This window comes from Anastrepha ludens, chromosome 3 (genome assembly GCF_028408465.1).
Source record: "Anastrepha ludens isolate Willacy chromosome 3, idAnaLude1.1, whole genome shotgun sequence".
In the NCBI taxonomy this organism is placed as follows: Eukaryota; Metazoa; Arthropoda; class Insecta; order Diptera; family Tephritidae; genus Anastrepha; species Anastrepha ludens.
In genome coordinates, this window is record NC_071499.1 from 15244959 (window position 1) to 15317047 (window position 72089).

Consider the following 72089-nt stretch of genomic DNA (forward strand, 5'->3'; position numbering starts at 1 on the left):
GAAAGCCATACCTCAATTAGTATACGAGCAAAGTATGGAGGATTGGATCAAGCGCTGGCAGAGTTGTATTGCACTGGGGGCAAAATAAATTTTCACTAATAAATTAATATTTTCTATTTTATGTAACAACTCCGTGTACTTTTTACTCAGAACAAAAATTAGTCAAAAGGAAAATAATATTACTTGAAAATGGAACCCTCTGGTGCTGTTATAGGTATAGATGAAATATCTATAAAAACTGCATTTATGGTTCGAGTTCGCTCGTAGGTATCAACATATGTACAAACATTCATATGAAGAGGTATAAAACTATACGTTTGTGTATGAATGTTAAGGCCAGCCATAAGAGCCATAAGATCTGAGAGAAATTATGTAGTTATGACCTTTTATAAGGATTGAGAAAAACATAGAAAATGGAAAATTCTGAAAAACCATCAAAAACTTACATTTTTGTGTCAGCCGTATAGGGTTCTTTGCTAATAGCTCTCATGTGTGGGATCTACGCTGAGCCATGAAGAACTACAGAGGCGCATAGTGCATAGAAAATGATTTGATGCTTGAGAAAATCTGCTACTGGAATGAGAACTGTTTTGGGGCGATGTAAGTTGGTTCCCGAAATCTGGCGATTTGATGCCACTTGATTTCTATTTCGATTTTTCTTTTTGAGTTATTCGTGTGACAATAAAAATACTAATTGAAGTGAAATTTCTTAGGCGTCGATGGACGAGCGAGAATGGAAATTTCAAGGTCATGCAACGCTTTGGGCACTTTCGTTCCGCGAGAGAGAAAAAAGATAGAACGTAGAGGAAAAGAAGAGAGAGAGCTATACCTTATATATATCTTAGATACACTTTACGCTATTTTACCCGAGTTTTTCCTTGTGGTGAGAAAATATACTGTCTACTTTTTGGCGCTTGTTTGTTCTCGCAAACTTGTAGGAAATATATTTTTGGTGCCTACTGTTTGTGGCGTTTTTTGGTCCCAATTTTTTTGACGTTTTTTTATGCCTACTTTTTGGCATTCATTTGCGTTTCCTGGCTAGTGCTTGTGCGTACTATAAAGTGCTATGCATTCCGGCGTCGGATTTATTGGTATTGCTTTGCGGTGCCATTTGCGGTCCTGGAATCGCAACGTTTGTCGGGTAATAAACGCTCGGAGTAGTACGCGTTGTTGCCACGGTTTGTGTCCGGCGTTTACCTTGTAAATTGTGTCTATTTGTATTCTCTGCAAATGTTGTGAATTTATTTAGATATATATTCTTTCCCTCTCTCTCCCATTCTTTCCCGGGTCTCTCCCTACTTCTTTGTCTGCCTTAATATTCCTAAAATGTTGATTTTCCGAAAAATACGAAATACTGCAGCAGATTCTACATGGAAGATTCGAAGAAAGAAGAGGAATCGCAATCGAGGTTTTGAAATATTTGAAACTGGACTGGGCTTGCAACAATGGGCGACCCAGTTCATACCGCTAGAAATTGTGAACAATTTTTAGAAATAATTCGTTATATTATATAATAGTTTTAAAGCCCAACAATATCGTAAAATACAAATAAAATATTGAATATTTGCATATAATCAACAACATCAAATGTGAATTATCAATAAGAATAAGAAGAAATCTTTGTAACATTACTGTATTACCTTAATGTATTGCTGGAATCTTTCGCCATGCTCATCACATTCAACTCTTTCAGATTCTACGAATACAGCGAATATTTCCCACTGGGCACAACCGCTTCAAAAAAGTATTTATACTAATATGAAAATACGTGCACATGCATACATACACATAAATACGTAAGCACTCACACCATTTGTTTACATAGTTATTTATTTATTTGCGTATTTAATTTTTTGCATTTCCTATTATTGTCGCTAATTTAAGCATTAAGTGTGTGAATGGCCTTATGCACATGTATATGTGCGTGTGTATGTGCAGGCATGTGTGTGTGTGGTAGTAATTAGTAGCCGCTCCTCATTATTGCTTAATTCTTTTTTTGCATTACAAATTTAAGTTATTGTTGTTGTAGTTGTGCAAACAATGGCTCTGCATGCGCACAAATCGCGTGAAAAGCTTAATTTTGCAACAGATTTTTGCCTCAATTTTTATGCATTTGAGTCTTTATTATGCATAACTCATGTTAATTATCGTATTCTTGAGCGATAATTTAGCCAACGGTGTTGAAGCGTAAAATAAACTGCAATTATTTTGAATTCTTGTTATGTTTATGTAGGAATGTCACTGTGCCTGCATATGTAATATGAGACATGGAGTTATGTACATCTGTAAGGGTGTGTGTGTATGTACAACAAAAATAATATTTAATATCTAGTACGAAATTGTAATAACGGTGAGTATGCCACACTAAATTAGTATATTAAAGGTGGCGGAAATTTAATCACCCTATCGGAAGATTTATAATTTTTTGCAAGTGGTGGCGTATGTCCATCATATTTGACACTTGTGCACAAGAGAGCTGCAGTATACAAACAGAGAAGCAATGGAGCGCCTAAAGATCAAAATATGGATTTCGATCACTCAAAATATTTTTTTTTTTTATTTAGTAATTCAAAAACAAAATTGAATGATTAATTTTGTGCCACCTTGTATATACAACTATATATATACCACATATCAGCAACGATATACACTGGTGGGAAAAATAGTAGATACAAGTAAATTTTTAGAATTTTCTTTGTATCTCTTTTTCAAAAATATTTATACTGTGGGCAAAAAGTAAGGTGAATTTGGTTGTAAAATGAAAAATCTTTATTTAGTCTTGTAAATCAATTTCATCCCCTTCAAAATAATCCCCTCTCGATGAACGACTTTGACGTGCTCTTTTCGGTCTGGCCTCGCCTTAAGCACGATATTTGCTTGATTGGTCGGTTGTTTCAGGGTCGTAAGCATAAATCTAAGTCTCATCTCCCGTAATGATGCATTTGAGCTTGTCTGATAGTCTGAAAGCATTGTTTCACACACATCAATGCGGCGACTTTTTTCCAAGAAATTGAGAGTTTTCGGTACCAAACGAGATTTGACTTTTCGTAGGCCCAAATGGTCTTTCAAAATGGTTTTCACAGATCCTTCTGATATTCCGATAATATCAGTAAGGTCTTTAACAGTCAACCGACGATATTTGAGCACTAACTCCTTCCCTTTATTAACGGGTTGGTCATCTGTTGACGTCGATGGTCGTCCGGAGCTCTCCAAGTCATCAACACGTTCTCGACCCTCTTTGAAGTCTTTATACCACTTATAAACATTTTTCTGCGACATGGTCGAATCACCAAATGCCTTCTGCAACATGCTAAACGTTTCCGCAGCCAAAATTTCATTCCGCAAACAAAATTTGCCAGCTACGCCTTCAGACAGGCTTTGGTTCAGCATTTTCTGTGAATGTTCGTAGGTTATACCGCCTTTTCCCGGTCGACAGAGCCTTGTTTGTTTTGGCAGGGTACACCACGAGCTGGTGAGGTTGACAGTTGAAAAGTAGTGGCTTTGTTTTACGCATATCTTTCCCATTAGAGCTCCAGGTTGACGGATGCCCGGTTGTCGAAAGCTTCTGCTACCTCGGCTGCACTATCACGAGAGACGGTGGAACAGATGAGGGTGTCAACTGTAGGTTAAACAAAGCAAGGGCGACGTTCGGGTGAACGCATACAGTATCGGCTAGTTCGCAAATCTCCAGACGCACTAAACTGCGAATATTCAGCTTATTTGTGAAGTCAGTGTTGTTGTACGGAGGTGGAACGGGGCTAACACCATCACGTAGAAGCTACAAACTTTCGTTAACCCCTTGATGTGCCATTCAGCTCGACGAAGTGTTACACATCAACGCGTGGTAAACAGATCAGAATAATCCAAACTACTTTGTAACAGCAGTTATGAGACTCGTGACTAACTCTGGTGGCGTACAGTAAACATTCAATCACGTCCCAGGCACCATCAGCAACGACGCGCTGTGGAGATCAACCAATAAGGAGCACATTCTACGGAAAGCCTAAAGCAGAAAATGGCGATGGATAGGTCACACTCTCGGAAAACCACCAGATAGCACCACAAGAATGGCACTGGACTGAAATCCGCAAGGCAGCAAAGGTCTCGGCAGCCAAAGAAGACTTGAAGAAGATCTATGTTGCGCGAGCTAGCAGATGCCGACGACTCATGGGATGGCGCAAAAAAAAACATACCAGAACGGTGTACGGTGGAAGAGTCTTATCGAGGCCCTATGCTCTCGAGCAGAGTGAGGAAATTAGGTAGGTAAAATGGTCGAAGTGCCAGTCTGGTACTCCTCAAGTAGCAAGAAAGCGCTGTTTTGATACCATTATGAGACCTCCAACAAGCAGATACCTCAGCCAGCCAGAGCTGTTGATATAATATAATGGAGAAGATTGATGAAATTTCTGTTGACGCACTGCCCCAGGCTGTCAAAGATAGGAGCACCCAGTGATCTTAATCGTATAGCTGCCAAACCCGGACATATACAGAGAAAGTGGTCAACCGTCTCCTCCTCTCAACCGTCAACTTCTGCAATGGGGGTTAAATGGTAACCCTAGCTTTGCCGCGTGTGTGCCGACCGTCCAGTGACCCGTAAATACAGCTACGAATTTGGAAATTGAATGGCGAGAAGTCCAAAAGACTTTCTAAGTCTTCCGTCTATTGTACTGGGGCCAAAGGGTTTTCGAAATAGAACATGAAGAAAAGGAGCTCTCTCTATCTTTTGTGCGCTTTCCTGAGAAATAATTTGTGCAGTTCCCCTTTAACAACTGTCGATGCCGGGTAGGAGGTCTCTGAGGCCAATTCAGTCCCTTTCCTGGCAAGCTCATCAGCAATGTCATTCCACTCTATGTCCTGAACCCCACATCAGAGAAATGTTACCTGCACGCCCAAGAGATTTGATCTCCTCTTTACTGGAGTTTACGAGTTTCGATCTGCACCATGGTTTCGTCAGAGCCTTGATCGCGGCTTGACTATCGGAGAAAATGTTAATATATCCCTCGCTCCCGCGTTCCCTAAGCATTTTGCATGCCTGCAGGATCGCAAGGACTTCTGCCTGAAAAACACTAGCAGTGTTCAGCAGTTTAAAGGAGATATATAAATTGGCTGATTTAGAGAAGACCCCTGCTCTGACTCCCGATTCCATCCTGGAACCGTCAGTGAAGACAGAGGTGCAAGCTTTTATGCTGGCTTGTTTCTGTGTTAAAATTATTTACATGCATTTTTTCTATACATTTAAATAAAGAAGATAGTTTTTTTTTATGAGGAGCTTTTTCATGGCAGAAATGCACTCGGAGGTTTCCCATTGCCTGCCGAGGAGCGATTGCTATTAGAAAAATGTTTTTCTTAATTTTGGGGTTTTCACCGAGATTCGAACTAACGATTCCTCTTGATTCCGAACGACGGTTATGACGGCTGTTACTACTCTAAAAATGAACCAGATATTTGAAGTTATAATTTTTTTTTGTTTTCAAAAAGCTTCCCGTCTCACATCCCTCAAAATCTGCGAGAACATAACTGCCGCGCTAATGCGTCAATACAGCGGAGTCTTAACCGCTCCTTCACCAACAATTTTATTTGGTCCAATTAGACGCACTTCTTAGCTAGCAAAACAAAAACCACTAATACTTAAAAATAATGCGCAAACTGACCTTCCCCACTTGGCAGCGCCATTGTAACTAACACCAAAAATAGTTGCACTTCGCTGCAAAGCCACTTTTTATCACATCGAAACCCACTCAATCGCCTGGGCTGCAAAGCGCCACAATTGAGTAAAAGCTTCGCGCTGTACTGGACCTCAAACCCACTTCCGGCGGCGACGTTCAAGTGGATTTTGCGCAGTTCACAAGCACTCACTGTGCTGCACAATCACTGGCAGGCGGTATTTCTTAAAAAGTAATAAAACCCTATACGAACACACAAACACGCAGCATTTGCACGGGTGGCGTGTGTGACTGCGGGCGCATAGGTAACCGCACCATCCCCGCTGTGACCGTGCAAGTGACATGAGTTACACAAATTTTGGGGGTGGCGCCAAATGGCATATTTACAAATTCTTGTTGTACTTATTGTAATTTACTTCTTGTTGTTTTTTTTTTATCTAGTATTTGTTATTGGTGTAATTTATGTTGTTGTTGTTGTTCTTTTGTTATAGCACTTATGTGGCATTTGGCATTATGGGGGGTGCGTTAGCCATTTTTCTTCGGTCACCTTCGGGAATCGCCTACTTCTCATCACATCTTCACATTTATACAATATTTCTGCACGGGCGCTACCTCTACTTCGTCTTCCTCTTCCTCTGCTTCTTCTTCGTTTGCCCACATTTATTACATTATGTATTCGTCGCATTTTGAGCTACTACAACGGGATTGGAATAAATTAAGCGCGTGCAGAGTGGCTGCTAGCCGGCTAACGAATATGAGCAACGAACGCTGCGTGGTAAATGGCCATTCACGTTGTTGCTTAACAATCATACATACACACACACGCACGTATACACATACATACATGGAAATTTAAATACACTGTTACTTTTTTTTTTTGTTTTATTTATTCTATAGCACAGGTTATTATTTAATTTCAATTGGGGTGGTTGTTTTTGCTCCCCTCTATGTATTAGTGAGTGCCTTCGTATCATCGCCTATTATGTTAGTTCATTCTCGCTCTCACGCTTTCGTCCTTTTGACTGTCCTCTTGGGGTCATAGCTGAGTGCAACGAACCTCAGATTGCCCATGAAAAATGGCACTTTTCAGCGTTAAAGCCAAGTCAGCTGATGAAGCCAATATTTACAATGTTGCCTGCCAAGTGGAAATATCCATTGATATCTCCTGCGTGGAGAATGTGAATGGGTGTGGTTGATCGCCTGGCGAGACTGCAATAGAAAGAAAATGGCTGTCAGATACGGGCGGGCGAATAGCTAGACGAGCTGTGCGCACAGTTGCACATCGTGACCTTCAACGACTTTTTGATAGGAAGCAGAGGAATTTCAATATAAAATTTCGCTTATATCTTTTAAGCCGAGATTGACAGCGCATCTTGCCTGCTTGTGTTTAGTCTTTCAGTATTGCCTTTGGAAACTTATTTCATTTACTTATAATAGTTAAGACATAAAAACTATGGTTGTATGCTTTCTTAAGACCAAAACCTCAAATTATAAGTTATTGATTTGATGAAGTAGGATAACTAAATTTTTCTTTGTGCGCGTTAATTTATTTAGTCAATGCTATGCAAAGCCAGTCGCGGCAGCCATATGAATGAAATTAACAATGGGAATATTTTCTCCTTCAAATAAACCAATAATGTACCAAAAAAGTTAGTCGATCTTTTGAGCGCTATTCTTCGTTTGCTTGGAAATTAGTGCGCCAATATTTATGTGTCTATAAAGAGACTCTGAAACTCTTTACTTTCGTATTTTAAATTTTTATGCAACTTCTCTTCTAAAGAGTGGTTAAATTTTAAGGGCCGATGTTGAAACCACACCTGAACGTTAAGCTCTTTTCTGCATTTCATTAGACATTTTTTAATTTCAGACTAATTCAATTTGAAGCATGGAAAGATACATAATCAAGCAATGCATTAAAGTTATTCAGGCTTATTATGAAAACGGGCGTTCAAATCGAAATGCATATCGCGCACTTCATCTTCAGTGATGAGGCACATTTTCACCTCAGTGGATTCGTCAATAAGCAGAATTTCCGCATTTGGGCGAATGATAGCCAAAAGTGATTGCCGAAAAACCAATGCACCCACAAAGAGTGACTGTTTGGTGCGGTTTATGAGCCGGCGACATCATTGGGCCGTATTTTTTCCAAAATGAGGCCGGTCAGGCAGTTACTGTGAATAGTGTTCGCTGTCGTGAGATGATAACGAACTTTTTATGGCCCGAATTGGAAGATAACGGTGCCACTTGTCACACAGCTAACGAAATAATGGCTCTTTTGCGCGAAAAATTTGATGTCTGAATAATCTCACGTCGCGGCGATGTCAATTGGCCGCCAAGATCATGTGATTTGACACCGTTGGACTTCTTTCTTTGAGGTTATTTGAAAGAAAAGGTGTACGTCGATAAGCCAGTAACAATTGAAGAGCTAAAGGATGAGATAATTGGGCACATTAACGGCATAGAACGTCAATTAGGCCTCAGCGTCATCGAAAATTTAGACCATCGGATGGAGGTGTGCCGCCGAGGCCGCGGTGGCCATTTGGCCAATATTTTGTTTTATACGTAATTGAGTTCTACCAATATTATCATGATAAAGAGAAATGACAATCTCTTCTTAAAAAAATTGTATTTTATTGAAAATCAATACCGGCCCTTGAAACTTAACCACCCTTTATAAGGCATGAAAAGAAGATCTATCCAATCTACGTCCAATGCCAGCTGCTTGCTGTCTTAAGCCTAGAACACACACCCGGGTACAAAGTACCCACTTCAACTTTGAAGTGTTGTAACTTTTGAACCGCTATACCTCTATACCGCTAACGTCGGATCTAGGAAGATTATTTAGTTTTGAGTTCAAATTCAAAATTTGAACCAGATCGGACCATTGGTTCAGGAGCTACAGCCTTCCAAACACATTATATTCGTAAACACACACCCGGGATACGTTTGTACCCCAATAGTAAAAATCCTCATAATAATCAAAAAAAAACATTTTTTATATTATTTTTTTATTTGAAAAATTAAAAATATTCATTTCACACATTATATTATTGACTTTTATTATAAAAATTATAAAAATGCATCTTATATCTAAGGAAAATCATGGCAAATAGAGCAATTGGTTGATGTGACCGAATGTTCAAGACACATTGGCTTCTTACATTTGGCGCACAGCTTTCTGGTTTTTCTACGGCGTTTTTCCTCTTGTGCGTAACATAAATAGCAAGATCCGGACACAGGTTTTGGCGTGCGCGCTGCGGCAGATGTTGATGCTGCTGTTGACACCATTGATTCCAGCGGTCGGTTGAAATATGCTTCAATAGCAATTTTAGTCGAAAAATTTCGCGTCACTTGACGATTTATGGCTCTGGCTTCAATAATGGGCATACACAATGCTTCAGCCAAGCTGCGCAGGATCTGCTTACGCTTGTTGTTTGTTCTCCAAGGCAACATAGGGTTATTCAAATCGTAGACAATGTAGGCTGCAAGAGCTGTAATGTCCAACATGTTGAAGAACATCGCTAGTGGCCATCGTTTTGTTTGTCTTTGTGTTGGATATTCCGGAAACATTTGGTCCATTCGATCAACACCACCTTTGGTACGATTATAATATTCAATTATTTCAGGTTTCCCACTGTCAGCTATTTCAGCATCATTATGCATGGTCGAAAGCAAAATTACTACTTTATTTTTTTTTGGGAACATAAGAGCACATTGTCACATTATTTTTGAAGCCAAATGTCATTGAACCAATTGTCCTGTTTTTGTTCTGCTTCATTTCTTGAGGAATATATGATTTGTTTTTGCGCAAAGTTCCAACGATCGTGAGTTTCCACGTGAGAAGCAGTTCTGCAACTGGCAAGGTCGTAAAAAAATTGTCCATTGTAATGTTTCGGCCACTTCCTTGATATTTGGCAGACAAATCCTTCACCACTCGTTCACCTTGGTTCGTTTCCCTACCAGTTTCTGCTTGGCCAGTACATATTTAGCAGGTTTTGACGGTATGTACTGCGTAAACCGTGTGCGTCCACGGTAAGGAAATAATTGTTCATCAATCGTCAAGCATGAGCTGGGCTTGTAATGTGCAGTAAGATTATTGTTCATCATCGTCCACAACTCACTGATCGGTGCTGCTTTATCAGTTAGTAAACGTGTTGCACGAGTGTTTTTATCGTCAAATCTTAGGAACCGCAATATCGAACAGAAACGGTTGACTCCCATTGTGGCGCGATATAAAGGATAGTTTTTGACGCTCCATAAATCTCGAACTCCATTGCTATGGTTCGCACCAGTCATAATAAGTATGCCAAAAAATGCATACAGCTCTGTTATTGACACAGGCGTCCATGACTTAGGAGTTGTGTTTGGAAGCGCATTGTTGTAAGCATTATAAGTTTCTTTTGCTAACTTATTTGTGTGGCGCATAATTATATCAGCCATTTCAACGTTCATGAAACATTTGAATGTTTGCTCTATTGACAACATTTCAGTGCATCTAGCTGGTCCAGAACGTTCTCTTATAATATTTTGTCTGAGTACCTGACGACTTACATTTGGTTCTTGCATCCACTCAGTACCATCACGTGCAACAAATTTTTCGCCACTAGCAGGTAATTCATTATTTTCTTCTACTTCTTCTTCTTCATCGTCTTCTTCATCATCCTCAAGTCCGCATAATCAGGTAATACTTCTGCGGCACTTTGCGAAACTTCAGCATCGTCATCAGCAATTTCAATGTCATTGAATTGAATTTCTTCTTCATCTTCTGAGTCAAAGTCATAGGGAGCATCATCGTCACAAATTTCATCAAATAAAGATTGTATATATGATTCTCGCTGTTCCTCAGTTAGCCTGCATAATAAAAAAAATTATTATATGTTTACATTGTTGCTTATTTTACATTTTGTACCTTCTATTTTCACTTCTTACACTTTTGAGCACCAAAACAATAATGAAAATATCAACAGGCAGCATTTATAACAACACCTCGTGTGAAAATGAGCTTCATGGTGATATCGGAACGTTTTTGTGTAGTGAATTAAAGTCAACAGAGTCCCGACTGAATAATCAGCCCTATCACTGAATCCCATTAAATCCATCGCAATACGATTTTCTTAGATTATTTTCAAAGAATTTCTTATGACTTTTTTTTAGTTGTCAGAAAAATTGAGAAGAAATAACCAGTTTTATTTTACCAATTTATAGAGATATAGTAAATTAGTAAAATGTGAGTCTTAAGTTTAATCTATTTATTTATTATTATTTTTTAATGCTTGTAAATATTTGATTTTTCATTGCCGTAAGTTGCGAATAAAACTGCTCCTTGGTGTTGTTGTTAGCATCTTCTATGGGTGAATAACATTGTATAACAGAGATTTGCCTGTTTATGCTGCTATTGAAGCAGGCAAGAATAATGCGATCGGATTTTGGTTTCCAATAATAAAATAAAAAATTGTAAATAACCAAACCATAAAAAAATACCTCATTTATAAAGGGCTGACCAATAACAGGTGTTATCTATTACTATCGAGAGATGATTAATGATTTTTTATGGCCGGAATTGGATGGTATTGATCTGGGCAACGTTTACTTTCAACAAGACGGCGCTACGTGCTACACAAGCAACGAAACCATTGATATTTTACGGGAAAAGTTTCCGGACCGTGTTATCTCTCGAAGAGGTGATCACAATTGGCCACCGAGATCTTGTGATTTAACACCTTCTGACTTTTTTCTTTAAGGCAACGTGAAAGAGAAGGTCTACGCCAACAGCCAACAGTCCAGGGTCGATTCAAGACCTCAAAGATGGAATTCGTGAGGCTATCGAGGACTTAGGACAGCCACTTTGCAATTCGGTTAAGGAAAATTTCATGAAAAGGATATTGTCCTGCAAGCGTGATCGTGGTGGTCATTTGCCTGATATTATTTTCTACTATTAACGGCATACCTTCCTCTTTATAATGAAATAAACATCCGATCATTTATATTAAAAAAATAGCATTTTTCTTTAGATTGCATTATATTTGACTGGAAAATCACAATCAACAGTTTGTTTATCACACCATTACTCGTTACAATGATACTGATAGCATCGCGAGGCGTCATAGCAGTGGTCATCAAAAGACTGCAACGTCACGTGAAGTGGTTGAAAGAGTGAAGAAGCGACGTGCCAATCAAATGGCGAAAGAACTAAACAAAAGAAAATATCTGACCGCAGCATTCGTCGCATATCGAAGCCAAGCTTTAGAAGATCCAAAAGGCGCATGATCTTACACCAAAGCAGCAACAAGTCAGACTTGTGAGAGTGAAGGAGTTGCTTCGCTTGGCCGAAAGCCGTCAATTCCCGAATATTGTGTTTTCTGACAAGAAAATCTTTCAAATTGAGCAATTCGTAAACTCCCGAAATTATATCGATTGGCCACCAGGAGGCAGCACCCGCCACAGGTAATGGTTTGGGCCGCTGTCATCGCAGATGGGCGCTCTCCAATCGTTTTCATCGAGCCTGGCATCAAAGTAAATGCGAACTATTATCGGCAAAATATTCTGAAGGTCGCTTTGAAACCGTGGACAGACAAACATTTCAGTGGCAAACTATGGACATTTCACCAGGCCTCGGCACCGTCTCACAAAGCTCGAGTGAACCAAGAATGGCTAAAAAACAACGTTCCGAACTTCATAACGTCCACACAATGGCTTTCAAATTCACCAGACGCGAATCTGATGGATTATTCGCTTTGGGTAATTTTGGAGGAAGGTCCGAACTAAAAGATTCATCAGTCTCGAAGCGCTGAAAAAAAAACATTGTCCGCGAGTGGGCCAAAATACCTGCAAGTCACATTTGGGCAGCTTGCGATTCGTTTCTGGACCGTCTCAAGGCCATAGTCAAGGCAAAAGGTGGTCATATCGAGCAAAAGTAAATTGATTCTTAAGCAAAGGAAACATAGGAATTTACATAAGGCAAACATAAACATGTCTGCGCTATAGCGATATTTCCCAGTAATTACGAATAGAAAAAAGAAATTCACGAAAGTTGAAACTTGTATTGACTTCCGAAGTCCCTATAAGATTGTTTGAAAGTTTTGAAAAATAAACTTAGCATAGCAGTCGTATGGCTTCATAACCATAACATTAGTCTGCCAATTTTCAGTCGACGCCTTGAATAAGGGGTTCCGGTGGTCTAGAGCTCGAAAATTTAGGGTATTTTCAAGAATGTTTTTTTTTACAATAAAAAAAAATGAAAAACGATATTTAAATTTTTTAGGTTTTATTTTACATAATATACAAAAAAGAAAAAAAAATTGTTTCAATTTTTTATAATTTTAAAAATGGCGCTGAAGTTGACCCTCCCGAAAAATTGGACCTGGACGGTGTTGTCCATTCTGGCTCTTCTATTTATCTGAAACACAAGAACCAAAAAAAAGTATAATAGTAATCAGTATGAATGTGGCTATGTCCCGCTACTATATAGAATAAAAAAATAAAAATTGACAAAATGGCGCGATTCTAACTTTGACACTCTAAATATCGGGGTTTTTCTGTTTTCTAATCAAAAAAATACTTGTCCTCCACCTACGTACCCGCTACGTTCAAGGAACAGGCAGTGGCAAAATCTGCTAAAGTGCATGCAAAGACGTGAATGCTGCGGGGTACGCAACAAACAGACTGATTGCTGCAATATAACATCAGTCTGTAATTTTAGAAAAAAATTTTGTAATTCTTCCAAACTATTTCTTTTTTGAATAATTATTTATTGCCTAGTAGGTAGGTTAGATGGTAGGAATACCACAGGTACACTTCAAGTAACACTTACGTGCCACTTTGACACCATAATGTGGGCCACTACCTGCGAAAAATTAAGGGAAGAGAACACCATCTACAGCCATTCAGTGCTGTTGATGAAGTGGAGGAGAGAAAAGGGATCTAGGCTGGAGAATTTCCTCAAGCCATCCCCAAAGGGCTCGCTAAGGAATCTCAAGCTCTTAGCTGCCAGAGCCGGACATTTGCAGAGAAAGTGTTCCTCAGTCTCTTTCTCTGCAGGATCATTTGCCTTGCGCTTTTTTGAGAAAGAAATTGTGCAGTTTCCCTTTAAAAACAGTCAAGGGGACACCGATGTCTGCAATATGGCGACGACAGGGCCTTGATCGCAGCTTGACTATAGGAAAAATATTAATGTTCCTTCAAGATGCTACCATGTCCTACAGGAAGTTGCCTCTGGAGGCCAATCTCCTTCAACCTAATAGCGCTCTGGGCAGCAATGGATTTAACTTGAAAATCCACAGGAAGTAAGTGCAGAATAACGTTGAGCGCAGCAGAGGGACGTGTTCTACCAGCACCAGTGATGCCCACACATGCAGTTCTCTGCACTCTCTCTAATTTAGTGGTGTTGTAGTCCTTCTGAATAGCTACCCACCGAATTAGGCAAAACAATGTCAAAATTGGCAGAACCACTAAGTTGTACATCCAAAATACGACACGTGGCTTGAGACGCCATTTTTCGACGAACATAGATTTGCAGACGTAGAAAGCTATACTGGCCTACTTAACTCCATTTTCTATTCTATTCTATGCGCAGCTTACAGTCGAGCTTCTGTCAAGTATTACACCCATATACTTGACTTCCGATGAGAGTGTAAGATAGAGAACTGTGGTGATATTTTTTTTATTTTATAATGATGAAATATATGATTTTATTATCCGAAGCGAAATTGTGAAAGTAACTTGGGCTGCAACGTCATAGGTAAATGGATAAACAAATTGTGCCCGCTCACTTAACAAGTCTTTTGACGCTGTTCATATCTGTCGTTGTTCAGTTGGTTGCATTATTTTTTGTTCTTATATCGCCAACCAGAATCCAATTGGTTTGTACGGTTACGGTTATGACTGTGAGATTATAGCAAATCACCTCTAATCGATTACAGTGTCACATCCTCTGGCCAACAGCAATGTTGTTGTTATTGTTGTTGTAGCAGTAACTTTGCCGATGACGGCATTCGGGAGTCGGGAGCTTAAGAAGGTGGTAAGAGTCTCCCGATGAATGTCGTTAATTGTCTGTTTGTACACTGTGTGATCCAGTAATTGTCGGCCTATTTTGTCCTGGATCCCGTCCACGTAGTTAAGGAGGTGCCTCCTGACATGCCTGCGGTTGTTTGGGGACATCAAAATACATTCTGTCGCAGTCTTAATGGCAGTGTTTTGACAAGACTATAGCTTCGTCCACTGCGAATCACTGGCTCCAAGCGACCAGACAGGCGTAGTTTAAACCGGCCGGCCTATTGCCTTAAATGTCGATAGCAACATTTCTTTGTCTTTGCCCCAAATGCTGCCAGGAAGCGATTTGAGGACCTTGTTGCGGTTTTGGACTTTAGTGGCAATTACGGCTGTGTACGCAGAGAAGGAGAGCAAATAGTCGAAGGTTACACCCAAAATGTTGTGATTGTTTATAGTCGGAATTGGTGTGTCATCAACTTTTACCTTGAGAGGCAGTTTGACCTCCTTTGTCCAGGTGGTAAAGAGGGTCGCCATGGGCTTCGTGGGGGAAAGTTGTAGGTTCCTCGCAGTAAACGCCTTGCTTTATTTTCCTATGTTTTGAGATTTAGTCTCGAAATAACTACGACGAATGACGACCACTCATGTAGCTCGCAGTCCACCTCTTCAGTCCTGGCGGGAATGTCGCCGGTAAAATATCATCAAGTAGCGTGGCATGGCTGACTGTGTCGAAAGCCTTTTTTAGGTCCAACGCTACTAGCACAGTCCTCTCGCAAGGGTTTCGGTTGAGCCCGCGGTGTATCTGAGTGTTAATGATGGTGAGTGCCGTGGTGGTACTGTGTACTCTTCGGAAGGCATGCTGGTGTGAGGCTGGAGTCAGATGTTTCGTGTAGAATGGAAGTAGAAGGGCTTCAAGAGTCTTCACTACTAGGGAAATGAGAGTTATCGGACGATAAGAATCCCCTTGATTGGCGGGTTTCCCAAGTTTCAGTAGTGAGACCACTCTCCCTGATTTCCACTTGTCGGGAATAATGAGAGTGGCCATAGACAATGAATGAACTATCTTCCGTTTATTGCCTACTATTTATTTTACAGAGTACACCGTTGCATTTATTATTGTCTTCAACTGAACCAATGTCGACTATAGTTCAGCCCTGTCCATTTATATAAGTACATAGAAAGAACTGTTCATTCCTCTAACAAAACTCGAGTGAGCCATCTCAAAACTCAAACACCTAATACAGGGTGGCTGATGAATTTTGCTACATTAAGAAACTCAAAAAACTTTTTTTTTAGTGTATGGAATTCATTTATTTTTATTTTTTCAAGTTGAAGATCATTAAATTTTATTAAATGTAGCTTAACTAGTTTTAAAAATAATTGAATTTAAATGCCCCCCATGCTCGTTGACACAAGTGCGGCATCTTAGTAAAAAGTTGTTCATTGCTGCTTTGAGAGTTGCGACAGGAATAGCCGCAATTGTTGCCCGAATGGATTGTTTTAGTTCATCCAAATTTGTTGGCTTTGTTTTATAAACTTCTTGTTTACATAAACCCCACAAGAAAAAGTCAGGTGCAGTAAGGTCAGGCGACCTGGGGGGCCAACGAAATTCGGAGTTTCTTGAAATCAATTTATTGGGAAATTTTCATCGCAACTCTGTCATAACAGTCTGGGCTATGTGAGACGTTGCCCCATCTTGTTGAAACCACACAGAGTTGAAAGGAATTCTCTTTCGGCGTAGTTCTGGATAGAAAAATTCTTTCAGCATTTTCAAATAACGGTCTCCAGTAACCGTAACGGTGTGACCATTTTCTTCAAAAAAATAAGGCCCGACAATACAGCGTGAAGAAACCGCACACCACACTGTCACGCGAAGAGGATGCAATTCCGTCTCGTGGAGTATCTGTGGGTTAGAAGTACTCCATATTCGACAATTTTGTTTGTTCACATTGCCGTTTAAATCGAAATGGGCCTCATCAGACATGAAAACTCAGTTTAACATGTTTTGGTCTTCTTCCACCATTTGCAGGATCTTCTGGCAAAATTCCAAGCGAATCGGCAAGTCTGCTGCATTCAGTTTGTTAACCATTTGAATTTTGTAGGGAAATAAGTCTAAATCTTTGTGCATTATTGTTTGCAAAGACTGTCGGCTGACACCAAGTTGAGCAGATAAGCTTCTTGTTGAAACCCTTGAATTACTTTGTATAGCTGCAGCTACAGCAGCGATCGTTTCCTCCGTCCGAACTGGTGGGTTTCGATGATAAGGCCTTCTTGCGACTGTTCCTTGATCAGCAAAATTATTCACCAGTCTCATTATGGTCCATCTGCTCGAGGGATCGCCGCCAAACATTCGCCTGTACTCTCTCTGTACCAAAACTACGGACTCCAGTGCGTGATAGCCAGTCGTGACGCCAGTACAGAAAATAAACAAATAAAAAAAGGAGGAAGAATAAGCGATAGGGAGTGGAAAGCCCCGAATAAGATTCCCACACTAACCAGCGTAAACGTACGTTACGTGTCAGCTCGCACGATCAAATTTATGAAAGCGCGATGTAAATGAAAGCTCACCAACGTATACGCATGAAGGTTGTGCGTGGTGTAAATTTGTGTTGTCTGGGAATTTTTGATTTTTGCCGTGTAGCCGCGTGCTCTCTCACCACACAGAGTTGCCAAGCAGTATATTTTAAAAACATTAACAAAATAAAATTATAAAAATGTAAATTTTTATTCAAATAAGGTCTCTTCTATTCGTCATTTCCCCGCTCGCTATCTCTATGGTCGATTAACTTCACGAAAAATGTGCATGCGTAACCAACAACAAAGTTATCGAGTAAGATACGCCGCTAGCGAGTATGGCTATAGCTCATTACGCCGCACTGCCTTATCAGCGCATGTAATTTAAGGCAGCTCTCTTCCCGCGTTACCAACATATCGCACCCTAAATACAAAACGGTCACAACTCAAAATTTTCCAAATTGAGTTCTTTGCATAAATTAATTCTAGCTGCTGCAAATATTTCCTTCTCATAACTATCTTCTTTAACTGGAAAAATACAGTTATGTCTATTTTTATGTCAAGTGTGTTGCTTTTGCACGATCAACTAAAGAGAATTATTTTTAGTTGCGTTAATGGGCTCAAGAACAGCTGATTACTTTTATTACACATAAAGAGTTTTATTTTGAGTTCTGCCTCTATAACTGTAAAAAGTGAAAAATTTCGTGGTATATTATTTTGCATTGTGCCTCTTTAGTTGTGAAAAGTGAGTTCAATTAGGTTAGGAAACTTATAAAATTAAAACATTTTATCAGTTAAAAAGGCACAATTTAAGATAATATCACTATTTAATCGAAAAAATTTCAGTTAAAGAGTCATAAATCAAGATTATGTTTTATTTTCGCAAACATAATATAAAATTGAAAAAAATATAGTAGAACCTTCTTCAATGTTGTATATTTTCATGATGGAACAATATTTTCTTTAAATATTACAATAATTTTTACATAAAACGTTTTTCGTCTCTCCTGAAAATCTTAATATTTCGAGTTGTGACCCTTTTGTATTTAGGGTGCGATATGTTCATTTGCTTCATCTATTCGCCACTTGCTAAGGCTTGGCGAAAGAAAAGAAGAGGCCTTTAATTTAACATTCATTGGCATGTGCATTACGCACTTCGATCGTAAGAGCGTCGCCTTTCATTTATCTTTGCCATCTGGCAGCACTTATCATCAGGTTGCTTCAAATTACCAAGTGGTTGCTGTCATCTCAATAAGCTGAGCACTAAGAAACACTGCTGCGTTTCATTTCTGTTGAAATAGAAAAAAAAGAAACGAAAACAAAACAAACACAAAAATTGCGATTGTTTACAAAATTTATAATTTCTTAAAATTATTAATCAAATTAAAACCGATTTAAATATTCAATTCTGAAAAAATATTTGACGCGGAAAAGTTTGGGCATTAACGCAAACGAAGGCTAATCGGCAGCGAGAAGGATGTAAATTGTGGTGAAACGCAAAATTATGCAAGTTGCAAAAAGGACTGTACCACCACTAATGGCAACAAACGCATGATCTTGTAACAAACACTCCGAGAAGCATTAAACAATTTTTTTTTCCGATTGGATAAAGAGAAATAAAATGAGGGGAAGCAATGGTTTGTTTAGCAGTTAAGTAAGTAAGTGGATTCGACTATTGACACAGATGCATTTCAAATTGCAGTTGCGGTGGCAAACATGAAAGCGACCGAAATGGAGTCTCCTAACAACAATACAAACCACCAAAATGCATCACAAAAACATTCCGGCCAGTTTTATATATCTTCATCACTTTTCGATAACAAACGACTGCGGCAGAAGCGTCTACGTTGGGCCAAAGCTTTGCTCGCCGCAGCAGGCTTCAAAAAGCATCATTTATTGCAACGTAAAAAGACTGAACGCCGCAAACGGAATTTAACTGTTCTACCGCCAAACATCACAATTGACTTACTGTCGGACGATGACGAAAAACCATACAAAGCGAATGGAGTTGTTAAGGCAATCGAAACAAAAGAAGTGGCTATTGAAAAGCGGTCATCAATACCAATCGCCGACGGACCACCACCACTTGTACCAATATCGAATTTGCAACCTTCGCCCAAGCAGCTATTGTTGTCGCAAGGCTACGCTTATACTGGCCAAACCATAGAACTCTCAAAGATACCGAACATAACGCTTATACCAGTACAGAATCTTATGAACACACCTGCGCCAACGCCAGTCGCTTCTGTAGCGCCCATGCCACGCCGTGTGAAACGCAAACGCAAGTCACAACAACCGAAACGCCATGAACAACCAACTATCGTCAATAATGAAAGCATAGTGCTGAGTGATGACAGCGACAACGAATTAATTGAAGTAGTGCCGCCGCCGCCGCCGCCAAAATTAACAAAAAACGCTGCTAACAACTTACCCTCGCCAACATTAACTGTAGGCACTGTGGCAGTGCCACGTACAACAACAATAATGCCAACAGTCAACACACCAAAAGCGCAGACAACGCCTGCACCGAAACAAACCGCTTACCCTACACTCTTAACACCTTACAGTGGACAAGTCGATGAAGAAGTGACTGTTTCGATTGTGCCACGGTCCTCAGCTGCAGGCACTTGTCCTAAATCGAATGCTACTGAATTATTTCCCATGCTACCCGATGAAACCACAGTGCACACTGTAATTGCGAATCGTACTTATGAGCTATCATTGACCAAGCTGCGTGAAGGCCTTGCTTCTTGTGGTATGCCAGAATTTACAAACGGACAGCAAAAAGCAGCAGTCACACGACGTAAAGGACAAATAGTAGATACGCCACCAATGGTCTCACCGCCGCCGGCGCCCATTTCTTTGAAACTATCCAGCGACTTGAGCATTTCGCTGATCTCAGATGACGAAGACGACAATCCGGAACAGCAGCAGCAGCAACGTCTGGCAGCCGAGAGTCTATTGCAAAAACAGCCGCAACTGATGGTGCAACATTTGCAATTGCCTGCGGGCGGAGTTTTGCCGTCGGGTGCTAATGTGGCGTTAGTTGGGCCACCCAGGTTGCCGCCACGTCGTCGAAAGCTGGGTTGAATGGGGCTGTTTTGGGGGCGGGTGCGGTGCAATGTGACTAAGGCTGAAGTGCGTATTACACATTTTAATATCGGCAATGTTCAGAAAAATGCATATTTCATTGCAGTTAAAGTATTTTTTGTTTTTTGCGAATGCACAGCTTTTGAGAAATCGTTGCACTGCAAGTTATTCATACACTTTCCAGGGGTTACCGGTAGTAACGTTGAATTGAACTCTTGAATAAGATTTTATTTTCTGAAAACGTATAAGATAAGCTTAATTTCACTACTTTAGTTTGATTTAAATTTTATTTTACTATTACAGTTACGCAGTTCTATCCACCATAGAATTTCTCTTTTAAACGACAGTTTCACCACTTGCTGTGCTTAGAGGTATATTTTTATAAAAGGAGTAGATTTAAGTTCTAAATTTGCGTGTTTATAATTCAAATAGTATTTGTGCTTCATTTGAAAGCAAATGAATTTGTATACAACATAAAATTTTCAAAAAGATTTGTTGTACTGAATATGAACACTCGATTTTCTCGCGTTATATATAAAGTTAAAACGAAAAAAAATGGATATGCTTAGAACTAATGTACAAAGTATTTCGAAGTTTTTGTAAAGTGATACAGAATGCTACATACCTACATATGTAAATGCATATTTACGAGCATACATAGTTCATAAGTCCATACATATTTTATGAGCAAAAGCATACATATATATGAATATTTAAGTGAAAAGATAAACCAATAAATGAATTTTATGTATATTTAATATATATTTTCCTTTTATTTCGTAACACTACAGCTAACATTTTGAAAAAAACAAACAGCTAAACACACAAGGATGATGAAATACTTTTCTTTTTCGCCTATTTGCTTTTACCGCCTCTACGCTTCCGTCCATAATCGATTTCACTGCATAGTAGCGGATTATCCTTTTGACTTTCATAAGCTGCTTTCGCTGTCGAATGGTAGCCGCTGCGCGGTTGTTTTGCAACGCGTGTTGCTGCCGTTGTTGTCATACGTTTTAACGCTTTAGGCACAATGTACTCTGGCACGTGTGCTAAATGTGGTTGCACCTTGACTGTCTTCAGTGGCTTGTCGTGTCGCAGCACTTGCAGGTCACGCGAGTTTTCACTGAAAAACCCTTTCAGTCGTTCACTGTTGAAAATTTCTATTCTGATTTCGCGCATGCGCGCCTCATGTACCGCAATGCGTGTAATTACACGCCACGCATCTTGTGCGCGATAACGGAAGGGCTCGACTTCCTCCAATTTGAATTGATAATTTCTAGAAAAAGTGTTAGCGCATAAATTAGAGTTTTTTCAACCATTTGCATTTATTCATTTGCCTACTTGATTACTTGGTCGTCGCTCAGATAGCCGCTGCGTAGCCGCTCCTCCACCGCTTCATTGGCTTCTTTGTCCTTTAAGCTGACAAACGACAGTACGCTGCCTTTATTGGTGCCGCGTGCAGTACGTCCTGCGCGGTGTATGTACGAGTTTACGTCCGTTGGGAAATCGAAATTGATTACATTCGAAACACATTGAAAATCTATGCCACGCGAGGCACCTGATTCGCGATCACCTTTGTTAGTGCCCGGGTTTTCCAACATACGCTCATCTGAGGAGATAATTAGATCGTATATACCCTGATTGAATTGATTAATTGTATGTATGCGTATTTTGGCCGGTAGTTCTGAGTTCAATACGCATGATTTAATTTTGAATTGTTCCAGGAAGAGTTTCAATCTGTTGAAAAATAAAAACCATATCAATAAATGTTCTGAAAACCGAGTAATAGCAAATTTGTATGAAATTTGTGTCAGCGAGAAGATTAGACAAGTTAATCATGCGTGCGCCAACATCTCTCGAGATGCTGCGCATTCATTTTTTTTACTACATATTCATCATGTAATTGTTTCAAGGCAGTGATTTTTTTTCAATTATTCAACTTACTTATAGCAGCGATCCACCGAATTTACGAAAATTACATTTTTGCCACGTATTAAACGCAATTTCAATAAGGCATACAAAATCGCTGGTTTGTCATTCTCTTCGGCCAGTACGCGCTGATGTGATAACTGACTTTCAGGCACCAGATCCGGCTCTTCCAACTTTAGTATAACTGGGTTGTGTAGCACAATATTTTTCATGCTCATGACATCATCTGACATTGTTGCGGAGACCAGCACTGCCTACGTGAATATCCTTATATTGATGAAATACTTTTCGTGTTAGTTTCATTTCTTAGTTACCTGATAGATAGGCGGAAGATATTCGATCAGCTTTTTAAAATCTTTTTCAAAGCCAAAAGAAAACACCAAATCTGCTTCATCAACAACCAACATTTCAATTTTCTTTAAATCTAACGCACCAGACACTACATGTGCAAGCATTTTAGCCGGCGTTGATATCACCACATCGGGACGCTCGGACAAGACGTGCCGTTGTGCGGCCACATCGCTGGATGCGAGATCTACAATCCGCACTACTTTCCCACACTTATCTGCCATCTGTTCCATTGCAATGCGTGTTTGCTGGCATAATTCTTTACTTGGCGAAAGCACAATAGCGCTGGTATACTGCTCGGATGCATTTAGTTTGGAGTTTAGTAACTTCTGCAACAAAGGCAATGCAAATGCAGCTGTTTTTCCAGATCCTGTGCGCGCCCGCACAACGACATCCTTCCCTTCTAGGAGCAATGGTATGGCGGCCTCCTGTATTAGTGTGGGCTGCATCCACCCCATCTTGGAAATAGCCTACAAATGGTTTTGATGCAAATCATCCGGTCACACATTCAAGTCAATGTATTTTAACTTACTTTCAAAAGTCGTTCGTCCAATTCCATTTCATGGAATTGAAGCACCTGCTTCCCTTCGCCCATAGTGTTCCTAATTTAAATTGCGGCGTTTCCAAAATGTTAAATAATTAAGTTGAAAGTAAAGCGCAGTAAAAGCCAAATACACGTTTTCGTCTAACAAAATGTCATCTATGAACAAAATTCAAGGGATTATGCAGTGCTTACCATTCAAAAGAAAAGTAGTGCCAAATTCAAATATTGAAACTTGGTATTACTGTTCATATTTTCATTTTAATTAATAGAACTGTGCCGGTTAAAAAATGCACCGAGACTCTAGATTTCTTTGTTTTTTTATGGCAATTACTTAACTCTTCCTTTTCTTTTATTCCATCGGCCATTCTTTGGCATCGTCGTTCACTTCTTTTCCGTCTGACGACATACATTTTTTTCAATCTCTTGGAACTTTGCTTGGGAATCTCACTTTTAATTTCCAAAGGTCATTAGTTTCTGAAGTGGAAATTGTTATGGCCAGTTTAAGCAATAAATCATCTTCCGGGTTGGATGGAGTTTCAAGTGTGATTTTCAAAAACTCTCGTGAAGATCTTCCCTCAACCATTTTTGCCTCTTGTTCAATACAATGGTGGAATCGTGCAATTTTCCTGACTGCTTAAAAACTCAGAGTATTACTCCAATTTTAAAAAAAGGGGAAAAAGTAACTCAGACCATTATCGCCCGATCTCAATTTCGCCGACCCTCAGTAAAATTTTGGAAAAATTACTCTACAATCAAATGTATTCACTTATTTCAAATAGTGGAATTTTGTTCGAGCATCAGTACGGCTTTCGTCGAGGCATGGGGACGCAAACGGCTCTTATCGAGCTGATTGACCTCCTGTGTAAAAATATAGCACTTAAGAAGTTGGTTGCTGCCATTTTCCGGGATCTTAGCAAAACTTTTGACTCCATTGATCATGGTATTCTCTTTCAAAAATTAAAATTTTAGGTTTTTCGGATAACCGCAATAACCGCAAGCTATATGTTATCATTAACGGGGAAGTCAGTGACTCAAAATTTATTAATATAGGCGTTCCCCAAGGCTTCGTTCTTGGTCCCTTATTATTTTTGTTATATTTAAATGATATCTAAGAGGAAAACTATTTTTATTTGCGAACGATTGCTCTATTTTCTATCCAGGCGAAAGCCGTGAAGAAATAGGGCTGAACATTGAGGCGGATTTCATCATTCTCGATGAGTTCTTCAGACTAAATAAACTTTTATTAAATGTTAATAAGACGAATGTTGTATGTTTCCGAAATAGAAGGAAGCCAGCAATACTGTTTAACGAGGTCAATTGTGTTAAATTCCTGGGTGTTAAAATATATTCTATCTTCACTTGGACTGACCACGTTAACTTTATGGAACGGAAACTATCAATGGTTAACGGTCTCCTTTATAAGGTTAGAAATAATCTCTCAACTAAAACTAAAAAATTGATTTACTTTGGTCTAGCTCAATGCCACATCACATATGCCACTAGTACATGGGCTTTTTATAATAACGTTCATAGCATTCAAGTGAAGCAAAATAGAATGCTCAAAAATGTTATCAATCTACCGCATCGATACCACTCAGTAGACTTATATGTAATCTGTCGCATTTCGCCTGTAAAATTAGTGCACAGATTCCAAATATTATGTCACATCCACAAAATTATGAAACATAATGCTCATAACTCTGTGCAAATAACAAGTCTCCAACATAGGTATTGTTGAGTCCAGTTTAGTATTAGTTTAAAATACTTTAATGTTTTTCAACTCATGTTATTCGATATAATTTTCTGTGAACATAAGTAGGTTTTGTTTGAAATAATTGTGTATATATAGGGAATAGTTTGTAATAAAATTGTGAGAAAAAATTGTAATTTCGAAGCTGAACCAGCAGACTTTCATTTTGCTCTGAAAAATAGGACTTTTGCTGCAACATTCCCGCAATATTATTAAGGATTCTCCACGCAACATTCCCGCATCATTTTTGCCATAAGACTTTTGCCGCAACATTCCCGCAATATATTAAGGATTCTCCACGCAACATATTCAGGATTCTCCACGCAACATTCCCGCAACAGGTATGAAACTAGAAACAGAGACAACATTGTTGTCTCCCGCTCGGTAAGTAGGATCTCATCCCAAATTATTTCACACAACGGTGTTCGTTAGTACAACGAGCTTGATAATTCGCTGAAGAATTTAAATAACATGATGCTTTTCAGGAGGCACTTAAAAGAGCACTTATTAGAAAGAGCAAGTTTACAATCAGCGTTATAAATTGAAAAACATAAATTCGTAATGAAAATTCGCTATGTAAATACGTTTATAAATGTAATTATTCTTTATTTTTGTTTTTCTCCACAATAGCTAATTAAGCTGTTATCTAGTTGCTTGTTTATTTAGTTCGTAAGACCCTATGGTTGAACTTTAGTTAATCTTAAGAATTACTATTGTATAAGTTGAAAAAAAAAAAAAAAATATATATACATATGTATAATATCAACCACATACAATTACTGCTTCTGTAAATACGAAATCAACTGATTTATAACACTTAAGCTGGCCACAAACAGGGCACAATTCCCAGCGATTTATGCCTAGTCCGTAGCACACACATTGAATCCAAATCCATAAACCATCATTTCGTTTTTGCGATCGTCGTACAGTTATTTACATGTTCATTAAGAAAAAAAAAACGAAAAAAAAGAAAAACAGGTTTAGATGAAATAATGGTTGCAAAATCAAAGCAATGATTCTCATATTAACCCTGCAAACCAACTATCTGCTATTTACACTGCTAAATTGTGGGTATCGATCACTTGTGAAGTTGTGAGCTTTACAGTAATTTTATGTTCTACGCCGTGCACTTGCTGCCTACTTCCAGTCCATGATTCCATTATAGAATTGAATCATGGATGTAGGTAACTCGTAGTGAACAAAACCTTCTGAAGTGAATTTCGTTGTTAACACATAGTTAACAGAATCTCTTCAACTGGGTAATTTTGTAGGTAATACTTACGGATCCTATATACAATAATCCTTCAAAATTACTAATACAAATGGTTATTTATTGCATATTATTTATTTAATAAATTATTTTAATATTTGTTTAGTTAATTTTTAGTTTCTAAAGAAAATTAATCTATATATATAAAAATTAAGCCGAAAAAAAGTGTGCATTTGTCTCCGGTAATCTCAGCAAGGCGTTTAAGCATTCATTAGAATTGAATACATTTTGGCCGTGTGTGTCTGGGCCGATTATTATGAAATTTGGTATATATATATATTTTTTCACGGTGAAGGTTAGTATAATATGCTTATTGATTCCACTCGCCACCAGGTGGCGCTGCCGAAGGCCAAAACGAGGACCCGGGTACCCCTAGGATGTGTTTTTACATTGTGGGTATCAAATCAAAGCTACTGATGAGTGCTTTAATTCAGAGTATTTTTTAGATCTCTGAGTTACCAGGGTCTCGAGATATAGCCGAAAAGGTGGACCAAGGTACCCTTGGATGTGTTTGTACAATATGGGTATCAGATGGAAGCTGTTGATGAAAGCTTTTAAGTGAAGTAATTTTTACTGCCCGTTTCCGGGATAAAGAAAAGAGATGGAGCGGGAGATGGAAGAGGAAAAGGAATAGCTACAGGAAGAGGAAGAGGATGAGGAAGAGGAAGACCACTTATTATTAATAATTAAAAAAAAATTAAAAAAAAAATTTTAAAATATTACATATACGCTTATTATATAAACGTTAATCTGAAGTAAGTTATAGTGAAAAATTCATTGTATCATTGCCGGCGTGATTGGTGATCGTTTCCTTAATTTTTTTCAGAAAGGTTATGCTAATATGAGATATTACCTATATCATTCATACATTTACGTATTACCTGTGTACTCACAAATATACGGTTGAAGCAAATATATGTCAGTTTTTTTTATTTCGCCTGGAAAAGTTTATATAAATTTAAGAAGAGTAAATAGAACTTATTTTATATCAGACTTCACGCAAAAAAGTCATTTGCACCTGAACACATAGCTGGGTTAAAGCGGAGGGGAATATAACAGTTCTCTTCTCCTTCTCCGCTTTTTCGTACACGACGAAGTGTATGTATCATACGATTGATGTTGTTGTTTATGTGTAAAGGGGAGCGCATCTATGCAAAGGCAGAACGGAACAACGAAGCGCTCAAACTTTCTTTCTGATCTGATTTTCAAGCAAACAACAAGTGAGTATTTTTTCTCCAGAGAAAACCACGTTTTTAAAATTGCTTTCTGATAAAAACAACCATTTGAGTAAATATTTAGAATATTATTTGAGTAAATATTTGAAATATGTCGGATCGGATATGCCGTTTGAATTCAAACGTCTTCAATTTCCTGTTCGCCTTGCATTCGCGATTACTATTAAAGTCACAAGGCCAAACTTTATCAATTTGTGGTTTCTCATGGCCAACTTTATGTTTCATGCTCCAGAGTTGGTAAGCCATCGGTATTGTTCATTTATTCAACAACGCATGGAAAAACGAAGAAGAGCATTACAATAAAAAAAGTAATAAAGTAAATCACATCAAACGTTTTTTAATTGCTACTACTATTCAAAACTTCTTTCGTTATTTTTCATGTGCGAGAGTTTTTATAAAAAACACACAGTATTTTTCGGTTTTATTTAATTAATTAATCTAGATTTTTTTAAAGACGACCAGCGGAACGGGCGGGTTTTCGCTAGTACAATATATAATATAATAATTTAATGAGAAATGTATTTTTGTTTTTGCATTAATTTAAAATCGAAAGTTAATTCAAGAGAGCATTAGTATTTAAATGTTATTTCTTTGCCCAATATAACATCTAATTTAATAGGAAGGTTTTTAAGTTAATAACATATATTTCAAGTATTAAAAGAGTTAATAATTTTTTCAAAGTTTTAGTTTGTTCTATTTATGTACAGCTATTTATTTTAGTTTATTATTTACATTATAAAAAAGATCGAAATAAATTATGTAGAATGGGGACAAGAATAAGCTTATTTCTATCATTTATACAAAAATATTTATAACTTATATCACTACGACTAATTAGGACTACATTACTTAATATTTCACCTATACAAATACCTAGCCCTGACATAGATTCTACTGGCTCGATAAAATAGTTTTCTAAATTAGAAATAAGGAGCGCTTTAAAACTGTTGGTTTCCTTATCTAATTCAACAATTTTAATGGGCCCCTTATTACATTGAAAATAACTATCTTCATCTTTGTTAAAATCTATTATAAAAAGGTCGTTTTTAGAAAGTTTACTAGAATCTGAAATTTTTAATGTTTCCGATATTCTGAAAAACATTTGCTGCAAAATTTTATTAGGTTTATTAATTATTTTTTTTAAATGCTGCATGTAGTTCTTAAATTTGTACGCGGAAAAATTGTCTAAAGGACCAAATTCTCTAACACAATCCGAAAGGTGTAACAACCCGTGAACATTATAACTTATTAGATGATCGCCATAAATTTTTCCGAACAAATCAACAAATTCCTTTAACAATTCGTTGGCGACCTTCGATTCTACGTTAAAAGATTTCTCACAAGAGAGAAATCGAATTCCGGCGTGTAGTAAAAGAAAATGATAATATAAATCTTCATTAATGCAGTCTTTCAAAACAAATATCCCGGTATATAATAAAAACTGCCGGAATTCAGTTGAGTTCCAATTACTTATCTGGTCAAGGTCTCGGCTAAGCTGGCTTAACTCAGACGGTACGAACCTGTTAAGAAGCAAAAGCTTCTCATTCATTTTCGTAACGTTACCTTTCTTGATAAGTAACTGGAGCAACTTTTTTGTTACACCCAAATCTACTAAATGCATGGGTTCAAGAGGAAATTGTGAAACCATGCCAAAGTTAAAAGATTCTAGCAAACTTTCTGCTTGCTTAAATTCTAAACTATGATAACTTAAATCTATTCTATTTTTAAATGAACTATCTGATCTTAAATCCCCAACTTGCTTTGGGAAGCTTACCCTTCTTTGTGTATGGACGCCCTCGATCGTGCATTTGGAACAGGAGTTCTTTGCCGTATGCGACTTAACTCCAGTAACAAATGCACGAGCGGGGGCGTCACAACTAAATAGTCTTATATTAAATAGCTTACATACTAGATTGCTACCTACCTTAACCCCGTTCTTCCTCAAAAACCTTACTTCTTCACAAAAGTCCCTCAAAAAATCATTAACGCTACCTGGCTTACTCATCCCTGAAAAACACGCTATCGTAAATGGGCCTAACTTAGAACCTACGACATATCCTAAAATCGGCCAAAGACACCTATTACTACTCTTAAATAACTTTAACCCATCTATCCCAATATCAATATTTACTACCTCACAATTTTCCAATACATTAAATTCTGCACCCCATAAATAAAATTGAATACCTATATATAAAAACTCACCTCCTGGAATTAATTTAATATTAGCGTTTTGCCTACTTGTACCTAAAAGAGACCTAGCTGACAGTGGCAAACCTTCTACACCCATAAGTTTTAGAGTCCTAAGCAAATCGTCTACGCTGTTCTGAGGAATATTATTTCTAACCGCCCAGGTTGACAAAAGGAACGCATTTTCTGAATTATTATCCCTATCCTCTGAATAACTATCTACCTCAACATCTTCTACATCTAAATCTTCAAAAAACACACTGTCATCTCCGCTATCTATATCATATTCTAAATTTTGCAAAGCTACTCTACTTGTTGATGGAAAATCATCGTCGTCTAATCTGTTGGGAAAGTTTTCATTTCCTTCTACGTTAACATTTTCATTTAATTTGCGAAATTTCGCTACATTTTCCTCATAATTTTTTTTTTCTTTTCCCAATAAATTAGACAACGTTCTTTTACTCATTTTTCTAACTAGGATATTTAACAAATACGTCCGCTGCGTGTAAGTGTGTGTGTATTAATGTGTTCTGTAAGAAAAATTAAACACAAATTTCAATAATTAGAAAAAATACATATGTGAAAGATATAATATCAGACTAACAACGCACAATTGTAAAATTACAAAATACTTACTGAATCTGCCCTGGTAGCTTTGCTGGATGTTGGTAAATGTTGGACGTTGCTAGCGATGCCGGCAATGTAAAACCCGCACGTCTCCCTTTTAATTCGCTTACGAGCTACAAGTTATGGTTAAAAAAGATGTATTAGTTTAATAATATAGATTAATTACCTATAGATATACACAACTTTTCACAAATTGCTTATATGTATATGCATATTTCTTATACATAAATGGAAAAGTGTATGCACGTTCGTGTATATAAATATTTACATACATATATGTATATCACAATTTTATTCTTATCCTACAAACGTGCATACATTTTTTCCATTTACTTACACTGCGCAGGCGATTGCTATTAACCAAACCACAAATAGAAATTTATAATGCAAACAATTGGCTTCTTAAACTATGGCATATGCACATCTTTCTGGTTTGGATTAATCGCACTGATCCTGTGACACATTTATTGGCCACACAATTATATCAATTCCCTGCACAGTGTATAAACAAAAGCTATGACCAACCGCACTGGTCACGCCTTTCCATATCTTTAACACATTCACTGATTTAATACTTACCGAGTCAGATGCAGATCCCTTTTAAATTTCTTGATTGCACAACTTTCGCCGTTTATATTGCTGTATATTGTATAAAAAATATGTTATTAATACAAAATGGAAAAGATTAAATTAGAGGTTTTATACATATTTCATGCACCAACCGTGCATATTTACATACAGTGTATGGAATGCAAAGTATGTATGTACATGCATAAGAATTTTACTTCGCAGTATATATGTTCATACATATATTGCATATTTAATTCATATACACTACGCAGCGGACTAAGGGAATATTAAAATAGGGAGTTAAATAATTTTCTTTAGACATATTGAAAAGATTTGTTGCCCATAGCTGTGAGAACACATATGTATTTGAGGTTAGGGTCCCCGCACTGATCCTGTATAGGCAACAAATTGCTTTTCAACCTTTATTTCTCACAAAAACACACTGCGCAGTGTATGTATGGATGCAAAAGCTATGACCACCGGCACTGGTCATGCCTTTGCACATTTTATAAGCGAAAAAGATTTTTTTTTACGTTGAGCAAACTTACCAAAAGAAAGATGCCCGCTTTTTGCCTTATTGTTTTCTTCTTTTCTTGCTTTTTATTTATTGCGGTGTGAAATACGTTTTTCTGAAAATAAAAATACATTTTATTAGTTTAAATATATATGTATATAATTGGAAAATTTAATAAAAATTGTTCAACTTACCTTTTCGCTTGCAGATTTTCACCGAATTAAACGCGATTCTTTTATTTATTATTTCTGTCATTATGACAATTGCAACTTGTTTTTTGCTGTCACTTTCGCACTCACTATAGTTAAGTTTATTAAGTATTCACGAAAATTATGAGATAAATATATGTTTAACCCATCAAAAGTGACAACAGAATTAAATGTTATTGTGTGGGTATTATTGGAAAAAATTGAGTGAATGACCCGATGTACACGAGGAGACATCTGGAAGGGAAACATTTTGTTCAAGGGCGAAGGACGGTCGGTGAAGAGAGAAGGGATTTTGTCTCCCGTACTTGGCGACACGCTTTGCTCTTCTTATTCGTATTTCTTATCTTAAAGCAATTTTTGACAGTTGCTTCATTCATTTTCTTATTTTATGGAAGAAAGTTCTAAGTTATGTGTTGGTTTTCAATCAAACGGAAGATAACAACGATGACAAACATCCGAACGCTGCTTGGGAAATGCACGATTATTTTTGCTAGTAAAGTAGGTATAATTTAAAATAGTTATGGGACATGTTTATGTTGATTTCTCATTTTTCCCTGCATTTCTAGATACTCAAGTTAATTTTAAGTTAATTATTTATATATGAAGTATTTTTAATTTAATTTTTTTTATTCAAGTATAAGAATTTATAAATATATTTCAATAAAAAAAACAACAAACTATTTATTATTTAACCAGTTTGCATTTTTCATTCATATATTTATTTAAGAAACTGTTGCCGAACGCTCTCTGCTTTACATGTAAGCGCATGCTAGAATACATCCGAACCAGACGATGCTAAAGTATTAAATGTCAAAATGTCGCGGAAACATTTTTGCCCGTGTGTACGCGAATGAAACATCAAAAGAGAATTTCCAGTGTCTCCCTTCCAGATGTCTCCTCGTGTAAATCGGGACAATGTGGTGGTAAAATTGGAAAAACTGATGAACGTTGGTTTGCAGGGAAGTAGCCAGTAAACTTGGAAATGAGTGCTAGAAAGGAGAATACAAATTTTTAAAATTTTTTTTAACACTTGTCATTTTCTCCGAAAAAAAAATTTGAGCACTAGCAACAAATCCCAGGTAATTGAAAATTTTCATTTCTCTGAAATCCCACTAGCAACAAATGAAAATTTTCAATTACCTGGGATTTGTTGCTAGCGTTCTAATTTTTTTTTTTTTTTTGACCGTCGTCGAGATAAAAGTAAGCGGAGAAAATGACAAATGAAAATTTTCAATTACTTGGTATTTGTGCCCACACTTCGCTACACACGATGAACTTTCTCCGAACTGCATAAAATCCCTGGGAATTTCGCCCTGTTTGTAGCCAGCTTTAACGACAAAGTTTACTAATACAACTTTAGATTTATAAATACAACTTTAAAGAATTCGGTGCAAAAATCATTAATGCTTACATGCACTGTAACATTTACACCTTCAAATTATTTAAGCAAATTCTGTTAAAACATATATGGCAGGTGGAAACTGCGAATTTCCACTGTTAGAGCATATCCGTATTGTCGAATATCACGTCATCACTATTGTTGTTGTTGTAGGAGTTCATCAAGACCTGCCGGAACGGTGTAGTCACCAGTGTGTATTCCCAGGTGTAGTCACTCATCTAACGGTAGGCCCAGAAAACATACCACCAGTGTGTATTCCCAGGTGTAGTTACTCATCTAGGCCCAGAAAACTTGCTGTTTCGATCGATTAGAGAGGTGTGTTAGGTTAGGGATTAAGAGCGCATGTGAATAGGTAAGTATCGTGCAGGATAGCTTCCCATACTGGACATATATTGAGTAAGCTGAGGTAAATTTGAGGTAAGTAGGAGTTTGACCTGCTACAATATCCTAATTGTAATTGAACCAAATCTAGTCGCGTTTAAGCTATTAGTTTGCGATGGGTGGCAGTTAGACTCCGATAGCGGCATTTTACGGGTCGGGAGTTAAAGAATGCGATAAAAAACTCGCGACAAGTGTCGTTTATTGTCTGTTCGTATACTGCCTCTAACAAGTACTTGCAGAGGTGAGTCCTGCGGTTGCTGAGCATCTGACTCTGCCCTTTAACCAGGAGCACGGAGGCCTCGTTGTGAAGATGTTGCAGGGGAGACATTAGAAAGCAACCTGTGGCTGTCCTGATGATAGTATTCTAAAGTTTTGTCGATTGTGAATATCTAATGTCGGGCGGCCAGATGGGCGCAGCGTAATTTAGCAAAATTTCTTTATTTTTGCCCCAGGTGCTACAGGCTAGCGATTTGAGGACCTTAGTACGGTGTTGTATGTTAGTGGTAATTGCGGTTGCATGCGCAAAGAAGTAGAGTAAACTGTTGAAAAAGTGACTCCTGGGATTTTGGGGTTGTGGTGTGTCATCAACTTGAATTAACATTAGCTCTAATTTTCTTTTACATACCTGGCGGTTTGCATGCGCAAATATAGTAATATGATTCATACAATGACATTTTTAAATTGAAAAAAAGAGGTTTTCTGCAAAGTCGGTTTACTGACGATAGTTTAACGTCACTAATTATACATTCGGTAAGAATGAAGATGATAAAATTGGTTTTATTTTAAATTCTTCAAATAAATCAAATTAGTCATCTTCATAGAGAAATGGTTCATTACCACGCACACAGGAAGAAGGCATATGCAAATACAAATATGTGAATTTTTATACATATACGCATATACATACATATATATGCACACTCAAATAGGAGAGAGCCAGATGTCGAACGTTGCCGAACACGGGGCCGATTGTGCCTTTTTGTCGTTAGTTCCGCGCTCTCGCTTGCAGTTCAAGCAAGGTAACGACGAATGAGCAAGATAACGACACATTTTTGAAGTGAAAACTTCTTTAGAATCGTTGGGAGTGATTTGAGACTCGATGAAACGAAAAAGCGACACTAACTGGCTACGAAGCGTTATATGTTGATATACGTATATGTGTGTGGCTGTGTACTGCTGAGCCACGCTAGTATAGTGAGTATTGTAGTATGTATACTACACTGCCTATTACTTGCTTTGGTGTTTAGTTCAAGCGTCATACGTATGTATGTTCGTATGTATGCTAGTACGTATGTGTGCGCGCCTGCGTATTACGGAGCCACGGTGAGCGAGAAGGCACTATGTATGTATACCTATACTACACTACGTAATACTTGCTTAGACCAAACGTCCTACGAATGTTTGTGTGTATGTTAGTACGTCTGTGTAATATACGCGTTACGACGCTCATAATAGCAACCGCGTGTGCTGTATTGCGTCCGTATTTTTATATTCGTAAATATTTTCATTTTGAAATATTTACCGCAATTATGCCGAAAAATAATGCAGAAGAGTGTCGTGAATATCGACAGAAAAAAACAACAATTGACGCGGTATTTCAAAGATATGTTGACAACATCGAAACCAAAGCATTTGTATCATATTTTAGCTATCATAAGCCACTCGTATCATTTGTTGAAATTGAAAACATTGAGGATGAATAATAACAAAATGAAGAAAATAAAATATGAACTTTATAGCAATATTATAATGAACCTATAATTATCCCGTCTAACCGTTAGATTGGAATTTTTTCGTGCGTGCACCCGGCTAAATCGAATTATAAGACGTTATCACGCCAAAAAAATTGTTTCCCAATGAAATACTAACCTTTCTCATAAAACAGTTGACGTTAACATTTTTTGCCATGACACTGCTCTTCTTCCTAATAATGAAAGGATCTTTGTAAAATCAACAAGTTTTAATTTTATATATGTATATATATGTAATTGGCGCGTACACCATTTTGGTTGTTTGGCTGAGCTCCTCCTCCTATTTGTGGTGTGCGCCTTGATGTTGTTCCACAAATGGAGGGACCTACAGTTTCAAGCCGACTCCGAACGGAAGATATTTTTATTGTTTTAATTTCTATAAGCAAGGTAGCGCCGCATGAGCAAGATGCCGCCGCATTTTTGGTGCGTGGCGCCGGCTGCATCGAATTATAAGACGTTATCACGTCAAAAGGTGAAGATGTGTGATAAATCAAACTGATTACGCATTGCCACTACCCATGCCGCAAACGATCTAACAAAATGTTTATGGAAACTCCTTTACACCGTCGGCATAATTTTACACGCTGATTTCGAGTCGTAAACAATCTGGTAAACTTACAAAACTAGGAATGCAACCTTTCCAAGTATAAATTGTTCTTGCCTAACAGTTGATAAACAAAGTTAACACAAATATTTCAAAGCAAAACAAGTAAATATAAACGGTTTGATAATATAAATGTTTTATCCAAGTACCTTTAATCATAGATCTATGATAACGATAATAATCTTCCATTTTACAGGTTACCTACATAACCTAAAAATGCATATGGCTTCTAACTTGCAAAGGACACTGATCAAAGGACAACCTCCTTCTACTGATAAGATCTAAGATCTGTGTGAACTTAGTGTAATGTGTCTACAGGTTGTACTACCAAACCAAACAGCCGGTCAAAGCAGTGCTTCCATTCAATACATGTGGAATTACACATGTGTTTATTTACATTTTACAATGGTTTTGACATATATATATATTATATATCAAGTCATTCATTTACCGGCAGAAACGAAAGTTATCAATTTTAGAAAATTTTCAGTTATTTACACAATATTATCTCTAAAATGGCATCTATTCGCTCCGTACTGTTTGAGGGTGTCCGTGTCAGCGCTATTATGGCAGTCGGGGACGTTATTTGCCAAAAAGTTGTGGAAAAACGAGAGCTTCGCGACGTAGATGTAAAACGTGTGTTGAAATTTTCTTCCGTGGGTTTATTATATATCGGCCCAGCATTGAAATTTTGGTATGGAAGTCTTGATAAAATCGTTCCGAAAAATGGCTCGACACTTAAACGCGGATTGAAGAAAATGGCTTTAGATCAAATATGTTTTGCACCAGTATTTCTAGCCGGTGTGATAAGTGTATTTGGTTTGGTAAATGGTGATAAACCAGCAGTAATAAAAGAACGATTGAGAAAGGATTATAAAACGGTTATGACTGGAAATTATATACTTTGGCCGCCTGCACAAATTTTCAATTTCACCTTCATTCCAATTAACTATCAAGTAGTGTTTGCGCAGTTCGTAGCACTTTTTTGGAATATATATTTATCCTTAAAGTTGAATGATGATAATAAGTAATTATTTGCTGTAAAACCGCAACCTCTTACGAGAAAAGCCACACAAGAGCATAGCATCGGATGTTAAGAGATATTTATGAATCTGCCCATAAGAACATGCATTTATCGTAAGATGCAACCAAATCGCGTTAATCCTAATCTCCATAAAAAAATGCAAAATATAAAGAAAAATGTAAAAAATACTTATGTGTAATACTATAATACTAAAAAGTGTACATACATATATGATACGAATGAAATACCATAAATGTCGCAATTCTTATAATACAAAAGAAATATATTTGGATATCAGTGGCTTTTATTTATTATTAACAAGGTAAATAATTCAAGAAAGTGGAGTCTTATATTACAATCGCCGAATCAGAAATATGGAATCGAATTTTCGAAAATCACTTATTTTGTTCCTTGGAATATTTAGATCGCTGTGAAAACGAATGTTATTAAATTGAAATCTCGAAATTAGTTTCAGCTGTTTTATTATATTATCCCCGACCAAGTGCTGCCACTTTCTCGCAATTGTAGTAGATCTATCACATTTCGGGTAATTCTTCACCTCGACGACTGCTACCACATATTTTACAAAATTACCAAAAATTTTGTTTTTGTAAAGTAGAACAGTCAATGTGAAATGTGCTGGTTGAAGAGTAAACACCAAGAGTGAAGCTACATTTAGAGGAGGCGATTTTCAAAGCGATGTGAAGTTGTTTACAAACTACTATGAAATAACGTTTTTGCAAATATTTGGCAGTTTTACGTTTATAAACTTGTGTTAGTATGTAATATCTTAATTTTTGAAGTGAAACTTCTTCGTCGATGGACGAGCGAGAATAGAGAATACAATTTCAAGGCCATGAAACGTTTTGGGCATTTTCGTTCCGCGAGAGAGAAAAAAGATATAACGTAGAGGAAAAGGAGAGAGAGAGCTATACATTATATATATCTTAGATACACTTTAGGCAAATTTTCCTGAGTTTTTCTTTGTGGTTGCTAATTTCTAGTGAGAAATAACACTGCCTACTTTTTGGCGCTTGTTTGTTGGTGCAAACTTGTAGGAAATATATTTTTGGTGCCTACTTTTTTGGCGTTATATTTTCTTGGCCCCTACTGTTTGGGACGTTTTTGGTCCCAATTTTTTTGGCGTTTTTTTTGGTACCTACTTTTTGGCGCTTGTTTATTGGTGAAAACTTGTAAGAAATATATTTTTGGTGCCTACTTTTTGGCGTTATATTTGCTTGGTGCCTACTGTTTGGGGCGTTTTTTGGTCCCAATTTTTGAGTTTTTTTTTGTTTTGGTGCTTACTTTTTGGCGCGTATTTCCGTTTCTCGGCTAGTGCTTGTGCGTACTATAAAGTGCTATCCATTCCGGAGTCGGATTTATTGGTATTGCCTTGCGGTAATTTGTGCCGTTGCTGCGGTCCTGGAATCGCTGCGTTTGTGCGGGTGATAAACGATCGGAGTAGTGCGCGTTGCTGCCGCGGTTTGTGTCTGGTGTTTACCTACACCGGTCGACCCTTCTCCGTTTTCTGTAAATTTTGTCTATTTGTATTCTCTGCAAATGTTGTGAATTTATTTAGATATACTATATATTCTTTCTCTCTCTCTCTCTCTCTCTTTTATTCACTCTCGGGTCTCTCCCTCTTTCTTTGCCTGCCTTTAAAGTTTCACTTCTGTTATTTGTACTACGCTACACGCACTTTTCTTCAATCATTAGTATTTGTTATATTTTTTGTTATTGTTTCGAATAATATCAATTTGACGTACAATGAAATGTTCACAAATATTCTACCACACTTTGTTAAAGGTTTACCATCGTTTTCATTAATAAACTATCAATAATTCGGATTCTACTAATAAAGTGACATAACTACTAAGCACTGAAGAATTGCAGAAGTGGTCTTTTAGCGAAGTTTGCACTTGGTTCTTGTAGTTGCACAACTTCTTACATAGGTTCAAGGCAAAGTCCTCAAAATATTTCTTTTTTTATTATTTTTCTTAGCTTAAAAATCAAAATATTCACTGATTGACTAGCAAACTATTAACTTTGCATACAAATAATTGTATATTTTATTCCTCCGTTGGACACCTTTTTTAAAACCTTCTTTTGGGCACCCGGGTCTGGCCTTTTTTCGTCTTAATCGAGGATCATATTTAAAAGGTTAAATCCATAAATCGATAAAAAATTAAATTTTAAGAAGCTAACTGGAAGCTCAAGGCGTTAGATTAATGGAAATATGTTAAATTCACGTCCAAAGTCGAAAAAGTTTAGTCAGAAAAGTCTGACCCGACCTGGGCGCCCTATGTGCTGACGTCACTCAAATGTCAAAATCATCAAGAAGATGGTAGCATCTAGCGGATGGCTTCACTTTTGTGTTCTCTACATCGTGAACATCATGGATTATTTAATAGAAACCCTTAGCATGACGTAGCGGTCCATTATTTTTGCGTAAAAAGTTTCCGCGAATGGTTTAAAATTGTTTTATGGTCGATCTTTATCTCCTCGGCGTTGCTACGACTACTAACATGCCGGTCAATTTCGATTATTTTCTTGATTTTAACGACATTTTCTTTAATGTCGAAAATGCCTGACCGGAATCGATGAAACTAAAGTACGCGTAATTGGCTGTGACAGTATCGCAACCATAAACACCATTTAGAATTTCAGCGGTATAGCTTGCATTTTCCTCTTTATCAAAGAAAAACTGCAAAGTGTATCGAACTTTCTCTTTCTTGACTTTCATTGTTAACACCCTGTAATTAATAACTGAATCGAACAAACAAAAAAAGGCAATATTTTTTTCAGTGAGAAATGTCACCTTAACAAAGAGCATAACCTTTAAGTTATCACTACAACTATCTACCGAGAAGATAATGGATTTCTTTTTTCCCAAACGAATAGTATTAAATTAGATTATATTATATTAGAAATTTCAATATGAATAAAAAATGAATCAAAAACGTTTCTGAATTTTCTGATTTTCAAAAAATCTATATATATAAAAAGAAGTTACATTTCCTTGGTAATCTTATAACTCAAGAACGGGCTCACCTATCCAAACCAAATTTTTAGGCTTTGTTTGGACTATTCAGTAGATGGTTTGTGTTTTAAAATTTTAAGAATCGGATCGGATACCAGGGTCTCGAGAAATAGGCCAAAACGTGAACCCGGGTAACCCTGGGATGTGTTTGTACAATATGGGTAGCAAATGGAAGCTGTTGATGATTCTATAGTATAGAGTATTTTTGATGCCGCTCCGTGACTAGGGTCTCGAGATATCGGCCAAAATGTGGACCCCAATAACTTAAGGATGTGTTCGTACAATATGGGTAGCAAATGAGAGCTGTTGATGATTTCTATAGTATAGAGTATTTTTCATACCGTTCCGTGACTAGGGTCTCGAGATATAATCCAAAACGTGGACCCGGGTAACCCTAGGATGTGTTTGTACAATATGGGTAGCAAATGGAAGCTGCTGATGATTCTATAGTATAGAGTATTTTTCATACCGTTCCGTGACTAGAGTCTCGAGATATAATCCAAAACGTGGACCCGGGTAACCCTAGGATGTGTTTGTACAATATGGGTAGCAAATGGAAGCTGCTGATGATTCTATAGTATAGAGTATTTTTAATGCCCCTCCGTAACTTGGGTCTCGAGATATAGACCAAAACGTGGACCTGGATAACCCTAGGATGTGTTTGAACCACATGAGTATAAATTTCGGCAAAAATGTAAAGCAATTATGGATTTAATTGTGAAATTATATGTATTTGGGGAGGTGCGTTGCCATATGTACTCCATCGAATGGCAGAAAAGGTAATTGCCGCACGCACATATACTAATTTGGCTGGTACATAAAATCACTCCGGATCAAATCGATAGCCTTATATCAGCTGAAATTCCTAACCACACTGCTGATCCTGGGTTATTTCAAGTTGTCGTTATACATTACATTTCCTTGGTAATCTTATAACTCAAGAACCGCCGAACCGATTGACACAAACATTTTAGAGTTCTTTTCTATCTTTAAGGAGGTGGTTTGTGTGAAGTTTGATTGAAATCGGTGCAGCCGTTCCTGAGTTATGATATTTTATGTGAGTAATGGTTTCCTCTCATACGAAATGCCTGTATGGGAAAACAATAACAAATACACAGCCGCTTATGAGCGTTTCTGTTGTACTGTTGTGGTTGTAAGTGTATTATGTTAATATTAATTTTGGGCGAAAATATAATAAAAACTGGAGCATTCAAGGAACTAGAAAAACATTTTTGACTTTATTTATTTTAGCATAATTTATTTAGCGTAAAAAATTGAAATGGAAATTAAAGAATCAAAGTATAATTACAAGTTTTTATCGGCTCTTTCACCTTACCTGTATATAGGTGACCACCACAATCAAATTTTAAAAAAGTACAGAAAAGGCTATTGTGACATCTTTAGAAAGTATGTTGAATGAAAAAAATCAACTAATTCAACTGTTTAAACATTTTACGAGTTCTATAAAGAAAACTTAATATGAAAAATTTCTTGCGATATAAAAAAAACATTTTATGTATGGTGGTGCGAAGCCAGTGGGTTTATAAAAATTCGTTTGGAAACATCCCAAGTGATATTAAAGTAATCTTGTTCTCCAATGATTTCGAAAAAGTATTACCCGTATGCATCCTGTGCCGACTACTACAAATTTGGCAGCACTTTTGTCACAGCTGATTTCCTACCGCGATGTGCACAGCCGTTTATTTAATCCAACTAGCATTTCTTTGATCGTGATTTGCTGCATTTATTTTGTCAACTCACTAATTGGCCAAATAAGCAGGAAAACAATTTAAAATGGCCTCCGGTCGTGAGGTGGTAACCTTACAGTTTGGTAATTTTGCAAATTATATTGGCGCACATTGGTGGAATATTCAGGTGAGTCACCGAACTTTTACATCTGCACATTTCGAAATTAATTTAGTGGTATGTATTCTGCAGGAGTCTAGTTTCAACTATAATCCTGAAGGCGCACCTTCTGAAATAAACCATGACATATTATATAGGGAAGGTGTAAATTTGAATGTGAGTAGACGGAGCTCATGTTCGAATTTAAAATTACATTGCAATTTCATTGTTGCTTCTTATAGAGGCAGGTCACTTACACGCCGCGTCTATTACTTGTGGATTTGGATGGTTCACTAAAGCACTTACCACGAGAAGGCGAACTGTATGGCAACAGCATTAAACGTACACAAGACAACGATGCTAATGAAGATGACCCAGTAAAGAAGCTTAAAGAAGATCTCCAAACCTTGTCCACTGAGGTAGAAGTGGTACAACAACCAACAGCTTCAAGACATGACTTTCAAAAAGATCTCGACAATCCAGTGGTCGATATTCAAGACATCGACTACAGTTTAACAGACAATGTAGAAACGTGGACGGACTATCTTTATGCGCGCTATCATCCGCGCACTGTAAATGTAATTAATGAATATAAACACAATCCCGAAAAGCAAACATTCGACACATTTGCATGCGGTGTACAGCTCTGGAAAACGGAGCAGTTCGAGGATGAGTTTTGTGACAAAATACGTCAATACGTGGAGGAGTGCGACTATTTACAAGGTTTCCAAACAATATTCGATTGCTTTAATGGATACTCGGGTTTGGCTACGGAATGTTTAGCGCATTTGAATGATGAGTATGGCAAAGCAAATTTTGCGCTACCAGTATACTCACCGCGAAATACGCTCTTTGAAAATGCAGGTGGGCTTTTTGAATTTTCTCAAGTTTTGTAAAAATAATATGAAAACAAAATACTTTTTCCTACTCCAGATGAGCCCATGACAGACTCCATACGTGTGGTGAATAGCGCATTAGCGTTTCAAAAACTCAGCGAGCAAGCATCATTATTTGTGCCACTCAGCACGTGTGATCGTGTCTGGCGACAGTTGGGCAAAGCACGCCAAATACGTGCGCTTAATTACAAATCGGATAATTTGTATCAAACCTCAGCTGTACTTGCTGCATATTTAGATACGATCTCACTACGTTATCGGCTGCGCAATGCGCCCAGCGCTTACTCACTCGCCGGTTTCTGTGGCGATATAAACAATTACGGACGCAAATTGGCAGCAGCTGCATTTGCGCTACCCTTCCCTATGCAGCATGATCACGATCTTATTGATTGTTTAGATAAATTTGAAGGCTCAATCTTCACGCCACTCACACCAAACTGCAGCATTGGTACTGATTACATTATACAGTCGCTTTGTGTGCGCGGCATACCATACGAACGTCTCAAGCGTCCTTTGGAGAAAGCAAAAGATCAAATGCGTATGGCTGCCTATAAATGTGATAGCGTATCGGAAATGTTTCAACTCTATTTGCAGTGCGCGAATCATGCGAGTATGGCGCATGTGGCATCAGTGTCGATGGCTATGCCAACGCGTATTCCCTACCCAAGTGAAATGTTTACTGAAGAAGTAACAAAGTTAGGCTTCCTCTCGGCTGCAACAAAACGGCCAGCTGAAGAGAAAGTGGTCTCTGTGCCGACGCTTGCAGCTGCGCAGTCATCCAGCGAATTGGGCGACACTTTAGAAACATTGCACCGCGAAGCGAAACGCGTGAAAATAGCAAAACTGCATCGCTACAAAGCTGCAGGTATGGAGGAAGATGATTATGTAGATGCGCTCGAGCAGCTGCTGCTCTTCAAAGACAACTATGAAGATAATTTTGAATTGTAGCACGCACGCGAAAATAGAATTACGCGTAATATCAAGCATACGCGGATTAATGTAAAATTAAAATTAAGCACGCGAATATCAATACGATATACTTTAACATTAACACATAGCGCATACCCGAATGAAATGTTTAGGCGCTCTACAATTTGAGAGGTTAGAATGTCTCTCGGGGTTAGAGCTTCAGAGTTTACTTAGATTCGCAGAAGACGCAGGCTTATTACAAGAAGCCTACTACAAGGAAACGTAAATGTCAAGCTGCATCTAGTACCATTAAAGACCAATAGGTCTATGTGATGGCTTTCAGCCAGCCAGGTCAACCTAACCTCACACATAGCGCTTTAAAAATATTAAGGTTAAGCTACTACAACAAATACAAATAGCACTTAACACACTAAATGTAAGATAAGTAGGTAGCTTAGCGTATTAGTTAGTTGGAAATAATCTTAATTAATTAACGAAAAAGTCATGTTTATATAAAAAATAAATGCCTTCTTTAAAAAATCTTAGTATTCTTAAGCATTTTTTGCATTGCAATTTAAGGGCACTTCTTTATAGTTGCAAACTTTTTTACACATCTGCAATGTGTTCCTTTAAATAGCGCACCAGTGTGCCATCCGCTTAAATGCACTGCAACATTTATTCGTTAATGTTGCTCAAAATGGTACTTAAAGTACATGCCAGCTATGGGTACTAAGAGTCTTCTTGAATTGCTGATGAACGGACCGGGCATTGATGCGCTTCAACTACAGCAGCTGTCTTCAGCACACCGCCCATTGATGGTCGCGCCCATCGCATTATTGCACATCACAAACCATCAAATAGTTAAGCCGCATACACATAGATACTTAATATACTGCTCCGTAGCACGTCTTTATTTCGGTGCCTTCATAAATTGCAATTGTATTGCATTCGGAATTTAGTAGGTAGCTTCAGTCTATGGCATTGAGTTTTTGTGCAAGTATTTCCTTGATTCGATGCTATTTTTTTGTACATTTTTTTGTTGCGCTTTCATCTTTACGCCAGTTCGTCTGCTTGGCGTAGTAAATAAATGATGAGCCATGAACATGCAATAGCCAGGAGGCACCCGTTTAGGCTAAATGATTGGTTGGAAGAGGTGGCAGGTTGAGAATGCCGATGAAAATTTGCAGTTTCGCATTTCAGCAAACTAATGGCAGGATATGGAGCACTTTGCTATAGCTGCTATTTTTGGTTAATTTATAGATATTACGGTAGTTTTTAAATTGCAATATACTTCTCTATGTATGTATGCACTTATATTTATATTTAATGTTTTGTATTTTCGTATTGTATTCAAAACCTTTTCGGAAATGTTGTGGGCGCCACTACTCGCCTATGCCAGGCTGTTTTAGCTGCGCCGACTGCGCTTCCGACGTAACCGCTACTTTTACTGACAGTAAGCCTTTCAATATCTTTGATTTTTTACGCAAAATTTAGTATAATGCAACTTGCTTTGCCAAAAAAAAGACAGAATGTTAAGGGGGGATAGAGGGGTGCATCCCCATCTTAAAACAGCTAAACGGCCCTTCCGCAGGCTTATAGTCAACTTATAGTTTTTAAGTAATTTATTGTCAAAGTCAAGGCGTATTTATTCACAGATTTGAATATATTCGCCTTGGATGAAGTTGCGCAATTTAGCGAAAAGTTGGTGTTGCCAGACACCTCAAATAAGAACGAAATTCGTATGTAGAGACGGTTCACTAGAAGGATACTTTTAAATCTGCAGAATTTTTTGTTTTTTGTTTAGAAAACTAATAAAGTAATTAAAAACCAAAATTCACAGTTTATAAGTGATGGTTGTTGTTGTTGTATCAGCATAATCATTCCCCATACAAACATATATGGGGAATGCTGCTGAAGTGACAGGCCTTGGCCGGATATAAACCCGGGTCGTTCCGGTAACGTAGAACCGACTGTCGTGGGAACGATGTGTATAGCACAAGTGATGGTCGTGAATGGTCGTATTATAAACACAAACATTATTCGAATATAAGCCCCAATTGTACGAAACCTGCATATCCATCATCAGTACCCACCAACCACATTACCCCAAACACACCATAATAACTAGTGCAAACTTATTACAGGGTAGTATATACCTGCCCCTTCTGCTAAGCCACAGCCAGTGTGCATCATCTACTGGTATCCTGCCCAGCACTTGCTTCTCAAAGGCATCACCACTTCAGCAACAGAGATCCTCTTCTACTTCTAAAAGATGCCACTGAATATAACATACAAAAAATTTACACATTTCTAAAGGACGCCGACCTTACCTCGTCGTATCTGATTCAACACACATCCCCAGCCAGCCGAAAGCCGCTGCTGCTAGCGCTGAGTTTGCTTGAGTTTACTAATAATTCGATTATCATGTAAGCTTTTAGAAATAAAATAAAAGTGAAATAAAATAAAATTAAAATAATTAAATAGAAGTATATTGTATTGGTTGGATAAGCTTTAGGCTAAGGGGTTTTTGAAGTTTTTTTGCGTAGAACTTCTTTTCGCGTAGGCGGCCGTGGTTCAAAAAAATAACCCTCATCAGTCCAACTCCGGCTACGCCATCCATAGTATTTTTCATACTTTCATACTTCATTTTTGTCCTTCCCATGGTTGCCGGTTATAGGCTACCGGAATGACTCGGGTTTTTCCCGACCAAGGGCTGCCGCCCCAGTAAACTAGCCATGTCTAGTGAACCGTTTATCATCATCATACTTCTTTTTTGTTTTTTTTTTTATTCTTTCACACTACAGACGGTTCTACGTAGACGGAACGACTCGGATTTATATTCGGCCAAGGACTGTCACTTCAGCAGCATCCCCCATATATATGTATGGGGAGCTTTTATGCTGTTACAACAACAACTTCATTTTTGTTCATATTTTTATATTCATTTGCAGGCATCCGGCAACACTTAACTGTTGTCAGTTTCAATAAATTGTTTTTCGCGTTTTAAATTGGAAAGTAGTGATATTGAAAACTGCATTTGCATTTAATTTTCATAAAAGTAGGTCGAATATAAGTATGAAAACAAGTAAAAACACGCGTGTGACGGTATATTTTGTGAATTTAAGTGAAGTTTAGAAAAAATGTTTTTATTATACTGTGCAAGCTATAGTGAAGTTCACGGAGGCACTATGAAGGCAAATAACCGCAAAACTACAATATTATAAAGGTTGTTTCTGAACCACTCTCTAACATCTCCACCAAGTTTCATTATATTTTGCTTAAAATTGCCATATCGCATTATACTAAATACGACACCACTAGTTTTTAAATTGCAATATACGATTCTATGTATATATGGATGTTTGTAAGTACTTATTTTTATATTTAATGTTTTGTATTTTTGTATTAATGTAACATAACAAAATACGAATGTAAAAACTATTCAAAAGCTTTTCGGAAATGTTGCGGGAGCCACTACACACCAGTCCTTATTAGTTGTACCGACTGCACTTTCGAAGTAACGGCCATTTTTACTGACAGTTAGTCTTTCTATATCATTGGTTTTTTTCAAGCCATGAAACTGGCGAAAGGTTAATTTGCAGATTTTTGGCAATATCGTGGGCTGACTAACCATCATGCAAAATTGTTAGCAATTAGTTAAAAGTTATTCTCTGCACTAAGAGCAGTCATTGCGATAATATCCACATTTTACAAAAAAATATTTACCGTTTAGGAGTGAAAATTATAATTGGAATTTAGAATTCAGCGGTTAACAAGGCGAATCTATTAAAGGTGATATCAGTGAAAAGAAATAATGAAAATCACAAAATGAATGAACGAAAAGCCCTTCCATTCGCTCTATCGTCGTTCTGGTCAAGGCGAATCTTAAGAAGGTGGTGTGATTAGAGTTTTTGATTTATTCTTCTTCAACTCGCTTTTATTTTAAAAATGCCGGTACAAGTTGCTGTTGTGTTGTGAATATGCGGTAAACTAATTTTATCTATTTGTCATTGATTCCATTCTATTTCCTTTGACAGTTCTAATTTACAAAATGTTGTTGTTCGAATGCCACGACTTTGAATAGATTCGCCTTGGTTACAGCTTTATATGCATGCCAGCTGTCTTTTCCTCCTCTGCTCCACAGGGTACTAAAATTGATGGAGATGTAATCAGTGCAACGGCAGGTGCCATCTTAAGACCTGCTTAGACCTTAAGACTCACAGGAAGTGAACCACACTGGAGTGAACCATAACATGTTGCTCTCATGCGCCCCAAACCTCCACGGCTTCTAGTTGGCCTAATGCGCCAGTGTCTCCAACATCATTCTCTCTTTTCTGTTGCTTTTCTCAAAACCGCCTCTGCGAGAGGACAGTCTTGGCAGGGTTGGCCTTATGGAAGGCCTTCGGTACAGTTAGCCATTTTATGCTACTAGATGATATTCTACAGTCGATCCTACCGACGGGACTGAGGAGGTGATCCTCCTTGGACTAAGAGGATAAAGCAATGAGTACCGCAAGGTGGTGTCCTTTCACATTTTTTAACTTCTACATTTCGAAGCTTCCTTAACAGAGGGAGTTTTATTGACTTCATATGATGACGATTACTCGATATTGGCGTCCGGCAATTAAATCGTTGGTTTTTGTTCAAAAGAGAACGACTATCTCTCAAGCATTTATCGATCCTTTTTTTTTTGTTTTGTTTATTGGCCCGTTTTATTTTGCCGAGCTCCTCCTCCTATTTGTGGTGTGCGTCGTGATGCTGTTCCACAAATGGAGCGACCTACCGTTTCAAGCCGACTCCGAAGGATATGAGGAGTTTTTCCATGGCAGAAATACACTCGGAGGTTTGCCATTGCCTGCCGAGGGGCGACCGCTATTAGAAAAAACTTTTTCTTAGTTTTTGATCTTTCACCGAAATTCGAACCGACGTTCTCTCTCTGAATTCCGAATGGTAGTCATGCACCATCCCATTCGACCACGGTGGCCACCTCGATTCTTTACTGCAAGAAATTTCCAACTAAATCCAGGGTGACTCTATTCACTACCTGGATAAATGAGATTAAAATACAGCTGAAGGTCAAAGCCGATGACACTCCGATACTAACTGCAAAAAATCCCAAACTATATACATATTTGTTAGTTTGCTCTACTCTACTTCTCTACTTGTTGTTGTATCAGCATAAACATTCTCCATGCATATACGGGGAATGCTTCTGAAGTGACAGTTCTTGATCAAATATAAATCCGGGTCGTCTCGGTTACAATACTGTCATGGAAACTGCCCATTTCGTCGATTGGCACTAGTGACACGCAGTGGAGGAAGCTCCAAACTTGCCAAAAAAGGCATAATGACGGTCACGGGCTGCCTCCCGCTTTCTTTCTTACAACATCTCCACAGCGAGGCTACTATGCTTCTTAATTAGGCACTTGCTGGAGGCCATCTCCTAGGCCCTTCAGAAGCCATCTCTTTAACTATACTGAGGAGATCCAGGACCAAACGCCTTAACCGGCATTACTCAGAAGTCTTTTACCAGTTTGTTAGACTCGCGCTCCTCGAATGCCGCTATCGAAGCCCAACCACCATCTATCGCAGACGAAAAGCTTCAGCTGCCGCGTGAGAACTGCGTCTCTTTGCGGCAATTGCGCTCTGGATACTGTGGCAGGTTAAACTGCTACCTATCTAGAATCAACTTTAATATACTCAACATAAATATGTTTGTCATGTGAAGATATATCCACCACGCCACTAACCACCTATTCACATGCACCTTTAAACCCACGCACCTAACACTCCTCTCTCTTTGAACCCACCCGTTGAAACAACATGTGTTTTAGGCCTACCGTTAGATGACTTAGACGATGTTGACTAGAGACTACACCGTAGAGCCGGGTTTGATGTACTAGTACAACAAAAACAACTGATGTATACAATAAAATCTTTTACCTTTTTTTATCTAATTTTCATCAAAACCACCCTCGTCTCCTGCGCTACTTTTATCAACTGATTTGCCTACTGCGCTTTGTATTCCAGGCACTTCCGGCGGCAATCAATGTTTTGACGTGTTTACAATACAAAATTCAAATTTAATAATCGGCTTTTGCGAGTAGATCAAGCAATTGAAGGTGCGCTTGGCGGTGTACAAAGAAACAAGAACATGAAAAGGTAAAGGAGCAAAGTTAAATTCACATAAAAAATAAAGCAAAAAGTGAGGCAAAAAAAAGTAAATAAAAACAATCGATAACCGAAAATAACAATAGGAATAGCTTGTTTTTCAATGCCGCGCATACTTTTCCGACTTTCAACCCTTTTCCATTGCACACACACACACACATACATACATACAAATAGAAATTATTTTTCTTTTTAAACTTGTTAACGCTACGAATTTTCTGGCTACGTGAAAAGGAAACAAACAAAGGGAAAATTGCTTTGTAAAGAGGTTACTGATGATTTTGTTTGTGTACTTTTCATTTTGTTTTATTTTTTATTTTTTCTTCAGTAGGCAATCACTGCGCGGCCTTCATGTTTTCCCCCATACCCAATAGCTTCAATAGCAAAGCGTTTAAAGCTGCGTTGTTTATTGCAAATGTTCGTAAATTGTAAATGTTTGGGTTAAAGTTTGCTGTGCCTTTAAAGGGGTTTCTTTTTATTAATAATTTTATTTTATTACTATTAAACATTTTTTAAATTTAATACTATGATTCGTTTTAGTAAGCATTATTGAGTTTGTTTATTTACCTTCTGTTCGGAATGTGCCTGATATTAAATTTTAAATAATTATTTTTTCTGGGTTGGTATATCTCACAGTTCGTTAAAACGAATGAAATAATGTTTTTTAAGTCAAAGCAAATTTGTCAAATTCTTGCTTAAATTACCTTAAGCCACAAATAATGTAACAATGAGACCGAAAAATAAAATTACATAAGAAAAATTACGTCATAATTTAAATTTTTTTTTATTTAGTAATAGTGTTTAATATAGGTACAGTGTTGCCAACGCCAATAACCCTGAGTCGCTAGAAAGTCGCTAGCTCCATCAGGGGCGGGTCCTAAATTTCATTCTGAGAGGTTCACAAGAGGCCAGTTGCGGACTTAAAATTTTTAGATGAATAATAATTAAACCAGTTATACCAACTCTACTGAAATTTGAGATCAACGAAAGTTAGTTTCAATCTCCTGAAATACTGGTTTTTTTTATTATGATTCGATAAATCTACTAAATTTTCTAACGCTTTGTTAATTTGTGTCTGAAAAACATTTAAAAAAGTTGTTTACGAAGTTTATCCAGTATTGGATTCAAATGGAAGTTTGAAAATTTATAAAATTAATAATATTAACTATTACGCTTTTATAATAAAACCAGGCAAATCATACAAAAATTTACTATATTATTATTAATTAAAGTCTTTAAATGGATTTATAAAATATATTTAAGCATAGTAAAGAAAAAGTGGCTTAAAAAAGCTACGCTTTAAGGGGGAACACCACTGTGACAGCCAAAGAAATAAGTGATTTTTTTAGGGGGGGAAATGAAGGAATTTGTGAATCGTATTTTTTATTTTATTAAGTGTCCATTAAATACTGTCATCCTAAATTTCTATGGAAAAATATTAATTTATCAAAAAAGTTATAAACAATCTCGTGGAGCACCTCCTCCTCCATGGTCGCATCGATTACTCAAAAACGGATCATCTGGAATTAAAAATTGAAATTGCTTGTTAATTTGTATAAATGTAGTTATCGTTGTACGTACGGAATTTCGAAAATTTTCATTTGAAAAAAATGGCGATGAAGTGCGTTATTTGATCTATAGTCAGTAAATTGTTACTCTAGAGTATGGAGTATGCATACACGGGCAATCAAGTTGACAGAAAAGTATCAATTGCCTGAAATGGTTTTGATTTGCTCTCCAAAAATCGCCAGATAAGTCGCTAAATCATTTTTGTCGTCAAAACTTTTTTTTTGCCGCCAAGACTCAAGCAAAAGTCGTCAATTCTAGCGACAAAGCGACTAAATTGGCAACACTGTATAGGTATTTGCCGAATAATGAATTTTTTGTTCAAAAACTTAAGGGGGCGTCCATAAATTACGTGAGGTGTTTTTTTCAATTATCTGACCCTCCCTCCCCCCCTGGTGAGATGTCGTGAGATTTTATTCAACCCCCTCCCCCATCCCCCAATCTCACGTGAGATTTTTCAAAATGTGGGTTTCTTATGTAAACGCGTTGGATTGTTATTGTAAAAAGAAAAAAAAATTGCTTCGTGCTTTTATTTACGACTAGTTAAGACTAGTATTCAATATTGCTGAGAGTTATAAGTGTAATAAAAATTTAACAATAGAAGACTTAAATCGTAACTACTGCGATTAAAAAAAGAATATCTACTCTAATTCAGTCCATGGAGAATCATGCGCGGTTTCAAGAGAGACTATTGGGACCAACATGTCCATATGATTTTCAGTAAAATCATGTGCTCCTTCAACTTCGTTCTAATCTAGCCACTCTAAGCCGTTGACGCTTGCGCACAGTAACTCATTAGCTCGTCTTGTGACAATCCGTGAGGGTCGCACTTTGCGGAACATACGCGCTTGCTCAGCTGGTGCAATGTGAGCTGCTCTCCTGTGCTCTGCAGCTCTTGTGATAGATGCGAAGTAAATACCGCATGTACTGCAGCATATTTTCTCTAAATCATCACGTATACTTGGGCAATAGAGATCAATAGGCGTGCTGATGAAGGCATTCAGCGGTTGAATCGGTACGCGTATTAGAAATGGGGCAAATGATTTTCCGTCATGTTCTTTAAAGTCCGGAATTGTCAAACGTCAACCTGAGGGATAGGGCGTTCGGCTCATAGTGGCGCGAAAACAACCGACGGGCTACACTGTACCGCAAAGTCAGATTAAATTGAGCTATTTGGTATAAAACAAATATGGTGGTTTGACAATAGTAATGTATAACGTCGAAGTATGAATGAAATTATTTTCTTTCGAACGAATTAGTGAATGATTTTAATCATACTACGATTACGCTTGAGATTAAATCTTAAGCATGTACAATTTTTTTGTTTCAATCAGAAAAAAAATTGCGTGATATTTGCCGAGACCCCCCCTCTCTCCAACGTAAGATTAGATGAGATTTGACTCGACCCCCTCCCCCCCTTAAACATCTCACGTAATTTATGGACGCCCCCTAAGGGGTTATATACAGGGAGCGCTCTCTTTTATGGCGGTATGAAAACATTGAACCACTTTGAAAAAAAGCAACTGATTTGTATAAGTGAGGCATTTGTATTTGGCTTGGTTATTTACAATTTATTGAAACTTTTTTTTGAATAGAATATTAATCAAGTGGCCACCAGCAATCACAAACTGCCATCTTTTTTCTGCATTTGTCATCACCTTGTCAAGCATTTCGGGTTTATAGCGTGGATAAAGTGGTCAGTAGTCTAGGGCTTGTTGGCGTAAACCTTACTTTTCAGATAACCCCACAAAAGAAGTCCGGGAGGGGTTAAGTCAGGTGATCTGGGGGCCAGTCGATATCGCCTTTTTTTGACACTACACGTCCCGGGAATTTTCGTGGCATCGCGCACCGCCTTGTTGAAACCAGTAACCGTCTAAACCTTTTTCCCGCCTTTGCGGGCAGACATAATGAGCTAACATCCATTGATATCGATTTCCATCGACCGTTTCGTTTTCTCGGTAAAAATATGGCCCAATGACGGTTTTGGCGCAAATTCCGGCAGAAACAGTTACTTTCCGGTCATGCAATGGCGTTTCATGGATCTCGTGTCGATTCTTAGTTCCCCAAATGCGGAAATTTTGTTTATTCACGCTGCCAGAGAGGTTAAAATGTGCCTCGCCAGTCATTAAAATTTGCTTCCAAAAATTGGGTTCAGTGTCAACCATTCGAACGATTGTTTTCAAAGTCGGTGTCAACAAAGTCGATACTCGGAAACGGCTAAACCGATTAGTCTCAAATTTTAATACGAGCTTCTTAAATATATTTTTAAAGTAATTAATGGAAGATTTTTTCTCACCGATAAATATTTGTTTTTATAAACAATTTAAGGCGATTTGGTAAAAAATCGATTGTTTTTTTGAGAAACCGCCATTTTGTGAAAAAACAAATATTTTGCTTATTCCTTCGAAAAAGTACTAGATTTAACTTTACTTTAACGAAATCTGATTGGTTTTTTAGCTTCAGAGGATCCAGTTCAGAGATATAGTGGTCACCGCAAAACGTCTTTTTCGACAGGAGCCCACGAAGATCAGCTGTAGCTCCTTTCCAAATAAATATTTTCACTAATACTAAGTCTTAAAATTCAGTTAAAAGAAGACATAATATGTGTACAAATTTTTAAATCAATAAATTTAAAAGTTTGTACAGAAAAAAATACTGGAAAATTCGCTTTTTTCGGCCTTCTAACTGTATATGAGGCAATGGCAAACCTCCGAGTGTATTTCTGCCATGAAAAAGCTCCTCATAAAAATATCTGCCATTCGGAGTCGGTTTGAAACTGTAGTCCTCTCCATCATCAAGACGCACACTTCAAATAGGAGGAGGAGCTCGGCCAAACACCCAAAAAGGGTGTACGCGCCAATTATATATATATATAACTGTATATGAAAATAATTTCTACATTACACATTTTCTCTCATTGCTCAAGTTTCGTAAATTACGTAAATTGAGAGCAATGAGAGAATGATGCTGCGATATGATTCATTTCTCTTTAACTCTTTAACTTTAAGTCTTCAAAAACTTGTATGAGATATACATTTTTGGCACAAATTGATGCGAAAGTTTTAAAAACGACCTATCGGTATGTTGTAAAGTTATTATCTTTGGGCTAAATATAAATGATGTGATAGAATAAATACGATACAAATAAATAAATAAATGTGTAACTTTTAAAAGGTATTGTTTTCCTGAGAGAGAGCAGGAGACCAGATTTAGAGTTAGGATCGAGTTACAGGAGGTGGGAACTACTTTTGTTAGCAGTATTTATCGACATCAATGAAACCGAGAAGAAAAACATTAGTATGAATAAATTTTCTTAAAATAATTAATGGCTCTACACAAAAATAATAAAAATTTCCGAAACTATTTGAATTTTCGTTGTTTTATTTCCATTTTAAATCTAATACCTCTCAATTAGACTTTTTAATCAGATTAAAAAAAATGGTTGCGCAGTTGTAGGTATAACCCATGAAATATTAGTACAATAAAGTGCAAGCTAGAAAATGAAGTTGATTTTTAATACTTTTCTTTCTTAGAAAAAAATGTCATGCATTAGTACTGAAAATACTAAGATTTAATGAGTTATAAAATTGCATATTAAATTTTTTTTTTGTTTTGATTTTGAATTCTGAATAAAATTTTAAAAAAATTTTATGAAGACTGATCGAATTTTTATAAATCTTGTACGAGTATAAGGTTTGAAATTTGGAATAACATGATATTAGTTGTAGAATTAAGTACGTATGTTATTAATCCAAATTTATTAGAAAAACAAAAACCAAAAAACCCGAATGGCACTCAAAACCGTGGTTTCTAGGAGACTCAAAGGGCCTCACCAAACAAGTTAAAGCTAGGTTTATTTTACGCACGAAATTTTATTTGTCTCCATGAACGGCCTGCTTGTCGCGCTTCTACTTCAACTAGTTTCCTCCATATGTTTAATGGTCTCCGGCGTCTGTGACTTCTTTGTGGGCAACAGTCTGAGGATGTTTTTGTAATATTCCGACGTGTAATATAATAATATTATAATATCTTAAAAATATTGCGTGAGAATTTGAAGTGAATCGGACAAATATTTTTCGAGTATCCAACAATTAACAAAGGGCGCTCGGGCGCTCCGATTTAAATCCGATTTTCTCAAAACCATGTTTTTTTGAACTGTTGATCACTGTAACTTAAAAACCCCTTAGTAGATTACAATAAAATTTGCACAGCTTTTAGAAAACATAAGAAACTCGTGCTTGATCAAGGGACTTTTTTTTTTCAAAAATTTCGATTTTTGTTTTTAAATTAATTGTCGGTTTTTTTTTCTTGAAAATCTGAAAAATATTTCCTGAGGCCGCCATATTGTTAATTTGGATTAGGCACAAGATTATCTATTAATAAAACTAATTTCTCTTGTTCGATTGATTTTAGATGAATCTCCTAGGACTTGTGATGCTCACCGCAAGCGACTTCTGGAGAAACGGGCTCCACGCAAACAGCGATAACTTTTGCATTTTGCAATTATTAATTTTTTTTTTCAAATTTTGCTAAATCCAAGTCAAAACATGAATTATTAATGCTATGTTTTTATTTTTGTAAATAACAAAAAAAAAATTTTTTTTAAATCATCCATCCTCGGACTACCCCTAACTCCTTAAGTTAAAATTAACCCTTTTTACTTCTTTTAATTTAAAAAATTAATTTACTTCCATTACTCGCTGCAGAACCCAATAGTACACAAAATTTTCATATAAAAAACTAGGTAATATACCTATTAACACTCCTCTTAGAATTTCAGTAATCGCCCCGTATAACCAAAAATTAAAACTCACCACCACAGCTACATTCCAGGCAAATATTGCATTAATAAATAAATAAGTAAAAATGTATGCGTCGAACATTCAAAGCGCAAATTGGTAATCTGTGCGACAATTCGCCATTCACACACATCCTCAATTGCTTGTATTAGTTACTTTCTTTTATTACTCGTACAATTGTTTTTTTTTGGATTTCTTAAAATCTACCTAAACCCAAAATTAAGCAAATAATTTACGCTTTTAAAATGGCAACAAGACGTTTCTGCTCATTATAATATTGTCGCGGTGTTAATTTCGTTTCCTTGGCGCATGCGAAATGGCTCGACGTTGTGGAAATTCAGTGTGCCTGGCGCCTAAAAATATGCAAATCATGTACACAGCTGCGTACTTCATGCGCCAGTAAAACAAAAACAAACAAAAAAAAAAAGTCAAATGGAAGTGGCGAAAAAACGAGACTCTCCTTCGGCATAAGCAGCTGCTTGGCGTTAGGCGGCATGCTCTTGTTGCTTTTGTTTTTCTACGTTAATTTGCCATTCACGTTTGTAAATTTAATTAGGTGCTCATTATGCATTAAATGGAGTTGATTACATTACAAATTTGAGACAGAATTCTTAAGCTATAAAAAACATATTTTTTTGCTGCACTTCTAAGCTTTCGCTGTAGTTGGCGCGGCTGTTGGGAAATATAAAATTTAATCTTGACAAACAACTTCAAAGTGAATTATTGTGGTAAATAGGGTGAAATATCTTTCTATGGTCCCAATCGAATTGGTATTAGAATTCAATTAATTGTGTTTTGTTTCGATATGCATTACGGCCTTTTTATTAAATAAAATTCGGGTAAACTAATTTTTGAATTTTTTTATTATATTCTATGTACGTTGCAGTTGTTATTTCGGCTAATAATATTTTTGAAATTTTAAATTAAAATATTTACTTGTTAATGAAGTGAAAAATAGTGGAATGCTAGCAGACTTGAAGGGATTACTGTGTAAAACAAAAAAAAAAGTTAAAAATCCGAGCGGACGATATTTTTAAAAAATGAGAAAAAAAATTTATTTACTTAAAATTTTTATTTAATTTTTTTTATTTATTGCATTTTTTTTATATATTTAATTTTTTAAGTTTTATTTAAAACGTTTTTTTTTTCAAACTTTTCAAATTGCATTGCACACACCATTTGTTGTATGCTACTAGGAGACTTAGAGTAGGTTTTTACAACGCAATCTTCCGATAGGGTGATTCATTTGGCGCCATCTTGTAGAAGGAGCTATGGCTACGAAGATTGAATGTAAAAAAAAATATCTCGTTTTGAAAATAAAAAAGGGTCTGAAAACAAAATAATTACAAATACGTTGTTAAATATAATATATCAACAAAAATTATTTATTTATTTTATTTATTAAAAAAGGTAACAATTATAAATAACTATTCCACTTAAAGAGCTAAAGCACTGGCTACTACGGCCTTCGGCGATTAGTATAATAAAAATGACAGCGTGTCTTATAGCCTTAACTTACATCTATGTAGATACATAATCACAAATCTTATTTAAATTGCATACCGTTGTCAGTTTGAGGAGTTCCGATGGTTTGATGCTTGAGAAAAAGGATGTTCTGATATTTTGTAGGGAAGGACAAGTATCTATCAGATGAAGTGTAGTAAATTCGTTGGAGCCACAAAAAGGGCATGTAGGCTTCGGTGAACCGCTGAGCAGGTGGGCATGTGTCATGAGTGTGTGACCGATTCTCAGTCGAGTAAAGATTTTTGCTTGGTGACATAATGCAGATGGAGGGTAGATATTTTTTTCCCCAAAGGGTTTAAAGTTTTTATAAGGATGCTGATAAATGTTCCATTTAGTTGCTGCGTTATCTGCGGCAAGTTCTTTCGCTAGTATCTTTATGTCATTGCAAGTGATATAGTCAAATGTGTGTAGAGGTTCCTTATTCGCCTCTTTCGCTCTCTTGTCGGCTTTTTCGTTACCATTTATCCCAGAGTGCCCAGGAATCCACATAATTTTGATTGCACCTATATGTATTGAAATTATATTGCGGGTTTTTGTTATCATCGGGGTGTCATTTCTGGGGTTTAAGATAGCTTCGATTGAGGATTTGCTATCGGTGCAAATTAAGTGCTTCCTACATTTATGGGAGGCAAAGATTACTGCTTCAAGTAACGCAGCTGCTTCAGCCGTAAATATTGAAGTGAATCTTGGCAAAATTCCGGCATAGATGGTAACACCTTCTGCGTTTGTCACTGCAAACGATGTGCAGGTGTCGGTTTTTGATCCGTCGGTAAAAATGATCTCCCAATATTTCTTACATGGGGAAATGGTTTCGAGAAAAATCTGGTTGTATTCGTTTGTATTAGTGGAATCTTTTAAATGTTTGGATAGATTGTTCAATATCATCGAGTTGGGAACGACCCACGGTGGATATATTGCAGGTTCTACAAGTACTGGCTGAGCAATGATATCCAGTTTTTCGGCTTCTTTTAGAATGATGGAGATTGTTGATTCCCGGCTCTTTCTGTTTAATTTTTGAGTACTCGAGTTGATGTGTTTAAACAAAAGTGTGTTTCTACATTGAATTATCTTCAAAATACTTGTCCTTGTATTGTTGGCCACCCTTTCCGAGATGGTGGGAAGTCCAGCTTCCGCTAAGGTAACGTTTATGGGGGAAGTGGGGAAGGCTCTGATGCTTCTCCTGACTGCAGCGTGGTAAGGTGCTTCTAGGAGTGAATGGAAATCGATACTTAGACGACATGTGGTTTCAACAGGACGGAGCCACAAGCCACACAGCACACGCTACAATTGATTTGTTGAAGAGTAAGTTCGATGAGTGCATTATTTCCAGAAATGGACCGGTCAAATGGCCGCCACGCTCGTGTGATTTGACGCCTCTAGACTATTTTCTTTGGGGTTATGTGAAGTCATTGGTCTACAGTAACAAGCCGGCGACGATTTGTGAGCTCAGAGCCAATATTGAACGCGAAATTGCTGGAATTTCGGCCGATTTATGCAAAAGAGTGGTCGAAAATTGGGTTCAACGATTGGACTTCGTAAAACGTGCACGCGGTGGTCATGCAAAAGAAATCGAATTTCATACTTAAATGTATATGTTCAAACTCGATAATAAAAAAAAAATTAGTTAAAAATGTCAAACCGTTTGTGTTTTATTCAGAAAAAAAAGTTGAAGCGCTCTTACTGAAAAACGCTTTACTTGTATGTATCAAACAGTGCTTTGAGGATAAGTATTTAACAATGTTTAGTCTAGATAATAGGCTTAACCTAACGTATTCACAATGTTGCTTATAAGTTAGTCGCTTATCAAAGATAATGCCTAATATTTTAAGTGTGTTGGTGTGGGGGATTATGGTATTGGAGAAGGATATAGGTGGGAGGGAATATGCATTTATGCTTGCGACGTATATGGAATGTAGAACTTTTATTCATAGAAATACTGGCTCCCGAAGCTTGTGACCATACCTCGAGGTCCGCAAGGATACCGCTAAATGTACTTTTAACTTCTGATAAATTTTTGGTATTTGAAAAAAATTACTACATCATCTGCGTAAATGAAGGGTTCGATATGCAGATGTTTGGATATTACAGAGTTAACTTGATTAAAAGCTATGATGAACAAAATGACAGATAGAGGTAATGCTTGAGGAATACCATTAAAGAGAGGGGAAGGATTTGGGATTCATGGTTGTTAGCACGAACATAAAAGTTGCGATTGCATAAGTACGATTTGATAGTATTATACATTTTTTCTCCAATCTTCCAGCAATTTAGCTCTTCCAATACATTGTGAGAGCCTATTCGATCGAATGCCTTTTCAAAATCTAAGCTAAGCACAGATACATGGTTTCTATCGGCAAGTGCTGAGTTAGCAAAATGTTCAAATATTAGAAGTGGATCTATTACACTAAGTCCTTTTTGAAACGCTAACTCGTGTGGGCAAAAATTATAAGAGGAAGGAAAATTTTAAAAATACATTTTTGAAATATTGAAAAAAAAATTTGTTTGGTTTTTTTCAAGTTTTAGATTAATTTACATAAAATAAAAATTACATACCATCACTTTTTCTATGAACATATTAAATTTTTTTTATAATTTGTCTTACTGTGCCATTTTTAATTAAATTAAAATAAAAAATAGATAGCAAAGCAACATTTTTCGTACGAAATAATCTCAAGTACTCATTAAGGGGTTATGTACAGTTAGAAGACCGAAAAAAACAAAACTTTTTTATCTTTTTGATTTCAGACTCCTGTGAGTCCCAGAATCCAAGTCGCCAGCAACATACCTTATTTTGGAAAACCATTTTTTAAAGACTGACAACTTTTTCAACGAACCTCGTATGACCAAAAAAAAAATTGTTTATTTTTTAACAATAGATCAGAAAAGAAAATACTGAAAACAAGCAACAGCAACATACCTTTTTATGGAAGACCATTTTTCGAAGGCTGACAACTTTTTGAACGAACCTCGTATGACCAAAAAAAATTGTTTACTTTTTAACAATAGATCAGAAAAGAAAATACTGAAAACAAAACTAAAATCTTTTTTTTCGTTTCCGTTTTACACGTTTTTAAAGAAACACCCAAAAAACAGCATTTCAAATGAGACGAGGGCCCAAAAAAAAAAAAATAACACTCCTAAAATTTTAGTTAGTATTAATCCTCATAGTAACTTAGTATTAATTAAAGATAGTTTCATTAAAATTTGAGAATCTCGAAATTGACTTTGAAGCTCTGCCTCTGCTTTTTCTTAGAATTGTATGCAAGAACTGAATCTGCTAGGAACGACGTCGAAAAAAAAGCACCCACCCTAACACAAATATCCGTACTAGCAGGACTTTATTATTTACGATTATTGCGCTGAAATTTTAAACGCCTTTAAAGAGTTTGTAAGCCTATAATAACAACAATTCAGAGTCTCACAAGCTTCTCAAGTAGTTTATGGTTTGAAATGGATATGAAAAATCAATACTTCAATTTCTTTGCAGTTACTATTGCTATTCTTCTTATTGTTGTTTTTAACATCACCCTAAAAGTTTGCACATTTACATAGCAATTTATGGCCAATAAAGTCAGTAAGGTAATTGAAATTTCAACCCAAAAGTGCGGGTAAGTCAAAATTTAATAGGCTGTTGTCAAGCAGCTGCACAGTGGTATCGACTTGGAGTACAATTGCATACAAAAGTTGAAAGTAGCTTACATAAATGTATGAAAGATATTTTTCTGTGATAAATACTTGTAAATAAAAGCATTTTAAAAGTCGGAAACATTGCCTAACTCGTTAGTTCTCACTCATTGCTTGAGCTGAGTTTCAAAGGCAGAGCTTGAACTTATGCACCTATGCAAAGGTTTAAGAGAGAGAGTTAAAAAATTGTTATGCACAGAAAACTCACTTTTTATATAGAAAACTCAGCGTTTTGGATACGATGTTTTTTGCATGAGATGGAATTTTTTCATATAAAATTGCGGCTCGGTTCAAATTACAAATTACAAATTCTGATATTTACTTACGACATGCCGACAACAGAAAAGGTAGAAGTGGCGACTTTTGCTGATGATACAGCCTTCATTGCATCTAGTGAGTCCCCTGCAGAGGCCTCCTCCCTGCTACAAAATCACTTACACACTTTGGAAACTTGGCTCAATAAATGGAAAATTAATATTAATCATGAAAATAATAATTCATGTCACATTTACACTAAGAAGACAACAATGGCCTCCAGTGTATTTAAATGGTTATCAAATTCCTATTAGCGACACAGTCAAGTACTTGGGAATGCATCTTGATCGACGCCTCACATGGAAAAATCATATTAAAGCTAAGCATCAACAGCTTAAAAATAAAACCAAAAGAATGTACTGGCTACTTGGTGGCAAATCTCAACTTAGTCTAGAAAACAAGGTTAGATTGTATAAAGCTATATGGAAGCCTATATGGACCTACGGTATACAACTTTGGCGAACTGCTAGTAAGTCCAATGTGGAGATTTTACAACGCTACCAGTCAAAGACCTTACGAACACTTGTTAATGCACCTTGGTTTATCACAAACGAAGCCATACACATGGATCTAGGTATTCCATTTGTTAAGAGAGAAATCTCAGTATATTCTAACAGATGCATTGAACGATTGTCAAATCATGTAAACACAAATGGTATTTGCTTGTTGGACACAACCAATGAAATTAGACGATTAAAGCGCAATCATGTCTTAGACTTGCCATTCCTTTAAATTTGTCAATTTAATAATATCTAATAATAAAAAAAGGAGCTAAATATGAAATTGTTAAAATGCTCCAACAAATTTTAAAACTCTAATGTAAGTTATACAATTTTCGAGTAAAAATTAAATCTAATAACATAAAATATGCATAAGAATTGTAAAAAGAAAAAATTCTATAGTTTTGCACCAGTGTAAATACTATGCTGTCATTAGGTAGTAAGATCTCTTTTGCTGAATATCTGTATTCTAAGATAGATTCCAAATAAAGTATTTCCATTTAAAAAAAAAAACAACAAAAAAAAAAAAACAAATTCCATAACAAAATCTGAAAATAATTTTTAGCCAGAGATCTGTTTTTTTATACGTATTTAAAATTGGTAACTTTTAAACCGGCCGACGTCGCCGAATGGGTTAGTGCGTGACTACCATTCGGAATTCACAGAGAAAACGATGATTCGAATCTCGGTCAAACACAAAAATTAAGAAAAACATTTTTCTAATAGCGGTCGCCCCTCGGCAGGCAATGGCAACCTCCGAGTGTATTTCTGCCAGGAAAAAGCTCCTCATAAAACTATCTGCCGTTCGGAGTCGGCTTGAAACTGTAGGTCCCACCATTTGTGGAACAACATCAAGACGCACAACACAAATAGGAGGAGGAGCTCAGCCAAACACCCAAAAAGGGTGTACGCGCCAATTATATATATATATATATTATTACTGAAGCCTGTTTTTTATTTCATTATAAAATTATCTCTAGTTGATTTTACAAAGATCCTTTCATTATTAGGAAGAAGAGCAGTGTCATCGGAAAAAATGTTAACGTTAACTGTTTTATGAGAAAGTTTAGTATTTTATTGGGGAAGAATTTTTTTTTATCAAAAAAATTATTCTATTTAATAAAACAAGTATTTTATTTTATAAAAAAAGTATTTTGTTCTATAAAAACTAATTTATTAATTTTTTTTCTTCAAAACATATTATTGGAATATTATTTTATTAAATTCATTTAATTAAATTACTAGTATTTTATTAAATTTTTTAATAAAAAAAGTATTTTATTTTATATAAAAGTATTTTATTGAATTTTTGTATTTTAAAAAATATATCATTTACTTGTTTTTTATTTAATAAAACAAGTATTTTATTAATTATTTCTAATTGAAAAACGGTTTTTATTTAATAAAATAACGTATTTTATTAATATAAAAAAAAGTTTTTATTTCAAAAAAAGTATGGTATTAAATTTATTAATTAAAAAAATATTTTATTTTATAAAAAAGTAGCTGATTATTTCTTTAAATTAAAAAAAGGTTTTTTTTTGATAAAAAATGTATAGCATTTAATAAAAAGTATTTTATTAACTTTTTCTTTAATAAAAAGTATTTTATAAAATTTGTTTCAATACAAATATAGTTTTTATTCAATAAAAAAATACATCATCTAACACAAAAATATTTTATTAATTTTTTTTAATTAAAAAAGGTTTCTATTTTATAAAGAAGTGCTCTATTAAATATTTTTAAGTTTTTGTTTGATAAAAAAAGTATATTATTTAATAAAAACGGTATTTGATTTTATAAAAAAATATTCGGTTCTTTTTTTTTAACTCAAAAATAATTTTTATTTGGTAAAACAATACTATTCAGTAAAAAAAAGTATTTTATTGGTTTTTTTTAATAAAAAAGGGTTTTTATTCATTTATACATTTCTTTAATTGAATAAAAATATGTATAAGGTTGTCAAAAAAGTCTTGCGGTATTTCTGCAAGCTTGTCTTTGCAAGCGCGTAGTTCTAGTTGTATTCGTCGCATCGGTTCACGCTAGAGCTCTTTGGAAAGCTCTTTTCACGTGCTAACACGTGTTTGATTAATTGTTGTTTGCTTTTAGTCGTTCGTGAGTTATAGCGTCGCAAACATGGAGCAAAATAAAGAGAAAATACGGCATATTTTACAGTACCACTACGATAAAGGCAAAAATGCATCTCATGCTGCCAATAAAATTTGTGCAGTTTATGGACCCGATACAGTTTCCATTTCCACCGCACAACGATGGTTTCAACGTTTTCGTTCTGTCGCAGAGGTGATGGAAGATGCGCCACGGTCCGGAAGGCCTGTCGTCAAAAATTGCGATAAAATCGCTGAATTGATCGAAAGAGAGCGGCATAGTAGCAGCCGTAGCATCGGCCAAGAGCTGGGCATGAGTCATCAAACCGTTATAAACCATTTGAAGAAGCTTGGATTCAAAAAGAAGCTCGATGCATGGGTGCCACACGACTTGACGCAAGAAAACATTTTTGCCCGTATGGATGCATGCGAATCGCTTCTGAATCGCAACAAAATCGACCCTTTTTTGAAGCGGATGGTGACTGGCGATGAAAAGTGGGTCACTTACGACAACGTGAAGCGCAAACGGTCATGGTCGAAAAGCGGTGAAGCTGCCCAGACGGTGGCCAAGCCTGGATTGACGGCCAGGAAGGTTCTTCTGTGTGTTTGGTGGGATTGGCAGGGAATCATCCACTATGAGCTGCTCCCCTATGGGCAAACGCTCAATTCGGACCTGTACTGCCAACAACTGTACCGCTTGAATGCAGCACTCATGCAGAAGAGGCCATCTTTGATCAACAGAGGCCGAATTGTCTTCCATCAGGACAACGCCAGGCCATACACATCTTTGGTGACGCGCCAGAAGCTCCGGGAGCTCGGATGGGAGGTTCTTTTGCATCCACCGTATAGTCCGGATCTCTCACCAAGTGATTACCACCTATTTCTGTCCATGGCGAACGAGCTTGGTAGTCGGAAGTTGTCCACAAGAGAGTCCTGTGAAAATTGGCTCTCCGAGTTTTTTGACAATAGGGAAGCGAGCTTCTATAAGAGGGGCATTATGAAGTTGGCATCTCATTGGGAACTCGTCATCAAACAAAACGGCGCATATTTGACTTAAATCGCATTATTATAACCAATTGAAAATTCAATAAAAATACCGCAAGACTTTTTTGACAATCTTATATAATATATTATTCAATAAAAATATTTAATTTTAAAAAAAAGTGTTTATTAATTTTTTTCACATAAAAAGTGTATTTTATTGAATAAAACAATTTTTTTATTTAATATTTGTATTTTTTAATAAAAAACAATTATTGTATGAAAATTATTAAAGTGGTCATTTTTACGTTTTTCTACCAAAGAGCTATCACATGTCAAGTGACTCAAGCCTTTTAGATATTTTCGTAAATTTAATAATAAATTGTTTAAAAGATAAGTCAACTAGAAAAAATTTAAAAACATTTTTTGAATTTCGAGATTTATTAAATGTTGTTAAAAATTATGTTTTTTTAACTGAAATATTCTTGGATCTTTTTAGAAATTTTATGAAAAAAATGAAATTTTAGGATCAAATATAAATATGAAAGAAGTTATTTGAGAAAAAGTTATATTTTTTTTATTCTAAATTTAAGAAAATATGTTAAATTTTTTAAGATAAAATATATTTGAAAAAACAAATTATTTGAGAAAAATACTATATATTTTTTTAATTTTTGAAAAAAAATGTTGTAAATAAAACTTAAAAAATAATTAAATAGATAAGTAGTTTGTTAAAAGAGTTTGAAAAAAAAATTTAAATAAAAAAATTTTTACGTGAATACTTTCTGTTCCTTTTAAAATTCATTTACTTAAAATTTTTATTGAATTTTTTTTATTTACTGAATTTTTTAGTCTATTTAATTTTTTAAGTTTTATTTGAAACCTTTTTTTTCAAAACTTTTTAAGAAAAAAATGTAAAATTGGATGATTAATTTTGCACCACCTTATATAGGGTGTTTGTTTTTAGCTGCATATGAACTATCGATATCGAATATTTTTGACAGCTGAGAATGGCGAACTTTGTTGAAATTTCTATTCAGTAAGGTTTGGCAGGTCATCAGGAATAGTTTAACGCCAGAACAACGCTTCCAGATTGCGAAAATTTACTTTGCAAAAAAAAAAATTAGTTCGGTAAGTTCATAGAGCGAAGTGTTAAAGTAGACACCAAATGTCCATTCGTCGTTCTTTTCAATTTGTTGGCCTTTGTCTTTCAACTGTATGGAAAATTTTATGTAAGGATCTTGGCTTACGTTCCTATAAAATACAGCTCGTGCAAGAATTGAAGCCAAATGACCATAGCTTGCGTCACATTTTTGCTGAATGGGCTCATTTAGATTTATTATTCAGATTTATTGGAAAAATTATTCAAAAATTTGACTGATCGAATGGACCATGTCACTCGTAGTCGCGGCAGATATATGCGGGATATCTTATTCTTCAGAAAAAAAATCCTATGAAATTATCTACCAGCGTAGAGAAATAATAAAATATCTTCAAAATATGGCGCACAGCTGTGGTTTATTAATGGGTCCAAAATGGAAGACGGCAATGTCGGGGTTGGCATTATCGGACCATACTCCAAGAAGGCAATTGCAATAGGGAAAAATGTGACAGAGAATGTCTGCGTAGAAGCATGCGTGGTGTGGTAGAAAAGGATTCTTGTCGGATCTGTAAAGAGGAAGGTTGGGGAATAAGTTCATACCTTTTTATATTTTCTTTTACTTTACAACGATTCGCTTGCTGTTCGGCAAAGGGTAAGTATTCATTCGATAGAACTTGTTTTGCTCTACAAAACTATGTTATTTGTATTTTACAAAGTTCAAAAATGACTTGGACGTCGATGACACGTCCGGCAGCGAATGGCCCTCTGAACGCGATGAAAAACGTCTCAAATCACTTTTGAAGAAGAACGGAGAACGGTCGCCAAACCAGTCGTGAATTGGCGAAAAAAATGAACTGCGGTCATAAAACGATTCTCAATACCTTCATTCACACGGGGTTTACCGAAAATTGGGAGCATGGGTGTCTCACAAGCTCAACGAAAAAAACAAAGAAAGTCGCCATCGAGCAACACGCGGCCATAATCAGCGCTCTTTATATAGAATCGTCACGGGAGATGAGAAATGTGGCCTATACACCAACATGGAGCAAAGAAAGGAGTGGGACATTCCAGGATATACGCCAACGCCGAGAGTCAAGCCGAATCTTAATCCAAAGAAGATCATAAGGTGTGTTTGTTAGGACCCGGAGGGTTTGGTGCGCTGGGAAATGCTCGAAAAAATGCCACGGTAAACAGGGAGCTCTACATTGTTCAGCTACACCGCGTGAATGAGGCTATTCGACTGGAAAGAGAAAATCGAGATGGTCAAATCATACTCCTTCACGACAGCGCCAGGCCCCATGTTGCACAAGTCGTCAAAGTCGCACTCCAAGAGCTCGAATGTGAAGTCCTTCAGCACCCCATATGAAGGGCGTTACCTTCGATAACGAAGAGGTGCTTAAAAACTGGCTCAACAACTTCTTTGACACCAGCCCAGGCGATTTTTGGTGGAACGGTATCAAGAAATTGGGCAACCAGAACGCTACGAACTTCTTCCCCAAGCTAATATTTTGTGTATCATTTTAAGTTGTCTCAGTTAAGTTAAGTTAAGTTAAGTTAAGTTAAGTTAAGTTAAGTTAAGTTAAGCTTAAAAAACACCCGTTATGCACTTTGTATTGATTACAGATAATTTCTTTTAATATTCCAATGGCTTTAGAGGGTTGCTCTAATGAACATTTTTCTTTAGCGTTCTATTTAGAATCTGAATCGGCTAAAAAAAATTTAAATTATACCATAGAAATTGACCCACCCTAATACATGTATGTATATAATTTTTTTTGTGTTTTTTCTGCATCTGAATCAACTCAATTTCAGTGGGCACAATTTGTTAATGAGTTAATTATATTATTGCGAATATATGAAATTTTAATTACTTGAAGCATTTTGAGTGTTGTTCAACAGTTTCAATTGCTAATTACATGCTCAATGACGCATGCACATACTCATGCACATACACATGCATACGCAATAGCATAAGCACATGTGCGCCAATTTGACACATTCAATTATGCGTTCACAGGCAACAAATTACACGTATTCAACAAAAACAATTCCAACAATTGCAACAATGCCAACAACCAACACTAGTGACACTAATGTGCACTCCAATTGCCATTAACACTGTAGCCACCTCCTTTGCACTCGTTACATACCTAAATGCATACATATGTACATATAGTTCCCACTAACGCTGCTGCTCAATTGACGTTGCACTCAAATCCCCACATTGATTAACAGCAAATTAGAAGCTTATTAGTGTTGCAAGTTGTGGGAGTTGCTAAATTTACTCCTACAAAGTGCACACACACACACACGCACCCACATAAGTGTTCGTAAACAATCGCAAACTTAGGTACACATACCTGCAGATGCATGTGTGTATGCCTGTGTGTCATACATAAATGTATTCTCACTTTCCCAGCATGATTAACTCGCAAGTTCTCTAAGTGTTGTATGTGTGTGTGTTCGCATGTAAGTAGCTGAGTTTGTTGAGCTCTACTCTTAAAATTTTCTCCTCCACCCACGATATGCTGGTATTTGTATGTGGCTCGTATGAATAGCTGCAGGGGACGTAGGCGATGGATTCATGGCACACACGCGACCACTTAAACAGCTATTCGAGCATAAATGATGGATTTACACGAAATTACTTGCTCTTGCCTTTCCACACAGACAATTAGCTCAGCTGTGTATTGTACCATTGCGTCTGCCTGAAAATGCAAAAGTTGTATAAAGTGAGTATTTTGGTAATTTTTTTTAGCATAATTTAAAAATTTTCCTACATATAAACTATTTTATTATAAAGAAACGAGATCACAGATGTTTTTTTACCCTGTTGATAGGGAATACAGAAAGTGCTATATGTCATTCGCTTCTTAAATTCTGCCTATGTAGACTGGCCATTCGGTGTTAAGGCAACATTTTTTCTCCATTTTATAATTTGTGTCTTGGTGTTACTCCTGCTCCAAGCAAGTAGACTAAACTTATAATTTCATGTCCCCACTGATAGGTTGCTGCTGATGGAGGTGTTGTTGTCTGAGTGACATAGCCCAAACCCAATTAGCACGAAAGATGCCATTTTGATACCACACTTGTAGAACCACTGCTTTTTATTAGTCGAACCATATTGGTTTGACTATAAATCTGTCATTCTGTCTTCATTGTATGTCGTAGAGCACCCTGACTTGGCTACTCACACAGATACTGAAAGACTGTTTCTTAGATTCTTCGTGATGCAGCTTCTAAGTCTAATGTTGAACGGCCCCCCATCTTCCTGACATGGTCTCCCAAAGGCCAGTAGCCGGTTATTTTTGACGTGATTCTGAATATGTCTGCTCGTGGCTTTCTTACAAACTCAGTTATGGATTTGTTAAAGTTGGGCCACGTTTGCTTAGTTATTTTGAAGGTATCCGTGTTAGTCCATCTGTCAACGGTCTGCTTCTGGAATAGCGAGAAGATCTCCCTTTTGCGCACTCCTTGCGTACAGCTTATATGTTATAGGATATCCAATTCATCAGCTTTCTTATTTCCTTCTTTTGCCAGTTACTCAGATGTGAGTGATGTCTGTGGTGTGTGCTAAGGCATTTAATTCTTCTTTGCATTATCTGAAGACTTTTGAATTGGTTGTTGGCGACTTTAAAGCTAAGTTCGATTAGATGCTTGACTATCTGCAAAAATACATACTTCCGATAGTTGTTGTAGATGGTATTTAAGGATGTACCTGAAGTTGACCAGACTCATTTTTTATAGATATATTTTAAGATTTCTTTTTTAAGAAAATAAAATGCGATCGTTTTGATTTTATAGTATGTTATTATTGATATCAAATAGTTTCAAAAACATTTTTTTTTTGTTTTTGACATATTTTTTTGTACTAGTGTGACACCAAAGTAAGCGTCTTAAAAAAAGATTAGTTACTTGTCAAAAGGATTTTGGCTCTTCGGGACATCTGAAACGAAAAAGTTAAACTGATTATTATTCTGTAGGCTTTTCATTCTGGCAGGTGTGACAATGGGAAATTTTTTTTGAAAAAATAACAAAATGGCGGACTTTTGAAAAAAGGTATAATTATCCTGCAAGCTTACCTTACCCCGATAACTTCTGCTTGAAAGATACTATTCCAATTCTCCAGACGAAAATACTTGGAAATTTCGAGGTCTTTTGAATCCAACAGCGTAAAGTGCATGTGTATTCTCTTTGACTACTGAATTTAAATCCCACTCCGCTGTTTTAGTTTCTTCACCTGTGATCACCACTTGTAGATGGCTTCTTACGACCTCACTGAAGTGCCTTGGGACTACTGGATCTTCACCTTGTTGCTCATCAACCTTTGTTGGGTTCTTGGGATGAGCATTACCGCTTTCAGAATAAAAGTTTATTTTCTGGGCTTGACTAACGGTAAAGGTAGGACGTTCCTGGAACTTCTTATACTCCTCGATCACCGCCTCGTACGTTTGCTTGCCGATTTGATCATACTCATATACGGTGCTGATTGCTGTATACTTGGCTATTCTGTACATTGCCTTCTGGTACCGCTGCTTCATAATCATATCCATCGAATACTTCCTTTTCAGCTGATACGAACACCTGCAACGCTGCTTTAGAGGTGGAAGCTACAACTAGAGGTGTACTCTTCTTAGTACTTTCCCGTGCTTTAGTTGTAGCCGGGTTGGCTTTCGACCGGCTTGCGATTTATGCATACTATGTCTGCCTATTCAGCTGGGTTCATCGGAAAATGGGCGTCAGGAAGTTTTTGGTAAAGATGTTTTAACAGGTTTATAGAAAAATGTAATATAGTTAGATTAGATTAGATTTGCACTACACCCGGATAGATTTTATTAGAAAGAATAGAGAGAAAGGAAAGATAAAATGTAGGTGGTAGGACGGAACAATTAGTTTGAGGTCACTCTTCCACAAATCTCTTGGATTCATGGATGAGTCTTAAGAGATCCGGAAGAGCATGGACTTTATCCATACTCAGTATATCGCAACCCAATATCCTAAGTCTGATTCTGTAAAACGCCGGACAGCTACAGAGAAAATGCTTTGCAGTGTCGTCATCCTCAAGACAGGGTAGGCATATGGGGCTGTCGACGACCCCCTTAGCAGCCATATGCTGATCACAGGCGTTGTGCCTAGTACTTTCAGATCCTTTCTGCTAAGTTTTAGGAGAAGGTCGCTATTTTCCTGTTTGGTTATTTCACAAAGCACTTGGCTACTTTGCACGAGTTCAACCCAGACCAACATCCTCTATGGGTAGACCTCATGTAACCGTCAATCCATAGTTGAGTCGTTGCAGAATTGACACCTAGAAACGGTTCAGGGCCTAGTGGCATACTTGAATATTCGTCTAAGTACCATCCATATCCGCCACCATCACTGGAGTTGGATCCGCCCCGTTAAAAGGACTGGACTTAACCATCGATATCTATCTCGGATCAAAACATCATACTTCCTACCGAAGCTAACGAAAGGCACCCGATTGTCCACTGGCATCGAGAAGAGTGTGCACCGCTCCGACTACTGGTGGTATATCTGACAGTGACCAGGGTTTTGCTGGTTTCCCCAGACTCCGTTTAACCTGAGTCTGTACGCCTCCATCGCTTCCTTTCGAATTTGAAGATCTAGAGGTTGCAAGTTCAGAATGGCATTAAGGGCATCACCAGATGTAGTACTCCTGTGATACTCAAGTACACACTTTTCTGTCGTCTGTTTAGGGGTTTTACTCTGGAATTATACATTGTAGCCTTCCACCATACTACTGAAAATGGGTCTAATAGGGCTGATGCACAACCAGTGCACGGTTTTATATCCCATGTCTTGCCAAAGGTTCTCTTACACTGCCAGCAGACTTTTAGTGTTCGAGAGACCTTCCGTTGGACGTTCTACCTCCAGGTAAGCTTACTATCTAGGATTACTCCTAAGTATTTAACCTCAGAAGACAGTTGCAGTGTTACTCCTTTCAATGTGGGTAGTAACAGGCCTTCCATATTGCGTTTCCTAGTGAAATGCACTAAGGTACTTTTTGTAGGATTCGCCGAAAGACCATGCAATTCTC

General features: G+C 36.9%; 5 protein-coding genes across 6 annotated transcripts; 3 read left to right on the plus strand and 2 right to left on the minus strand.

The window, feature by feature from the left end:
• Nucleotides 1–18393: 18393 nt before the first annotated feature.
• LOC128857051 (protein a6) lies at nucleotides 18394–21014 on the plus strand. The gene is made up of 2 exons (XM_054092590.1): nucleotides 18394–18799; nucleotides 18865–21014. The coding sequence occupies exons 1-2, from the start codon at nucleotides 18784–18786 to the stop codon at nucleotides 20250–20252; spliced, it is 1404 nt and encodes a 467-aa protein (XP_053948565.1). The 5' UTR covers nucleotides 18394–18783; the 3' UTR covers nucleotides 20253–21014.
• Nucleotides 20991–23240, minus strand: LOC128857050 (probable ATP-dependent RNA helicase DDX56). Its single transcript, XM_054092589.1, has 5 exons — nucleotides 23062–23240; nucleotides 22496–22999; nucleotides 22197–22435; nucleotides 21594–21989; nucleotides 20991–21528 (listed from the first exon to the last, which is right to left on the minus strand). The coding sequence occupies exons 1-5, from the start codon at nucleotides 23122–23124 to the stop codon at nucleotides 21108–21110; spliced, it is 1623 nt and encodes a 540-aa protein (XP_053948564.1). The 5' UTR covers nucleotides 23125–23240; the 3' UTR covers nucleotides 20991–21107.
• A 2956-nt stretch (nucleotides 23241–26196) lies between these two features.
• On the minus strand, nucleotides 26197–31543 carry LOC128857052 (uncharacterized). 2 transcript variants are annotated; one of them, XM_054092592.1, is made up of 5 exons: nucleotides 31424–31543; nucleotides 31264–31311; nucleotides 30725–30784; nucleotides 30155–30258; nucleotides 26197–30048 (listed from the first exon to the last, which is right to left on the minus strand). In XM_054092592.1, the coding sequence occupies exon 5, from the start codon at nucleotides 29982–29984 to the stop codon at nucleotides 28062–28064; it is 1923 nt and encodes a 640-aa protein (XP_053948567.1). In that variant the 5' UTR covers nucleotides 29985–30048; nucleotides 30155–30258; nucleotides 30725–30784; nucleotides 31264–31311; nucleotides 31424–31543; the 3' UTR covers nucleotides 26197–28061. The 2 variants fall into 2 exon arrangements, with proteins under 2 accessions (XP_053948567.1, XP_053948566.1); XM_054092591.1 differs by having other exon boundaries at nucleotides 31264–31344.
• Nucleotides 31544–35597: 4054 nt separating this feature from the next.
• Nucleotides 35598–36889, plus strand: LOC128856276 (mpv17-like protein). Its single transcript, XM_054091572.1, has 2 exons — nucleotides 35598–35678; nucleotides 35770–36889. The coding sequence occupies exon 2, from the start codon at nucleotides 36089–36091 to the stop codon at nucleotides 36602–36604; it is 516 nt and encodes a 171-aa protein (XP_053947547.1). The 5' UTR covers nucleotides 35598–35678; nucleotides 35770–36088; the 3' UTR covers nucleotides 36605–36889.
• A 4405-nt stretch (nucleotides 36890–41294) lies between these two features.
• LOC128857053 (protein misato) lies at nucleotides 41295–43648 on the plus strand. Its single transcript, XM_054092593.1, has 4 exons — nucleotides 41295–41512; nucleotides 41576–41659; nucleotides 41725–42346; nucleotides 42416–43648. Exons 1-4 carry the CDS (start codon nucleotides 41432–41434, stop codon nucleotides 43324–43326), a joined length of 1698 nt encoding a protein of 565 aa, XP_053948568.1. The 5' UTR covers nucleotides 41295–41431; the 3' UTR covers nucleotides 43327–43648.
• The last annotated feature ends 28441 nt before the right edge of the window (nucleotides 43649–72089 follow it).

Coding starts and splice junctions, on each gene's coding strand:
- LOC128857052 (XM_054092592.1), bottom strand. CDS start 29,984: ATGAGTAAAAGAACGTTGTCTAATTTATTGGGAAAAGAAAAAAAAAAT.
- LOC128857053 (XM_054092593.1), top strand. CDS start 41,432: ATGGCCTCCGGTCGTGAGGTGGTAACCTTACAGTTTGGTAATTTTGCA. Junction 41,660..41,724: donor GGGAAGGTGTAAATTTGAAT/GTGAGTAGACGG, acceptor TGCTTCTTATAG/AGGCAGGTCACTTACACGCC. Junction 42,347..42,415: donor TACGCTCTTTGAAAATGCAG/GTGGGCTTTTTG, acceptor TTCCTACTCCAG/ATGAGCCCATGACAGACTCC.
- LOC128856276 (XM_054091572.1), top strand. CDS start 36,089: ATGGCATCTATTCGCTCCGTACTGTTTGAGGGTGTCCGTGTCAGCGCT.
- LOC128857050 (XM_054092589.1), bottom strand. CDS start 23,124: ATGGGCGAAGGGAAGCAGGTGCTTCAATTCCATGAAATGGAATTGGAC. Junction 23,000..23,061: donor TGGACGAACGACTTTTGAAA/GTAAGTTAAAAT, acceptor AACCATTTGTAG/GCTATTTCCAAGATGGGGTG. Junction 21,529..21,593: donor AGCGACGACCAAGTAATCAA/GTAGGCAAATGA, acceptor CACTTTTTCTAG/AAATTATCAATTCAAATTGG.